We start from the raw sequence: 71971 nt of genomic DNA on the forward strand, positions 1-71971 counted from the left end.
CAAATGGCAATATCAAAAGATCAAAAACAATCAACCAAATGGATATATTAATTGTTATATTCCTGACTTGGTACAGGCGTTTTCTCATGTAGAAAATAGTGGATTAAACCTGGTTTCACATGTATGACAGTCTCAACCAATTCATCATCTCAACAACGGTGTTTGAACAAAACAAACAGACATAATAGGTTAACTTGGCAAAATAGGGGTACATCCGTCAAAATTGTCTTTTAATCTTAATCACTATAGACACAAACAAATCAATAACAAAGAAGAAAAAAAGGCACAAAAAGGCTTATATACGAAGCTTTATTAGGTATTTATCTGGTGAAGTAGATGTTTTAGTTTTCGAGGTAAATGTACTTTTATAACGTACAATATCAACATAATGTAAAATAAAGATCCTCTTAGCCAGGCCATATATCAAAGTGTAGGAGGTGCGTTATCGGTATTATGTCGTTTAAAAGTTAAAGAATTGAAAAATATTTCGAGAACCAATTTCAATCATGTATATGCCCAACGATTATGACCGCTAGCATTGGGTCTTCTGGTTTCTTAATCATTGTTGATGACGCAGTTAACCAGTCGGTTGGTCTGAATGAACTACTGATAAAGGTAAACAACTATTATGCTAAACTTAATTTTTCACCATTATGGAGGTACATGGAAGGGTAAGACACTTTCTTTGGATTGCAATATTAAATTCGTAGTTATACATAAAATATAAGTTGAACCGTTCATTTAAATGACAAAACCATCACGATGGTTTTAGTTTGGATATTTCACTCTTAGTCGTTCATTGTAAGGCACCTGACCTCCTTTGCTATGACGCATATAACTTACAGATGATAAAAACACAGCACAAATTCCAGTCTGTAGTTGAACTCAAGCAGGTTCGTTCATCGTGTTCATAGAAATAAGTGAAAAAAAAAATTATTTTGTTTCATTTCAATTGAAAGATTTGACGAAATATAATGATAGTTGCGAACATAAAAAAACAAAATTAAAAGAGTATATGTGATCACGTGATCTCCTATAAAATACATTCCTCCCACATTTAAATGTTTCTTTTTTATAGAGTGTTATATGAGATATTATGATAATTAATCTTAAAATAACATATCTGAATTGGTTGTAGGTGTGTGGTTTAACAGTTATTATAAAGTTGACATAATATATCATCCAAGATTGTTGCGTAGTATATTTTTCTTTTCTTAGTGATAAAGTACATTGCATCATATCATTTTGGACTCAATTTCATATCTTCGCTATTTTAAGAGTACATTTTTAGTCCTTTACGATAAAACCAATTAAAATATAAAATAACCGTGATTACGAAAACAAAGTTTATGTTTTAAATTTATATACATTTAGGGTAAGAGTCAATAAAACTGCGATCAAACAAAAAGTACACAAAAAACGACATTTAATTTACAATATTGTTAATCTTGCTTACTTTCTTATTCTGAGAAACGCGAAAAAAAAATTTAAAAAATCTTGCAAAAATCTTTTAAACATACTGTCTTATGTTTATATTTTAAATACAAAATTTGAACAGATTCAAAAATATACATCTTCTGGCTGCATTAAAGACCTATTGGTGACCTTCTGCTGTTGTCTGTTCTATGGTCGGGTTGTCGTCTCTTTGTCGAATTCCCCATATCCATTCAAAATTTTATTAATGATCATGCACCTGTAAGAAATGAAAAGATACGTATTATAACCGAGAGTGAAGTAACGGACTGGTTAAGATTATTGTTCTTATATTGCCGATGAAAACAACGGAACAGGGTAACCATCAGTATAAAATATCCAAAGGTAAGACATAAGTATAGTATAAAAAACTCTTTTGTAAAATATATCTTTTTTTTTTTTTTTGGTCGAAATAAAAAACTGTTCATACAAAGGAAATCCGAATATTCTTGACAATAAGAATAACCTTTTTGTTCGAGATTACTGTAAGCGATAATAATATAGTCAATCAAACAATACCAAGACCAAACACCTGGGGCATGGATATCAGTAGATCGTCTTCTGTTTCTCCTTTCTCCGTTTGTTAATGCCGATTTCTCGTGACTTCACTGTATGGTAATAAACCGTGAAATTTAGATGTAACTAAGATATACAGTTGTTGACAAGAACGCATTCCTCTACCATTATATGTATCGCTTCTATCACTGTCCTTATTGTTTTTTCTTCCGTATCATATTTTGTGGTTTAACATGCACCACGTGTTAAAAACACCGAAAGGTGCAATAATATCTAGCATCCGGAAAATTTGTTAAACGCTTAAATAACTGGATTTGTTATGATTTCAGTCTATATATTTTCAATATTTATTACGTTTTTAACATTTAGTAGGATTTTGAAAGAAAAAACATCTTCTTGATTTTTTAATACAGATTTACGGCAGCTAGTATGTAACAGTAGTAACGTATTCTTCTTTTAGGTCACACGAAACTCCGAATAATAATTTGACGACTGCTAGTTTGTGAAAAATATAATTGAGAATCTAGAAGGGGAATGTGTAAAAGAAACAACAACCCAACCAAATAGTAGAAAACAGCTGAAGGCCATCAATGGGTTTTCATTGTCGTTCTTTAAAATTTAGGAGCAGGCTGGGTTTTCGTTGGATTATTTCCATCTGTCAGTAAAAGTCTTTCGAAAATTTCTTTTGGTTTTGCTGGATGTATAAAAACACACCTACTTCCGGTCGGTCCCCTTGGAAATCACCAATGAATCATATTTATAACAAGATCATTTGGCTATAATTAAGTACGTTAAAGTACCGTTGCAATACATGTCTGATTGGTCGATCATTTGTTCATTTATTATCACCCAGAATAGGTACATAGTTTGGCACTGGACATTAATGGAGAAAAGACAATCAATAAATCTGATGGATAAAAGATTTTCTTTACCTTTTATTAAGTTCGTTAATGTTTTGATTATACCACGTTTTTGTTGTCTTTTGTTCTACATGTAATTTTAAAGTGTTGAAAAATGCATTTTTAAACTGATTTTATATGCAAATATTTCTTTGAATCTAAATGAAAACAGCTACAAATAAGCCAATCTTTCCATATGATTAGTTATATAATATTGTGTTTGTTGTGGTTGGCTTTGATTAAGGAAAATGGTAGGATAGAGGTTATACATGTATGTGTGGAAGTTGGTTCCATGAAAGTTGATCTGGATTGAAACAAACACATATTTCTGTATTACAAGCCAAGAACACGTCAATTGTTCCATGTTGTCTTATGAGGACTCTAATCGACTAAAATATGGCATTGTTTCATGCAGCTTCAATCTTAGAAGGACTTCAGCATCCGTCGTAATTCACTATTGTTAATTTAAGACATGCACTTCTCAATTTGTCTTTTAATAATTCAAGTGTTACGTGTACATTCATTATAAAGTAGTTAAACTAGTAAAATTTAATAGATAATAAAATTCAAGTGCAACATACCATGTTGAATCTTTAAGTTACATGAATTCAAATCATGTATTTTTATCTATTATATTTTATTTTCCTCTTTTTTTTTTAACACATTTATTGCAATTTCCACCAATTGCACGTACTGATACAGTTACTTGGTATTGTGCAGTAATATTAAACAGATGATAAATCATTTATTAAATGTACTGAATATCCTGTAAACAATTACGTAACTAATCAACACCCTTTCAATTATTTACAAACCATATCATATGTTCTGTGCCTAAACCATAATTTTATGTTAAATATAGCGATTTATTGTGGAGATCTAATTATCCGTATCGATGTTAATAAATGCGTTCAAATTTTATAATCGTAAATATTGATACTGGCGTTGTCAGGGTTTGTGGAACATTTTAGATCATTTCCGTCCATATTATAAAAAAGAGGCTCTAGTTGAGACATTGCCGTATTAAGCTTTTAGTTATCAATTAATCCGCCCGTCTGTTATGCTTTTTATGGACATTTACGAACATTAATAATAACCCTAACGAAAAATCGTAGCTTATTTATTATTATATGTAACATTTTATCTACAAAATAAATTCAAGACATTTAGTGAAAAAAAAAATAAAAGGTACTTTTTCATGTCTATGCTGTTACACACATCTTGTTTGATTACACCAAAAGTATACTTGTTAAAAGTGCAATAACGATCACAACAGAAAAACATTATCACTTTACCAAAGGGAATAGTTATTTCACAACAGCATTTAAAATGAAGAAATGTGTCTATCCTGTTATGTCTATCCTGTTACTATGGTTGCTATGGTTACAGTAACAATATAGAAAATTGTAGACAGTAAAGTTTATCATGACATAGAGTTGCAAACATAATGAAATCTTTCGTTGTTTACACTCATATTAAGGTTATAACGTCTTAATCTTCCCAAATTAGAATTTTCAGGTGCAATACTAATATCGGTAACAGGATAGAACTTTATATAGTGATATATCATTAACGTACGTTCCTGTTACCAATGAAATAAAGACAAAAGTAAACTAACATGAGAGGGATTTAATTGATGATGGGTTTATTTGAAAAAGAAAAAAAAATGCTGAACAATATGAATTGCTATCTAAGACTTGCCTGACTAGTTGGAATTTTTATAACCTTTGAAAAACCAATTTTTAGATTCATTTTTCTGTACAACCTGGAAAATTGGCAAATAATCTATTATTTCACAGAATGGATACATATAGAAGTTTATACTCTTGAAAACCATCTTATTGGCTACGAACAACAAGCTAAAAATGTTATATAAACCTTTTCTTAATAACCCGACATCTTTTAATATGTTGTTCTATAAGTACTGTTTGTTTTGATTTGCTTATGTAGAGGGTTGTTTGAATAAATAACTTTTAATAAATTTTTCAATTTAAAAATTCGTCATTTTTTAAAAATGACCCATTTATTATTTATTTAGAAATAAAATTCATCTGATGAATATAGTAGTCATTATTTGTATTCGTAAAACTCTAAAAGACGTAGATTTGTTAAAGAAACAATAACTGTGTCTTACATAACTGTACTCAATGTCATTAGACAGTTATTGTTAACACCTTAAACTCTAAGAGCCTAAATTCAAACATATTCAACCAATTGCGTTAGCATTTATAAAACTATAATGGTAAGTAGAAACTAAACACTACGAAATTCGTATATTAACCATTTATTCTAAATGAATCTAAGGGAGCTAGCATTTGATTTTTAGGGGGGGGGGGGGGCTAGGATGAAAAATTTTGTCCTGCATTTTTTTTTAGCTGTAATCTCTTTCCTGCCTTTTTATTTTTCACTCTGTTCGGTCCTGCTTTTTTTTTTTTTAGTTTATCCTGACTTTTTATTACCTAAATTGTAGTCCTGACTTTTTTTTTTTGCAAGTGTCTCATCCTGCCTTTTTTTTAACTCAAAACTCCTGTCCTGCCTATTTTTTTCAAATTTCATCCTAGCCCCCCCCCCCCCCCCCCCCCATAAAAATCAAATGGTAGCTCCCTAATACCGGCGTCACACATCAGCGTATAGCTCCGACGTACACCGGGCGTGTTAAAAAATCATGTACGCTGCAAATACGCTAGTAATTTTGGATGCATTCAACCTGTCAATCATATCTGTTACGTGTGCAGAACGAGCTTTAAGCGTGTATTGGGCGTACGAGAAGCGTACCTAAGCGTTCAAGAAACGTATGGTTGCGTATGACCGGCGTTTGTCTAACGTAGATGGAATGCACGCTACGAAGGAAAAAAGTTTCTTGAACGTATTTGAGACGCGTCCCGGTCGTATCTTGGACGTTCTATTATGGGGTGTTTGTTACAAACATACCAGCATACGTTTTAGTTAAAGTCGTACGATCTCGAAGCGTATACAACGTGACCTAAACGTGTCTCAAACTTATCTGTAGCGCGTAGCGTATGTATAACGTGCGTGTAGCGTACAGGTATACGCTAGACACACGATTGAGCTGGATGAACTTTTTTATGCTGCATAAAAATTTCCTCGAGTTGTAGCGTTCACCAAGTGTATACCTTTGTATTTCGACGTACTTCAAACTTATGCAACGCGCGTTTAACGATTGCTTATCGGTCATCTGGCGTGCAACTAACGTATACCGACTTTGTCAATTTTCTCTGTACGTTTGGTGCACGCCGGTCTATATGCCAATGTGTGACGCCGGCATTAAGAAAACTAAAGTGAAAACCACTCTATCGGACAATGTGTTCACAACCACTAGATCGGATACACAATAGTCAATTATCACATAACGATATTATACACTTGATATAAATATTTAGGATTCAGAATCAAGCAAAGTTGATCTTACAGAACTGATACATATTCCCACGAGAAATGATACATTTTCAAACGAAAAAAAGTATTCCTATAGTATCTGATTAAAACCCGCACGTCGCAGAAAAAAAACACAAACAGAAACAAAAACGGCACCACATCCGACAGAAACACAACGAGGTATAATGTCTCTTACGAGTGTAAGAACCAGTCGACAGGAGAATTAGTGCAGTTGGTTCCCATCGGACTGATTGTTGAACAATGTGTTTGCCAACGTTCATGTACTAATATGTAAGCACATAAGTACATATCAATGGTATTTTTGAATGCGCTGTACGATAGAATAAGCAGGAATTATCTGGTTAGGAATTTTTTTAACATTCCTTTGCATAAATTTGCTTTGTCATTGAAAATATAAATATTATGATCAAATCAAAAGTGATAGTACTTGCGGAAGAAAGTCACTTCTGTAATACAAACCTACTTACTATAAAAAGGTACCACTTTTCTATGCTAGAGATTATTTACAGGGAAGAAGATACCGGAGCTATCAGATTAACATCTTACATTTTTAGCTTGTTAACATGCTGTTGCATTCGATCTCTCCCGAATTACTTCATATACTAGTATATCATTCATATAGATGATAATCATAGGTTATATACCGAAGACAGATATATACATTTGTAATATAACAGCTAATCAACGATACAAATTCACAAATGCATGCATTATATATTCTTCATTAAGTCTTCAGATAATTAATGGGATTTCTAAATACAAAGAGAGTTGTTGCAGGAGTTGTTTAACATAAAAATACCGTGTCACTTTCGTTTTCCGATTTGTCAGATTTAGCTTCCCAATTCCGAGAAAGTTCCCAATTGTGAACTTTCAATTTCTATGCAGAAACATTCCATCATCGACTGCATACTAGGGTGTTTATATCTCCCAATTAATACGATATTCCTAGGCTGGTATTTCCTATCACGATTTACTTGATAGATGGTTGCTGCTCACAAGGAAGTTATTAAACCAAGAGTTCCAAATGGTGAAGTTGAAATCATCTTTTCGTAAATTTTATGGACGCCATCACGAGATGGTTGACCGTTATGGAATATCCGCTTCACAAATGATATTGGATATTTTTCTTATGTCGTACATGTAACTACAATCCCATTCCCTTTTCTGGAATGTGATCTACCGAATTACAATATTTACAGGGTATGTAACAACATGAGCAACACGACGAGTGTTACATGTTGAGCTAATATGCTAACCCTCTGGATCACCTGAGATCACCCCTAGTTTTGGTGGGGTTCGTGTTGCTTAGTCTTTAGTTTTTTTCATGTTGTATCTTGTGTGCTATTATGTGTCTGTTTGCCTTTTTCTTTTTTAGACATGGCGTTGTCAGTTTAATTTCGATCTATGAGGTTGACCGTCTTTCTGGTATCTTTCGCCCATCTTTCGTATTTATACATTTATTTATTCATCCCACACTTTAACAAAGGTGTCACCGCTGGATTTGGGAAATGCAGGGATACCTATATTCTATACCTCTGGCAACCGGCTTTGTGGATCTAAACAATATAAATATGAGTGGTAAACATGCGGTCGAAATGCACTATTCTATTAAGTTGGTATAAAAAAATTCTAGAGTACAGTCGCTGGTAGTAGAGTTGAAGATACCTCCCATTTTTTGTTAGGATTCGTGCTGTTTAGTCTTGTTTTTTAGTGTATTGATTTTTAAAGTTCGTGCTGTTTTTCTAATCAAATAGTTCATAATTTTTGGTAATTGGAACAATATTTGTCCTTCGGGTTTTTTTTTTAGGTCTTTCCACTTTTCGTGGAAAGACCTTTTGTTTTTCTTCTGATTATTTTTTTTTCTTCTTCTTCTTCTTCTGCCGTCTGAGATGCCTTTTTGTCTTACAACATATCGAATGGATTTTTTGGCCAATGATGTTGTACAGTAATGGGGGTTTCAAAACTCAACCTGTGTGACCGAACACTTAATCTTAAAGGAGTTATCTCCCTGCGACCCTTTTTTCTTGTTATCGCTATATCTCTAAAACCGTAAAAGATTTTAGAAACTGTTTTCACCAAATTGTTCGTCTACTCTTGAGAATGATTTGGTTTATTTTGACTTGAGTGATCGGAAGACATCTTATGGGAGTTATTTCCCTTTGAAAATTTAAGATAGGCGATTTGTTGGATAAATTCATACGTTATAAGTCGTAGAGGACTACAGTCTTTTGATATGAAGTCCTTGGTCCATTTGAAGGAAATTGAGGTCAAAGTCAAAGGTCAAGGTCATGTTCTAAATTTTGAATTTTGCTTGTTATCGTTATTCCATAGAAACTGTGACAGTAAATGATATGATGTGTTTGCCAAATAACTGTTTACAATAAGGCGCAACTTCAACCTATTTCAGTCAAAGTGTTTTGTTTCTCCCCTTATGTATTTCAAATCAGTATTTCTCCACAACCATACAAGTGACTGACCTCCGGTCTTCCGTTTTGAGTTCACTGACCTGTGACCTTGAAATTGAGATCAAGGTCGAAGGTCAAGGTCATAATATAAATTTTGAATTTTGCTTGTTATCGTTATTCAAAAGAAACTGTTACAGTTAATGATATGATTTGTTTGCCAAATTACTGTTTACAAAAAGGCATAACTTCAACCTATTTCAGTCGAAGTGTTTTGATTAGCCCTTAAAAGAGTTTTCTCCCCTTATGTACTGGAAATCAGTATTTCTCCACAACCATACAAATAATTGACCTGGGGTCTTTCGATTTGAGATCACTGACCTATGACTTTGAAATTTAGATCAAGGTCAAAGGTCAATTTGACGTTCTAGATTTTGACCTTTGCTAAAAATTATTTTCTGTTCATAATAAATCAATTAAGTCTTCTGCATATACCTATTAATCTTATTTTTTTATATCACTTTGAAGAACCAAATTACATCAACAAGGAGTGACATTTTCTAACATCGTTTTCTAAATCTCATTCCTATTATCGAGGTGGAAAGACCTTCAATTGTTCTCTGAAGAATTGGTTTTGTTTTTACTTTTGTTTGTTCCTTTGATATATTTGGTCTCTTGTAAACAACAACAGTAAAACTAAGTAAAACGTAAAACAACACAAACGTTACCATCGTTACTACTAGTACAACAACACAAACGTTACCATCGTTACTGCACTGGATGCGCATTTCAACAATACATATACAATGTAGGCTAATAGGCCTTTGTCATAATTTGTATTTAAAAAAAAAGAAAAGATGTAAGCGACGCAATATACAAGCGCCCACATTATATTTAAAAAGTGTTAAACGCTCAATATTACATATATACTTAATTAATATCAACACTTAAATAACAAAAAATCATCGTAAACAGCAATAATATCATTGATAATATTTCATAAGTAACAGTCCATGATATCTTAACAATATTGATTTCATTTAATTCATGTTAAATGAATTATATTTCAATATTAATTCAGTATTAATGTAGTTAAATGTGTTAAAACAGAATTTCAAACAATGTTTGAATGTTATATACCTATAATCTAAATTCAATATAATTTTGTAATAAAAATAAATCATTTTGTTTAGTTAAAACCTAAGACGCATTTGAAAACACACATATTCGAACAAACTATAAATTTAAATTTCATAAAATTTAACAACACAGCATTAGCATCTATACAGAAAAAAAGTTAAATGTGTGTTTGTAAGTTTTTGATTTTGGTACAGTACTCTCATTTCGATGACAAAAGAGAAAACAACAGTTGTTTCTTTAGAGTTAGTTCAGATTTAGAGATAAACATGTAGCCAATATATTTGGTTTAAGATTATACCGAAAGCAAATAAGAAAATGTGTCTTTATGAACCACACGTATCAATATATGTGCCAAGTAAAACCTTTTTGTTTCGAGCACATGCGACCTAACAGGTTCCACAGTCTAACGTATTTTTTTTTCTTCAAAATGATCCTCACACGAGAAATAAAACAGTTCCACGAGTCATTTAATGCGCATTACACGTGAATCTGTGCGATTGTACAGTCTTGTGTTCACGTTTGATTAGAATTTTGATCAGTTCCACAGTTATTATGTGTTTTTATTTAAAGCGTTTCACACGCAATATACATGTAGTTCTTGCGTGCTTAATTTATTGCGCTTCAAATGAAAACATAATCAGTTTAAAAAGGCCTTATGTGTTTACGTTTGATGCGCTTCACACGTGACTTTGTTGCTTCCATAGTCCTTGCGTGCATACTTTCATACGCTTCGCATGAACAAGTGATCAGTTTTGATGTCATTATGTGTTAACAAATGCACTTCACATGAGATTTTTGACGATTCCATAGTCCTTGTGGCGTGCTTACTCTTAAGCGCTTCACATGAAAACATGAGCGGTTTTGTAGTCCCTATGTGATTACATTAAATGCGTTCCACACGAGAGCTTGGTCAGTTCCAATGCTTCAAATGTTTAAAAGAAATAACAATGTTGCTACAGTAAAGTCAAGCGATTTTATGACAGACATGGTATATGTTTGAATAAAACAATGTATGTAACTCTTAACAATAACATAATTGCAGCATTTTTTGGCATTTTTAATGTTTGTTGGTTGATAAAGATCCTAAAAGAAAATTTTCAGGTCTGTCGAAATCCTAATGTTTACTAAACAAGGATTTTCCTGAAGGTTTTGTTACAGTACCTCAAACTAAGTTCAGAACTTTATATTCTGTATTTTTAGAAAAATCAATAGTTCATATAAAAGAAAAATTAGAAGATGTGGTATAAATTTGACAACTCTCTACAAAAGACCACGTTGCACAGAAATTAACAAATATAGGTCATCGTTTGGCCAACAATAATGAGTAAAATTGAGAAAGGAAATGGGGAATGTGTCAAAGCGACAATAACCCGACCATAGAGTCCATGATAAAGTCCATGATACAGTCCATAGTGTACATACTAACCAAAATTTTAAAGAATAAAATCTATCCTGCAGGTACAGTCGTATGTTCAATTCAAAGGTAACAGCATGCATATTATATAAAGAAAGTGAATGATTTAGGCTTCACATAAAAAGAAATTATATCAATTTTTTTTTACGACGAAAATCTCGGCTGTTAAGCGTGGGATGCTTTATTAGCTGGGTGGAAGCGTTTCGAAGGGCGATATAAAATGAATATTACTCACCGCAGCAATAAGACGATCATAGTTACCAATAAATATGTTTCATAGTTTTAAATTGATTCAAAATTTTAAAATATGTAAATGATTTCTAAATTATATCACATAGGTGAAGACATTTGCTCATTTAAAACATTACAAAAAAATCACATAAGTTACATCAAAATAGAAGTAGTATAACGCTTTTTAAAATATTTCCCGGTTCAGCGAGCGCATCCTTCTCATTGTGTTGTTTTCTTAAAAGATACCTTAAATTGACAAACTGTTTGTTAAACGGGAAGGTGTATCATTTCATTGTTACGGATAGATGGTTTGTATATAAAAGGTTGCGGAAAATAAGCCCGTTATACTAGTAAACTACATCAATGCTATAAAACAGAGACGTGAGCTCACCATAGCATATGTTGACAATTTGGGAGTCAGAAATTTTTTGAAAAAAAAACCAACAAAAATGCCAAAATCTTTCCTAATAAAGAAATATAATAAGCGGAATAGAAGTTTGTGTAGTGCCAAATTACAAACATTTGGGGATGAAGATAAAGCAGATGATATAACGTTAAATGTAGCTGTCTCAAGCCAAGATGATTTGAATCTTAGGAATAGTGTTATTAAAGGTAAATATTAATAAAATGATTAAACTGGCTCTAGGAGCAGAGGATAACATCGATATGCATATAAGAGGATATATTTTGATTTAAGGGGAAGAAAATGTTATGAATACTTACTTTATTTAACTTAAGTTATCATCATCTTTCTCTACTTAAAATTTACAAATTTTGAAAATAGCTATATTCATCATGAATTTTAGTTTGCTCTATGGTGCAATAAAAATATTTAACAAAAAAATCACTAGTAATCACTGCCGGCCGCTTGTAGTCTGTTTTCAGATATATCTTCAAACTCAAAAGATGCACAAATTAATGATAACGATTGAACAACAGTTGGCCAGAAAGCAAATTAAACATGTACAGTATATATTCGGTGATTTAGTTATTGCCGAACAGATTATTAAATACTATACGTCTCGTCTCAATGGTGAACATTACTATACAGGACAAAATAAAACATAACGAATTTTTAAATTTTAAGCGTTTAATGCATGTTTATTAACCTATCTTAAACATAAAACAGAAGATTTGGTATGATTGCCAATAAGACCATTAATTAATCATAAACAATAAGTCTTGTATCAAGGCATACACAACGCCATTTAAACATTAAATACTTTATTTCATTTTGAACATTTCAAAAAATAAAACTTGTTATTTCATCAAATTTCTGTATTCGATATACCTGCCGTGAATGTATACGAATAACAAAATAAACATTGAATTAAATTGTTATACTGTTTTTGTAAATTTTGCCAAATGAGCATGCACCAGACTAAAGTTTAGGAAGAGAAATTCATAAGATATGAAAGAATTGATAAAAAAATAATTTATTTTTTGAATATGCATAACCCGAAAACGCAAGCTGTTTCCATTTATAACATTTGATAGGAATTCAAACCTGCCATTTTTGTATAAAACAGTTAGACATCTTCAGTTACATATTTTGTTAATAGAAGAAACACTTGCGAACAAATGAGTTTGTTTAGATTCCCACAAGTACATTGTCCTCAGCATGGTATTATTTACCCAGCGATATACCTATAATGTGTATTCAGTTATCTTACTAATTACAAAAACCGTTTGGGTGTGTAGATGCTTAAAATTGAAAGATTTAAGAGGAATCTTTTAAATGGAAACAAAACAAATCATGAATGGATGTAAAATAAACAAAGTGTATAGACACTGATATCTTTGACAGTTATATTTAATGTAACTGTTCAAGTATGTAATTACAGTAATTATAGGATGTTACCCGAGGGAGATGTTTGGTGCGCATGACAAAATCTCATCCTGTGACCAGCCAATCATGTTACATTTCATTTTACATATGATCACAGCTATTCAGTTGCCAGGTCCAAATTATTTGTTATTAAAGTCTTATTTCAAACTAGCATGCAAAACATCAAATTAAAAAAAAAAAAAAAAAAAACATTTTCATTTTTAAAGTTTGTTTGTTTGTTTTCTTTTCATCTGACCATAGGTTCAAGTAAGATTTTCTCACCACTTGCGGTCGGTCGTCCGTCGTCGTCCGTTAACTTTTACAAAAGCTGTCTCCTATGAAATTACTGGTCAGATTTGAACCAAATTTAACATTTTTCTTGTGGTATAAAGTTTATTGATTTTTGTCCGGTGATCCGGCCTGCTAACTAACATGGCCGATATAGCTGAAATAGGACAAATACATGTACGTTCAACTTGGTTTTTTTAATTTTTAATTAATAATTTATAACTTTACAACGACGATTTTACACATATATCTATGTGAGCGACACAAGTTCTCTAGAGTATCTTGTTCATATAATGATGGATCAAAGGCTATCTGCACTTGGATATATGTTTCCTTATATCTTAATAGTATCCAAACAGTTTGGTTGCGTTTCATTCACATTTACTGAAGGAGGAAGAAAAAGCTTGATTTGTGTGTTTCTTTTTAGTTTATTTATTTGTCGTATCCTTTTTTAACATTTTATTATACATTTTAGTGTTAAAATACCACAGGGTGGGGGTTGAAAAAGACTGTATTAACACTATCGTAAATTTGACGGAATTTGGTGTAAATCATTGATATATAACACCATCCAATATAGGAAAAAAATATTGTAAAACCTCGCACCTGTTCATCGGGTCGTGTACTCTCATAAATTGCAGTTTAATAAAATTTAAATTGACAGAAATATAAAGTAAATGAAATTGAAGAATCTTTTTCACTGATTTATATATAAATCTGACAACCGTGTTTTGTTGAGGAATAATAAGGTTAGTAATGAAATTCTATAAAAAAAAAATTAACATTTTATTATTTCCGTATAAAACATCCCTTAAAAAATGACAGCATTAATGTAAAGAGAATGAGAAGGTTTCAATAACATTCAAAAAGATTTATGGGCAGGCAGATTTGAAATGGACTTAAATATTATTATTATTTTTTAAAATATAGTTAAAAAGATGCATCCGTCCTACATTAATAATAAAACTAACCCCAGGCCGAAGTCATGGAGAGTGTGATGGGTCGTTAGTTTCATAACATGGACCAACATCTCATTATATTTGTGATACTTATATATAATAACCCAGGAGTGGATTTTTAAATTGAATTCCTTGCACCGATGGTTTTATTTCATAATGTTTATTCTCTGTTTTAAGAGACGCACGGAGACATAACAAAAACCGAAGATGTTGACGAACGACACACTCTACCGTCCGTTAAATATCGTATCATAATCTGTCGTCCATTTAATAGCGTATCATAATCTATTATGATTTATCGTTTTATCCCAGCGTTTCTGTAATAGCATTTCATTAAACCTTTTGAAAGGTAACGTTCCAATGCCACAGGAGATGTCTAACATGTTTTTATATGTGTTAAATTATGCGAATATTTGACAAATGGTCGTTTATAACTTCATTAAACGGGAATATATTTTTCGAGGAACATTGATCCCTGCTTGGCTTTCATATGAAAATACACTTCATCGAGGTTTTTTTTTCATTTTCTATATGCGAGACTTATAATAAATTACTTCTCTAATAAGTGCCTTTTTTATTATCAATTATAGATGTGTGTTCCGATATTGCACCTACACCAGAATTGGACGAATTCCAGCAGCGTACAATATCTGAAGAAAATGGCGGCTATGAATGCAGTACCGAATGTAAATCCGTGGTTCTAAAGCAGCAAGATATGCCAACTAGAAAGAAACCCGAGAGACAACGAATGTTCCTACCATTGATTCCGGATTCTGATCTTTATCACTATGTCCAACACCCGCCTAAAATGAACATCTACAGTCCTGTGTCGCCGTTATCTATCTTCCCATTTAGACAACATGAACTGTGTTCGCCTATGTCCACTTCGCCTATGTCGCCGTCGTCTATACCAAGTCCATGCTCTGATGTATCCATGGAGTATAACAGCCTTAGCAACAGACTTACTCCTGATATAAGTACGGATGCACTATGCAGAAAAACAGATATTGATCTCAAAATATTACCGGTATAGTTATTTTATTTAAGTATTGAATGCTGCTTTTTGTAAATTTATAGGGTTGTAAAAGCGTTGACCGAAGTACATTTTGTATGAAGCGCGGAAGCGCTTCATACTAAAAATGTGCGCACGGTCAACGCTTTTACAACCCTATAAAGTTACAAAAAGAAGCATCCAATACTTATAATTACATTTTTTAAGCTAGAATCCTGAAAACACGATTTTTATCAAGTTTTCATTTAATTTACCTGTGCACTTTATTGTGGGACCTCGTGTCATCATGAATGATAAATGTTATTGTCTAAAGCCTCGGTCACACCTTACCGGATAAGACGAACGGACGCCTAACGGATGAAAATAAAAGTTGTCCGTTGACAAAATTGTTATCCGTTGGGCGTCCGTTGATGTACTGACCAACTAAAACGGACGCCTAACGAATGCATAACGGACATGCAACGGATATGCAACGGACGAGAAACGGAGACGTAACGGACAGAACGGATGTCGAACGTACATCCAACGGACGAGTACCGCATAAAACGGACACCTAACGGAAGCGTACCGGATAAAACGGATAAACAAGATATACGAAAAAATTAAAGGCGACAATAATAATACATGTCAATCGCATTAATATTGAAATTGTTCTAGTTAAGTAATTAAGTAAGTTGATTTTATTTCGAGTCGGCATATATATACATAATAACAGACAAAACATGAGCTCTGATGAACTTTTTAACCGACTATCACATAAAAAATCATGCAAATCCTACCAAACAAAACTGAAAAAACATGCAATATAATGAAAGCAAATCTATTTGTCAAAGTTCTGTGTAACTGGTTTTTGTTTGTTCTTCAAAATGCCGCTAAAGGGTAGTGTCTGACCTGAATAAGTTTAACAGCTGATTGATTGTGAAGATGTGCCCTTACTCTAAGATCGATTATGAATAATAAGAATTCATGAACCTTAAGAAATATTTTTGGCATTTCTGACGAGAAATTTTCAATTGGCATCAATTTTATCCGTTTCAGATCCGTTCATCATCCGTTATGTCCGTTATACGTCCGTTAGAAGTCCGTTTCTCATCCGTTTTATCCGTTAGACGTCCGTTAGAAGTCCGTTGGTGAATTTATCTGCCAGACCTCCAACGGATGTATAACGGACACGTAACGGATACAAAACGGACGAGTACCGTACAAAACGGACGCCTAACGGACGTCTAACGGACGTTCAACGGACATTTTATCCGTTAGACGTCCGTTCAAAGTTTTGAACATGCTCAAAATTTTCCACCGGACAGAACGGACGTCGACGGATAAAACGGACGCTTAACGGACATGCAACGGATAAAACGGACGCTTAACGGACATGCAACGGATATGGACGGACGTCTAACGGATTGAAAAAAAGTTATCCGTTAGGCGTCCGTTCGAGCTATCCGGTAAGGTGTGACCGAGGCTTAATACAATTGTTTCAGGAATAGCACGAGATGTGCAGTTGGCCAATCAGAATAACGTATTATAATGAAACATACATCTAATGTAATTATAACATAATGAATTTACGAGAAAGAGTACACTTTTTATTCATGTACGAGATAATGTTAGATCAAAGGAGGAAATTCCCAAATAATTGACAGATATATTTTATTCGCTGATATCAGTGCAAAAATAAATCGTTATAAATTTGAATTTTACTTTTAGGAACCTCCTCTTAAAATCTCTTTTTGTCTAAATTTATCCCCCACTTTGTTTTTAAAGTCTTAAGTTTACACTGTGTTTACTGTCAAAACATTTTTTAACTGCTTGAACCATCAAAGTTTCATTCGAATAGAACAGAAGAGGCCAGAAAATTTCAATATATTTTAGAATATTGAGGAAAAAGATAGAATCGTTTGAGAAAAAATAAAATGATAGTCAATGTTTTATATCTCAAAGTATGTACACATGTAATCAAACTAGAATGTACACATGTAATCATACTAGAATGTTTGTACACATGTAATCATACTAGAATGTTTGTACACATGTAATCATACTAGAATGTTTGCCTTTTCGTTATTGCAACTTTTTTGATGTTGATATAGATATTCCAATATATATAGTTCATTCAAAAATGTGTTAATGAAAGGCATATTGACATGAAAACTCAAACCTGTAAGTTGATGTCTAGCTGTTCCGATATGTTTTTATATCCCTCCTGTAAGATTTGCATACAGTAAATCATGTGTTCATTTTTTTTTTTAAATTTTATTTACATTATCAATATATATGTGTACATATGCATGTTCATTTGTATTTTACAGGGTGTAGAGCTTGTAAACGGAGGTTATGGAATAAAGAATCCATTATTGGCACATGTTCCACAAGATCTGACGACAGGTCATGGTGAGTCGATCGGATTTAGTTTCATTCAAAATATTATTCAATGCATTTTTGTCCTTCCATAAAAGAAATTACTTTTCTCATGAAAAAGATAATTGAATTATTTTAAATTTACATATTAAACAATCTTTTTAGTAAGCCCAAAGCAAGTTATTACATAAGCTTATACAATGTTGTCTAAGGTGTTTGAAACAACTTTGTTTATCAAAGACGAAACAAAAAAGTGGAAATACCACGGATGTACTTGTTAACTTTTCTTACATTGTGACTTGGACAGAGAGTTGTCTCATTGACACTCATATCACATAATGATCTTCTTATTTATACTAATATATATATACTTTCTTTTTGGCTAATTATTATGTATTTAATTGATCCAACTTTTTGTGTACTATACATATGTGGATATCTATTTTTCTTTTTTTCTTTTTGGGCTGCTTGTTTGTTATCTATATCAACCACACTTGCAATAAAATGCATTAGTATTAAAAAAAAAACATACTATTCTTTATCTACGTATTCTTTAAGAACTTAAATAGTTCTCGTTTAACTTTTTTTTTTTTTTTATTATCTCATTGTTTGTATTGTATTATGAAAAAATTATTGATGTTGTAATGTTTATGCCCTTTGGGGCCCATAATTGGAAATAAAAAATATCTTATCTTATCTTATCTTATATATATTTGTATGTATTCTACAGTTAAACAGACAGAAGACAACAAATATATATGCCGTATGTGCAATAAAGAATTCAGTTTACAAAGACTACTTAACCGACATTTGAAGTGTCATAGCGAAGTGAAGAGATTTCTATGTACGTTCTGTGGAAAAGGTTTCAATGACACGTTCGATCTGAAACGACACACGAGAACACATACGGGTAAGTTATAAGTAAATGACATTTAAAAATGTATGTTTTATATGTAGCCGAGACATAAAAATGCATGGTACCAATATTAAAAAAAGATATAAGTTATTAACGTCAACACATGAGCATTGGAAAATACTTTGGATTACTACATAGAATACTATAACTATTGTACGTTTTATGCTTCAAATAATTGTCACACTCAAACACTTCATTATTTCATCCTTTTTTATCTATACCAGAAATGTGCAGAATATGACATCAGATTTTGCTTCTATCACTGTGTTTACCACGCTTTATCCTTTTTCAAGAGAACCAGTAAACGAAATACGTTCTTATACTTGTCAATAACATTTCGATATAAAGAAAAGAAATAATAAGCCAATTTTGGAGGACTTTCCACATATATATTCTGAGTTATCTTTCTTTAAATGATTTTGCGGAACTAATCTTTATTTCTGAAATGCAATATACATTGAAGTATTGTATGAGAAAGATTATCTCATGTTTAATTCCATTACTTTTCCTACCTATAGGTGTGCGACCATACAAATGTGATAGGTGTGGTAAAGCGTTTACACAGCGATGCTCTTTGGAATCTCACGGTAAAAAAGTCCATGGTGTCAGTTTTACATTTGTACATAAACAGCGCAGACGGAAGTTGTACGTGTGTGAGGACTGTGGAAATGCAGAGAGCGATCCAGGATTACATTACCTCCATCTCAAAAAATTTCATCCTCATAATCCTGTGTTGATGAAATTCTATGATAAACGCCAATTTAAGTTCGATGCAGATCTCCAATCCAATGGTACAAGATGTTACGAACAATCAATGGACTAAATATAATTTATGTATGTTGAATTGTGTGTTCAAGTATACATGGTGCTACTATAGAATGCAATGTTTAACTGTAGGTGGGTTAGATTTAATCTGTCATGTCTTAAATCAGATCAGCAACCTAAAAATATATTTAGGACTTGCTTTGCTACCTTTGAAGTTGGTACAATTTTAGTTACATTCTTGGAAAATCATGAAAATATTGGTTCGTTGAGACACGGCATTTCTATGGTTATGTGTTTTTAGCTCACCTGGCCCGAAGGGCCAAGTGAGCTTTTCCCATCACTTTGCGTCCGGCGTCCGTCGTCGTCCGTCGTCCGTCGTCGTTAACTTTTACAAAAATCTTCTCCTCTGAAACTACTGGGCCAAATTGAACCAAACTTGGCCACAATCATCATTAGGGTATCTAGTTTAAAAAATGTGTGGCGTGACCCGGTCAACCAACCAAGATGGCCGCCACGGCTAAAAATAGAACATAGGGGTAAAATGCAGTTTTTGGCTTATAACTCAAAAACCAAAGCATTTAGAGGAAATCTGACATGGGGTAAATATGTTTATCAGGTCAAGATCTATCTGCCCTGAAATTTTCAGATGAATCGGTCAACCCGTTGTTGGGTTGCTGCCCCTGAATTGGTCATTTTGAGGAAATTTTGCTGTTTTTGGTTATTATCTTGAATATTATTATAGATAGAGATAAACTGTAAACAGCAATAATGTTCGGCAAAGTTAGATTTACAAATAAGTCAACATGACCGAAATGGTCAGTTGACCCCTTTAGGAGTTATTGCCCTTTATAGTCAATTTTTAACCATTTTTCATAAATATAAGTAATCTTTTACAAAAATCTTCTCCTCTGAAACTACTGGGCCAAATTAATCCAAACTTGGCCACATTTATCTTTGGGGTATCTAGTTTAAAAAATGTGTGGCGTGACCCGGTCAACCAATCAAGATGGCCGCCACGGCTAAAAATAGAACATAGGGGTAAAATGCAGTTTTTGGCTTATAACTCAAAAACCAAAGCATTTAGAGGAAATCTGATGTGGGGTAAAAATGTTTATCAGGTCAAGATCTATCTGCCCTGAAATTTTCAGATGAATCGGTCAACCTGTTGTTGGGTTGCTGCCCCTGAATTGGTAATTTTGAGGAAATTTTTGCCGTTTTTGGTTATTATCTTGAATATTATTATAGATAGAGATAAACTGTAAACAGCAATAATGTTCAGCAAAGTTAGATTTACAAATAAGTCAACATGACCAAAATGGTCAGTTGACCCCTTAAGGAGTTATTGCCCTTTATAGTCAATTTTTAACCATTTTTCATAAATCTAAGTTATCTTTTACAAAAATCTTCTCCTCTGAAACTAATGGGCCAAATTAATCCAAAGTTGGCCACAATTATCTTTGGGGTATCTAGTTTAAAAAATGTGTGGCGTGACCTGGTCAACCAACCAAGATGGCCGCCACGGCTAAAAATAGAACATAGGGGTAAAATGCAGTTTATGGCTTATAACTCAAAAACCAAAACATTTAGAGGAACTCTGACATGGAGTAAAAATGTTTGTCAGGTCAAGATCTATCTGCCCTGAAATTTTCAGATGAATCGGTCAACCTGTTGTTGGGTTGCTGCCCCTGAATTGGTAATTTTGAGGAAATTTTGCTGTTTTTGGTTATTATCTTGAATATTATTATAGATAGAGATGAACTGTAAACAGCAATAATGTTCATCAAAGTAAGATTTACAAATAAGTCAACATGACCGAAATGGTCAGTTGACCCCTTTAGGAGTTATTGCCCTTTATAGTCAATTTTTAACCATTTTTCGTAAATCTTAGTTATCTTTTACAAAAATCTTCTCGTCTGAAACTACTGGGCCAAATTAATTCAAACCTGGCCACAGTCATCTTTGAGGTACCTTGTTTGAAAAATGTGTCCGATGACCTGGCCATCCAACCAAGATGGCCACCACGGCTAAAAATAGAACAGGGGTAAAATGTAGTTTTTTGCCTATAACTCTGAAACCCAAATCATTTAGAGGAAAACTGACAAGGAGTTAAATTGTTAATCAAGTCAATATATATCTGCCCTGAAATATTCAAATGAATAGGACAACCGGTTATTGGGTTGCTGCCCTCCAATTGGTAATTTTTAAAGAAATTTTGCTGTTTTTGGTTATTATCTTGAATACTATTATAGATAGCGATAAACTGTAAACAGCGATAATGTTCATCAAAGTAGGATCTACAAATAAGTCCACATGACCTAAATGGTCAATTGACCCCTTAAGGAGTTATTGCCCTTTATAGTCAATTTTTAACAATTTTCATTAATTTGGTAAATTTATGTAAATTTTTTCCAAATATTTTTCTCTGTTACTAATGGGCAAAGTTCATTATAAATATAATTGTAAGAAGCAAGAATGTTCAGTAAAGTAAGAACTTCAAACACATCACCATCACCAAAATACAATTTTGTCATGAATCCATTTGTGTTCTTTGTTTAATATGCACATAGACCAAGGTGAGCGACACAGGCTCTTTAGAGCCTCTAGTTTAAAAATATGTTGACTTTAAAATATCGCTGGGTTACGTATGTTCCTCTCACTTTCAGCTCAGGGGTTAAAGGCATAAAACTTTGCTCAGTGCTCGGAGCACAAAAATCATGCTCGAAACATGAAATCCAGTAATTTGATTGGTTGATTTTCGAGTCTGAGTACAAAAATCATGCTCGAAAGTTTTATGACCGTGAGGCCAGGGATATGACTATGTACTCGAATAAAGGATGATGCATGTATACTAGATGGCGCATCATTTGGTCAGGTCTTCATGCGAATCCAATTGTTTTCATTCCCATATATGTTTATACTTAGACTCGCATTGCTTTTATGTAGTATGGGGGTCTTCCACCATCTGGAATCTTAAAAAACGCAGTAAAATGATCGGTCTAGATTTTCAAGGACCCAATTAATTTGTAAAAATCTTCGTTTAAATTAAATAAAGATTTTGTGATTTATCTTATCATTAATACTGTTCTTACAATTACATAATTTTTTTGGTGGATTAAAACAAAGTAAAACTCAGCCTTATAACGGGAGATAACTTAGCCTGATGATAATCGTTTTTCTAATGAAGGAATGTTAAAAAAATCTTCTACTTGGCGAAACAGTAAGTTCATTCATTTGATTTTCTGGTTTATCGTTGTTATTGTTTCTTATTCATTTTATTCAGCGTTTTTCATTTAACATAATGTTCTAATCATTGGTGCAATATGCAATGTTATCATCCAACGGATCCCGTGCAATTCGCAGGTCTGTGTGCAATAGTTTGAATTCACACTTGCACGTTTTATCAACAATGTTAATATATAATCATATGTTTTAGAGTAGATATACTTAATTAACACATCGTTTTGACCTTTAAAAAAATCTGCTGTAGAGTTTTTCTGTTGGAACTTTCTGTCTATCAACAATGCTAGCACTGTTCCATGCACTGTTTAATCTTTCGTAACCAAGTATTTCATTGTCTTGTCATATACACCTATTCACGTCATGTTCATTCTTTTGATATGTTAACATGTACACATTTAACTAATGCATTACAAGTATGGATATGTGTATCAAAATAACGTTTCATATGCTCACTCACATGCATGCACGTCCATGGCTGTCGATTACCAAATTGTGTTCAAATAAGGATGCCACCAGCTGCATGTTCTGTCAAATTTCATAGGACAATATGCATGTGGTATGACTAAAAATCATAACAATACGCAGCCCCATTATTTCAGAGCAAAATCCAAATAACTATCCAAAGGGAAATAACTCAAACATTTTTTCAGTTGAAAACACCAAATTATAATATTAGCACACAGTACTGAAGCAATCATGTAATACATGTACAATTACAAATGTACATACTATTTGTGTTATCTACCTCTAATAAAACTAAGTGTAGCTTCATTATCAGACGATATATCACTGTTATCATATTCTTGTGGTTTGATTTGAGAATAATGTGATGTATTTAATGAATGAAAATAATTTTTATAAAACAAAACTTATATTTTACAGTGTACATTTTATTTTACAGAATTATTTTTATACAAATATTGTAACAACATAAACTTATTTTTTCATTGAGATTATCTGTATGGACAGAGCTCGGATTAGTTAATTTTCTAATATAATACTAAGAATCCAGCTTTATGTTTATTACTGTAAATATTTTGCTCAATAGTAAAGATATATATTTATACATGTACATAAAACAGTTTGTTAAATATTGAATAATATTTTATTGTTTGTTTGAAGAATTAACTAAGATTTTAATAAAAATTAAAGTGTTCTTTTATCTTTTTATTTGTATTATGAAAGGTCATATTCTGATTTGCTGGTGAAGCAAAGAAATCACTTTTATTATTTATCTATCTTCCAAAAGATGCAAATATAGCTCGAAAGGCTATCTGCATATTGCGATTGTAAAATATCAGCTGGTCCGGGACCCCAATTCTCGTCCCTTGATTTTCGTTGTTCTCGTCCCGAATATAGTCCCTAGTGTTGACAGTGGGTTACCTGCCAATATTTTTCATACCCCTTCCAAATTTATTTCTCCATGTTTTATGTCTCAAATTGGAAGTAGGGGGGTGAAATTACACTGTAAAAAAATTTGGGTCCAGAATTTTAAAGGAAAGTAGTGATTTGGACGCTGTCAAAAGATTTCAAGACACCCTAAACATAAAATTGTTCATATTTTGAGTTAGAGCCGATGAAGTTTTCTATAATTTTGATATAATTTGTCCCAAAAGTAGTACAACACACTGTAAAAATTTCATTGAAAAGCGCAGGTGGGATTTTTTTAATTTTCATTTATGTTCTAAAAGAAATGCACTACGAATTAATTGTGTTCTCGGACCAGCTACGAGTTACAATATGAAGCTTTTTATTGAGTGGAAGCAGCAAACGAACGAGATCAAAAACCCTTCATATTGTGTGGAATTCAACAATGAAAAAACTTCCAAAATACGCAAATATCAGTACTTACATGTTCACGAATTTATACGTACACCAAACTGAACCTCTTTGAAACATTTCAAAGAATAAATAATGTAAGAAGCATGTTAGCCATAATTATATCATTTGTAACTTTATCATCTATATAATTATATTAATTTACATGTACGTATAAATTACTGCTACTTTGCAAATCAATGTATTTAGTTTCCAAAAGAACTATAAGTAAACAATACAGAATTGCTTTGGACATATACATATGTTTTCCTTACACTCAGAAATAGTGTGTTTATTGAACATGGCCGTTTTAAATATACTAGTAATTGAACGACGATTTTTATTATTAACAAGGGATTTACACAATAAAAAATAGATAAAAGTAATACGTCAACGAGACAGAAAACTATCAACACAAGAATCAACGACAACAAAAAGTCAACATACGACCATAGATAAATAATAAAAGTTATGAGCAAATCTTATAGAGACCATCAAAGATATGCCGTCAAAAATGTCCACAACAGTATTAGACAATCATGACATAGATATATGGTGGATTTTAACTATTTTTTGACACAAAATCCTTCTTTTGGTTTCGATTTATTGAGGCTTGGTATATCAAATTGTCCTCCCTGGACCTGATCCCTCTAGCAGTAGTACTTCCGTTTTGCTTTGCAGGATGTATATATATATAAGCACCCTCGGACGATGTCGATATGAGGACGTTAGGTATGATATCTCGTATACGAAGCCACCTCTATTCTTGTTGAAAACCCTTGGAGCAACTGTTTGGGGTTGATGTTGGTTAGCCTGTCGCAAGAGTGGTGAACGGGAAAAGTCCCATCAATAGTTATCAGAGGTACCAGGATTATAATTTAGTACGCCAGACGCGCGTTTCGTCTACACAAGACTCATCAGTGACGCTCATATCAAAATATTTATAAAGCCAAACAAGTACAAAGTTGAAGAGCATTGAGAACCGAAAATTCCAAAAAGTTGTGCTAAATACAGCTAAGGTAATCTATGCCTGTGATAAGAAAAATTCTTAGTTTTTCGAAAAACACACTTTAAAAAAGTTCAGATAAACTGAGTATTTAGACTTATAATACTGTATTCATAGATAACAAAAATACCGATTCCGAGGAAAATTCAATTAGTAAAGTCCCTTATACTGTTTTAATAGATAAAAAAATACGATGTACACTTCAAACAATACAAAAAAAAGATGGCCAGTATATATATATAGTTAGTCAAATGCGCTTTGTTTAAATATACTTCTTCACGTTTTTGGTCTTTTGGAAAATGTTGTTTGTGCTGTTTTTAGACCTTTCTACAACGAATTTGTTTTACATGCACACGTATAAAAATTGCGGTTTTTATCCAACGCAATCATAGGTTTGAACGAGTTTTCAATTTAGACTCGTTTATATATATATGGACATATTTAAAAACCATTACAATAATTTATTAATTTCAATTTGTTCTGGTATGTTAAATATGTTTACTGATTATATACGTTTTTCTGCATCTATGCAACATATTTTTATCCTTCTTTTTTTGTATAAAGTCTATGCAACTGTCTATGAGCTTTGTTTTTGTCTTGTCTCGCTTACTTCTGTTTCTCCATTTTAACGTTATTTTTGTATCAGCTACATCCGGGTGTTTTTGTAATGTATATTCTGTCACAACAGTCCTCCGCTCTATATGAGATGATATCAATGTATCTGATATTTTGTAATTATGTTTTGAGATTTGAGATATTTATTTGAGTGTTGCTAAAGAAGCAATATAAGGATACAGTTTGAATTAGTGGAATTTGAATATCATTACTTCTCTGAAATCCGAAAACCGTGAGCAAAATGATAACTAATAGATATAGTAAAATGTGGTGTGAGACTGTATGATTTTAATAGAAGTGAAATGCAGATTTCAAATATTATTTAGCCTGTGAGATTATGCATTATTTTAATATATACTTCACAAAAATAAATTGTAGGGAAAGATAATTCATTGTGAGAAAATTTATCTGACGTTCCGAATAGAAGAAAAAGAACCATACTTGAAACTTGAAATCAGAAAAATACAGAAAAAGATTAACAATACGTTTAAAATATTTCAATTTGGTACTCTACAATTGTGTAGATAAATGTATAGATATTCTTACATTGAAGCTAAAGCAATATCTTTATTTTAAATGTTTAACCGGATTTTCTGGTCGGTATGATTAAGAAACCAATATCTTGACAAAAACCACAATTTTGATTTTAATCTAGAGAAGGATTTTATTAAACGTCCGTTCTATAATTGCTCATGTAAAATTGTAGACCAATTGACAATTACAATAGTTGTACAGCGAGTGTCGACGAACTAAGTGATTACGCCGTGTTGTTTCTGAACCCACGTGGGAAATCATTCTCATCATTAAGTGCTCATTCAGATCGATGTTAACTCAATTATTTTTACAACAGAATGATTAAATCCCGATTGTGGACCAATATGGCGATCTTTGCCACCTGCCTTTTTAACGGGACATAACTGTGCAACGTTTTGAGGGTTTTTCCCGCGGGATTAATGAGTGATTTCTGATTACAGAACGTTTTCAATAGAAATTCACACGAAAATTAAAGTCTCTGATCATGCCGCTATTTGACATATATTCTGTCTATTTTGTCATCTTGCTGGACATGTTCATGCTCGAAAGACGCCAAATTCGACACGTAAAGAGAACAAATAGTGATGAAAGATAGAATTCATTCCCTCAGGAATTTGCCTGATAACTAATTTTTACATTGCCAAATTATTTATCAAATAAGAATGTTTAACAATTATATAAAAAAGAATACGGCATACAGCTTAAAATCCAATAATATGTTAAGTGCGAGAATAAAATACAAATTTCAAAATCAAACGTTTATGAAAATTTTCAGCACATAGAATCGTAAATCTTTAAACAAAATTAAAATGCTCTCTCTCTCTCTCTCTCTCTCTCTCTCTCTCTCTCTCTCTCTCTCTCTCAGTTGTTTGTGTGGATATCTGTAATTCTTTAAGATCGTGATTGAAAAGTACATGATCACTTGAGTTCTTCATTCGAGTTATTAGAATATTTTTAAGACTCTTGCAGTGTGTTAAGGGTTCTTGTTATTTGATTAAATGTTTTCCATTGTTTGAATGTAACAATTTTAAGATTATAGAATGGTGAGAGACATTTCTCACTAATAATCAAGTTACCTGCGTTTACCAAACATCCCATTCAAATTGTAACATCATTACAATGATAGATGAAGCTTTAATCGTTATTTAGTCTAAACAGTGTAAAAGTTGGAAGTTTAATTAGTTCATGTCTCCAAATATCGCGAGTTACATCGGAAATATCTTAGGGTTTCGGCATTTTACTGCCTATGAAATTGTTTTACAATAAATTTATCAGATAGCCATCAACCGCTCTTTCACATTTTCGGATACCGTAGCAAATGTAGTTTTTTTATCGACTAACATATTTTTTAACCTTTAGTAGATGGTGGATAGTTGTCTCATCGGTAAATATATATAACCGTCTCCTATTTTAAAGATTGACTTTTTGTGATTTTTTTCCTTATGCTAATTTTATTAGTTTTAAGACGTTCCGCTTGCAATTTGTTCAGTTCAGACCTGTAACTTGTAAGGCTAACGATAATGAAAACATTAAGTGAACATTTCTCAATTGACCGCAATGGAACTTCAAGAGACTAAACAGCGCTACATGTACGTCTACTACTGTAAAATTTTCGGTACTGGCCAACAGAAAGCCATAACAAAGTAAGTGAAAGTTAGTCTAAAGGGATTGTACACAATTCAAATATTTAGCAACACGAACCTTAATGAAAATCGCAAGCAAACTTATACGGTGCATATTTCCTGTGGTGTGCTGACCCATTTGCAATTTTACAACACATTCTTATAGACTCCGGAAATGTAAGGATATCCTGATATGAGTGTGGCATCCGTCGTTTTGTTCGTAGTGAATGGATACCCGATAAGAAATCGAGGATGGTGCTGTTAGAACTAAATATTTAGCAAGATCAAGTTACATAATAATGTTGATGAAAAGCTACAAAATTGAAGAGAACCCAAAGCCAGGAAGATTAAGAACTATGTATAAACTATTAAAATGAGTTAATGGATTTGGTTAATTTACAGAAGTACACTTGGCTAATAATGATAAAGCTTTACTCTGTATTTTTTTGTATACAAAAGTTGACACTTACTCTATTGTCTGTTATATTTGTTTACATGTATACCATCAGGTCTTCTCTGTTTTATACATAAATGCCCATACGGATTCAGTTTCAATAAATAATTAGAACAAACACATAAAGACGTATCTTTAATAATATCGTATACATAATACGCCTTTCAAGTAAAAAACAAAATCAAACAAACAAAAGTTGAATGTATATAATTTATATGTAATCCATGGGACATATTAATGACTTCAAAATAAAAAAAAAAAGTGGAACACTATCAGATCATTTTATAATATCCTGCAAGACGTAATTATTGGCACAATTACAGTTATTAATACTGAATTTACAATCATTTTGCAACAAAATCATACTATATATAAATTGTCATAAAGATCACATAATAAGGAAGCAATTAATGTGTGTATATACAGTGCACTATTTTAATACCGTATCTAGTAATTCAAATGTGTTTTGTAAGCAAAATTACCTTTACTAGTGTTGTTCGTGTTGGTTCATTGTATTGTTTCAACGTTGCAAATGATATGAGAAAAGATGATATAAATTTTGTAATGTTACGTTTCGCTGATAGAAATCTCGTATAGAAATAAAAGGAGTTCTTTTCTGAAAAACCATTAGAAATGGTTCAATTGAAACGCATGCACAACAGAATGTTAACTTATTTTCTGCTATGTTGCATTGTCATATATTCCATTACTGTAAATTCATTGCATATCAAACACTGCACTTGTGGCCAAATAATCTTATAATATTTTGTAACGCTCTGATTTCTCTGTAAATATGACAATTCAATGACAAGAAATTAGATTGCACGGGTGTGGATAAAGTGTAAACGCAATGCCTGCACGGTTCTGTTTTAACACGAAACAAGTAGATAAAAAGTAAGCTTAAATCTCATTTAGATTGATAATTCATTTTTGTTGTTGTTACTTTTGTTTTTGTATCATTTTACTTATATGACAATAAAAGAATTATAATTATAATTTATCAAATGACATCTGTGTTCCTTTTTACATTACTAGTGCAGGAATAATGTATACACGCATTGAAAACAAATATTAAAGCACAAGACATATCTAAGACTAAGAGAATTACAAACGGGACAAATATTATCACTTTATAATACAGCGGTTGTTGCCTTTTTTCAATATCACCACTTATTTTTGATAAGAAAAATGCAACTAAAATAAAACTGGATTTTCATCAATACATTTCACAAATAGACAATAAAAATGAAACATATACAAATTAAAATTCATTCTTTTTTTTGGTATCGTGTGTTATGGAAGCTGTAATACGTATACACAAACTTTGAACACGTTTGTACACTTTGCATTCAACTGACTTAATATATTTGGCACATAAAAATAATACTGTAAGGGTCATATCGTTGTTAAAAATAAACTTAAAATGCTTTTATAAAAAAAATATAATACTGATCTGATGTTATGATAACTGACACCACGTATATCATATACGATATATTTAAACATAAAATAGCTTTTAGTTATGTACATAAATTCTAAGAGGTATACAGTATTTGCTGTATTATGATTTTTACAGCTGACATGTGAAATGTTGGTTGCAGAACGAAATGCAAGTCTTATCAAATTGAATAGTTATATGTTCCAAAACGAAATTGAACATTTGAAATTGAATGGAAAATAGTAACTATGCCTTCTTTGTGTGAGTGCTAAACAGCATCAGTTTATAACTATAAGTACACAAGATTGTCCCTTCTCCATATTTGTCCCCTTTACTCATGGTACTCTCTCACGAATATAAATCCAAATTACTGTTCTTTCACATCAACATATTTAGCTTCACTCGATGTGCCGTAGACACACCATAGGTATTTTCAACAACACTATCATATCTCTGAACCAGTATCGATTTACAATTATATACAAACATAATCATTGGCACTCTGAATGTATCTTAGAACACGAAGTATATAATACAATCCTCGATCTCTATATCCTATTTAGGTACAGTAAATCTTCTGCAAACGAACGTGAACGTTATCAACACAACATAAATTAGTAGCAGTTATTTCCCCTTTCTGTCCCATTCTCTTCAAAACAAACCTGCTGCCAATGACGTTGCTTTTTCCAAAGCCGGAACATTAGGGTATTCAGATGAATGTGCTGAAAGGATACCAGAGTACGGACCAGGTAATGATGGTGCTCCACTCAGGGAGGTTGCTACTTTATTATTCGAAACATTGCTTGTCCATTTAGAACTTTCTGACAAAGTTTTATCTGTAAGAATGAGTATACTTGTGATGCATTGATTACGACAGAAGCACAAAACATCGATCTACAGGAACAATTTTTATATGAAACTATAAAGAAGTTAAACTTTCGTTATTATGAATAACACTTTGCAGTATCTGCCGTCGACGCCCTGGTCAGTAAAAGACACGATGATACCATGAAGCCATATCATAATTAATATCAGATGAATCTGTGTTTTTTTCTAGATACAAATGTATGATTTCCCCCAAAAATAAACTGCTTGAGAAATACTGCAATTGTATGAATATTCCACTATTTGTATATTTGAAAAACTCGACGGAGTAATTAACAACATTTCATCCGATTAAGCAACCAATTCTCATATACAATTAAAATACAACGAATGAATGAAATCGTGAAATGTGGTATAATTTTTAATGACACAGCCTTCCGATAGAGTCGATATGTATACTAGGATACTTACTTGAAGTTTCCTCTGGCTGTTTATGCTTTTCCTTAGTGTTGTTATTGTTGTTGTTAGAACTGTTTGTATTGTTGCTTGCATTGGGCTCCTGTTTAATTGTTGTTGCTGGAGTGGATGATGCAGATTGTTGTTGCTGCTTTGCCCGCTCTACTTTCCTAAACTTGGCACGTCGGTTTTGAAACCAGACCTATAAGAAAACAAAAACATTAAACTTTTGTTTTATATTTCTACTGCTTTATCAATCTTAATTATAATTATATAATATCTGTGATATTCAGCTGTTTTATTTAATAAACGGATTGAAATATAGATTCCCTATCAAGGGTCATGTTCAGAGTTTCTTTGATTATTTCAGAAACGAATTTATATAATAAAGCAAGTATACTTATTCAGACCTTTGTTGCAATAATAGTCGTTGATGTCAACACGTGATCATTTTAAATCAATGAAGGGCGAAAGATTCTAGAGGGACAGTCAAACCCAAAGATCGAAAATAACTAACTTTTCTCATACGATGATGGAAGGCTGCTTAATTGATATGCTTATTCCAGACGAGAAAATGTTAAGGTAATATGATTTTGTTCCCTGCTTTGTACAAGACAGACACGCAGAGCCGGACTTGTAATGTGCAAATGTGCATGTTCACAATGTAATAATCCGCTGGAAAAAGATGTCACTTTACCCGGGCACACTATGATTGTAAAATATAAATGAATGAACATCTAATAATCAAACATAAAGTCTATGATTTCTAAGGAAAGCTAACCTGTACTCTGGCTTCAGTGAGATCAGTTTTCATTGCTATTTCTTCTCTTGTATATATATCTGGATAATGTGTCTCTGAGAAAGCTTTCTCCAGTTCTTTTAATTGGGCGCTGGTGAATGTTGTTCGTATTCTTCTTTGTTTTCGTTTTTCTGGACTCAGACCACTTTCATGACTATGAGGGTACATTTTATAGGATAGCCCTAAAATGGAATACTAAAGTTATCATATAAAGCATATGCAGTCATGCAGTGTTGAATCAAATTCACATTAATGTTCTTTGCATCGTGTGTGAATATACAAAAAAAGACGTAGAAAAAAAGAGAAATAAAAAAATAGGTTTATAAATTTGTTTATCCTCAAAATTAGCTGGTAAGATGTGAAAATAATTTGGAAATAAAAATGAATTGTTGAAATCGTTTATAATCCTGAAACAAAAACAACAAATATTACATAAATGTATCTTTTTTCTTTACAAAAGTGTAGGAAGTCAAAGAGAAGAAATTAATATATTGATGAATAAAACCTTGAAAATATTTTGACAATATAGCCTGAAATAAAACATAAATATCTTTAGAAAGACACACACTCACATACATTGCATTTCCACAAACGCACAAACAGAGAGAAAGAGAGAGTGAGGGAGGGTTCGCGTAGTAAAAAAATCACACTATTTTATATTGAATGTTTTAAATATTTCGTGTTCCTCAAATGATGGCATTCAACAATTTAAAAACACATAAATGGGGCAGTTACGGAATTCAATACTCGTTGATGATTTTTTAAAATTTTATGATCAAATATTTATATTTCTTAAAACAATGAGATTTTCTATTGGAATGATGATCGACTTATTGAACCACACGACACGTGGGTACGCATTTATTTGTGGTTAGGTTAACTATTTTATGATCATCAAGCATGTAAAAAAGACAATACACATTCTAAATTGTGCCACTGTACAGTTAAGAAAGAACCATTAAGACATCAATAAAATGAGCAGTTTCCATCAAGTGTAGATTAACAAAATATATACAATCAATTCCAAAGGAGTAATCGCTCATTATTCTGACAAGATCATAAATTATAACCCGCTAGGGAGAGCTAAGAACACCCAGAAAATAACTTGAATATTTAACCACCGACAAGCTGATCTAATAAATTCCTAATACAAACTTTGTTAGGCTTCATTTTCATGGATACAAATTGGAGAAATAGAATGAGAGGTCGACCTTAGGAAAATTACCTTCTCCAATGGATACATGTGGATAATATCAGACATCACTTGAAGGGAAGTAACTCTTAACCTCGAGGGAGCAATACGCAATTCATTTCAATTGGATTTTCTCCATTTGCTTTTTTTCGAATGTTATCAATTGGTATCTTTTTCTAAGGTTGTTCTATTTTGTTCTGTTATTCTATCTTATGACAGGTCTAAGTATTGCTTCGTTAAACTGGTCCCAGTTGTTTAAAAACATGTCCGTACTAACATGGTTACATTGTTTTTATATTGGTGTATTTTAGTTGCCTTGTATAATCTATGGTGCAATATTTAACATTTTGATATTCAATCACCATCTCAATATGCATATTATGATTGTAATTCATAGATTTCTAGATTTAGAATGGTGTTTAAATACCATTAATAGAACTTTTAATTTATTAATGATGGTAAGAATATTCAAAATAAAAAAAATGTTTCATTGCTATTGCTTGTTGCAAAAAGATTATAAATGGAAAATATTTTAAAATGTGCATTTATCAATCTGCATTAACAATCAAATAAAATAGACAGATAAGATAATTGTAGCATGGCATATTGACAACTATCTTTCGACAGAAAAATGCTAAAAGTTCGGGATTGTGCTCAACAAGACCAATCTCAGTAATATGAGAGTCATAAACTTGACGGAAATTTTAAACATCTTAGAGACTTTTTTTATCACAGCACTGTAATGGAATTCTACCTTAATAGAAATTAATCACATATGAACGTTGCATAACTGTGATGTCACACATTTACGTTAGAGATGTCTGAATCCAGATAGATTTAATACAGGAAATAAAGCAATCAATATATAAAAATATATAGGATTAGTACTATACCATTATATTGTGCAATAACAATAAAACTAACGCAAATCTATTGTGTCATTAACTAGTGGAAAATTGTCGCTATCTTCTGAGGAAAAAATAGATCTGTTTGATCATTTAACGTTATTTTGATACACAGAGCCCAGATATTTATTTTGTGCCGTCCCCAGATATTTGAAGCGTACTTAGACAATAGTCAAGTAATCGCCATCCGGAGAATCAAATCGAAATTCACATATTGATATTAGTTTTATATTCTTATAATTTGATTACAGCAAAGAGCATTTGACTGCCGCCGAGCAATTATTACTTGAACTAAGCCTCTGCACGCATTTTATCTTAAACAAGAGTGAAGAGAAAATTAATCAAGGGATTGAAAACATAACGGACAATGCCTTTAAACTTTTTTATTAAATAAAATTCGTATTAAGCAAGAGTAGAAATGGCATCTAATTTATCAGGAAAGAATCAATGATAACACAGGCTAATAAAATTCTCTTGTTTGCCTTCGCGATATAATGAATTTTAGCCAGACTATATCCAGTATTTGTCTAAATACAAGACGCATTGTCAAATTACCACTACTAAATGCTGAGTGTTGAAAGACATGTTCAATAAAATGATAGGTCGATTCTTATTGAATTTCAGAAAACGAAACTCTACCTAGAGGTGAAATTCATTATTACTAGCACTTTTATTATTTGTCAATTGGTCGGGAAATAGATAAAGACTGACTTGCAGTTATTATCCTTCGGCAAAATTTTCAATTAAAAACTCGGGAAAAAAACAACGGAAAAAGTATTTAGTGGAAATTAAATCACATCTGATTTCGAAAAGCATAATTGATTTTTTTTTGTTTTTTTATCGAAAGTTATTTCAAATGATAAAATATAGTATCCAAACATAATTATCAACAGTTAACAGCACCAGTTAGTTGTAAGCACATTTGGTGTACTGTATCTCTATTTAATTTTATTCATCTTCTTATTTTATATATTATCATTTATTTATTCAAATATTTGTTGTAGATTCAACCATGCATTTTATGTCTTTTTTGAAGAGGACGTCAATAAATACTACCTCATATTTCTATGAGCAAAAACCCAATAGTCAAACCAGACAAAATAAAAATAGGACCCAAAGACTGTTATTCAAAACGAGAAAAACAAACAGACACATTTGTTAAAAGGGTTTTAATTGCTCTTGCTTGAATTTTGTATTGAAATGTGTGATCTAATAGAAAAGAAAGATAGATTTATTTTGTTGTATCATTGTTGTGTTTATCCTTTGCCTGATTTTTTGTATTTTTCTTTGAGCAATTTTAAAAAATTTTAAAAATTAAATGTTATGACGATTCATATTTGGAAATATCATACGTTCAAAACGTGCACATCAGATTTTTGTCTGCAGAACTGATGGCTATTGCAATTCAATAGATTTAATAGACCAATCCGTGATCAATGAATATCAACGTTTTCTCTTTCTAGATCTTTATAAACAAATAGAATTTTTTTTTTTAAATAATTGAACTACCCTGAATGTGATACGAAAGTGCTTTATCAAATGTAATAAATGAGATATCGGCAAAAGTATTGTGTATCGTCACAGTTCCAAAATTCAGCGAGTAACCTTTTTTTTTTCTTTGAGCCTAAAACATTTGAGCTTAAATAATTTGACATTATGAACGTCTTTCAACAAAGCTAAGTATATTTAAATATTCACAACACGTGCACAGTACAAATGAATACTAAGCATGGACTACTGTCAAAATGTTCTAAATATTTGGAGAAATAAAACAAAACATTAGTTATTCGATTTTTTAATGATATAAATTTAAGCATGCAATTGTATGCAATTTGGGTACTTCGCATTACAGAAGCATGGATCATTTGGAGCTCGGTTTAAACTAATTCAATACAATACAATAAGTATTCAAAATGAAATTGTGAGAATAATAGTGTAAAATTGATAACGATACATCCACAAAATGAATACAGAATATAAACTGTTGTCTGAATCATAAAAAAATGTAGTTAAAAATAGGTGCAATTTGGGTATCCTCACGTTGCACAAATCAAGATCAAATATCACTTTATCAATCCATTTTTCTGCATTTCCAAAGACATTTTAAAAGTTATTTATTCTTGAATGTTTTTTTTTTAATTTTTATCTCTAAACATGAAAACCTATTCATCATTTAAAATTAAAAAAATAATATTTGAAAATCCTTTATGGTTGATTCATACTGTATTCACAAAATTGATTTGGCAATCTTTTATCTCTTCTCATAAAGTGTAATTCTAGACTGAGTATATAAGTTTTCGTGCTCATTTTAATGTGATCGAAGTGACTTAATGTTCGAAAGAGTTATCAGCGTTGCAAGTTTTATGTTTAGATTACTAGTATTCACATTATCTCGCCTTGAACGATAAATGTTGTTGAAAACGATTCTGTAAAGTTAACAAGTATTTTAAAATTTGTCTTTTTCAAACCTTGTCATCGTTTAAATAAACGTATCAAGTGATACACAAAAAGGACGATTGACAAATTAACGCATATATGGTACGTAAAGAGAAGTACAAATAATATGAAAAGGAGCAATATGCACCATACCATTCCTTTTCAAAAGATATATTTTCGCCCCAGTCAACCCATTTAACAGCACCGTTTTATTGCACAGATTTTTCATTTTGTTCTTTTTGTGAATATACATAAAATAATTGTATCTAGACGGAAACTAAGCAACAATTAATAAACGAATCATAGACATTTTGAAGGTGTTGGTACATATAATTATTATTAATTTGCAGCATATACATTTTGAAATTTTTCTAAAACACACGAGGGGAGTCGACTAAAGGTGCATAAGGATTCAGACAAACTCTAATTTTTAAGATATATAAATGCATCTCAAGTCTTTTAAGCCTCTGTATTTTTATACATTTCACTTGAAATGGCTAAAGAACAAAATAAAAGATAGTTCTGTAGTTCTACGGCGTAACCCGGAAGCACTTTGACAGTTACACAGCTACACGTATCGTAATGGGTACTTTTATTCATATACATAATAAAAATTTCATCAATCAAATCAAATAAGATATACTTTAGGAAAAAACTCTAAAATATGCTGATAAACAATATCAATATCACGAATCGTTTTTGCACCAATACTAATATATCAATTCGTTCATATGGTACCAGAAGGAGTTGTCCAGAGTAGAAATATCAAATGACTTTTAACTGAATAACTAATTACAGTATTCATCATGGAATGTCAAACAAGCCAGGAAATTATACACATGGTTTTTGTAACTGTTTGTGATAATATGTCTGATCATTGTAGTCGCAGTCATTATAACTGGACGTGGGCACATTATTTCTCAAAACGACACAAATTTATCGACCAAAAATGCAATAGAATTGCCAATGTCAAATAAAACATGAAACATTAGGTCCTATTCCCTGGAAATACGTTATAGTCTTTATGACAAAGACTTGCATCTGGAAAGTATCAACGGATTTCTTGTCCGTCTAACCATGGAATAATATTGGAATAGTATTTAAGGCAGCACATTATTGTATTCATGATAAATGAAGATACTGACTTTATTCTCTCCAATATAATCTTACAATATTTGAACTTTTATTGATGTATAAACCAAACACGTTTATTATTATTTGTGATAAAATGTTTATATATATATATTATGTTGTGTACAAATTTCAATGTTGTAAAAATTAAAATGTGTACAGAATTTTGTACAAATTAACAGTGTTTTATTAACCGCTTAACACAAATGGATGATACAGGCACGCAGTATTTTTGTTTCGCATATTGTTGTAATATGTCCATGACTACATGATAGTGTCTTATACTGAGCATTGATATAAAAAACATTACAAGAACACAAAAAGACTTTTATGGATATAATTTTGGTATAAGGAGAAACATAAAAATAGAATTTAAATTATTCAGGTGTCCTCATTTGCAGTTTTATAACCAGGCGAATATTATTAAATGTTAGGTTGAAGTATGTACATTGGAAATTAAGACATTAAGCTGATGAATTTAAGAAGATAAACTGTTATCAACTGGTGCATAAAAGTATGTGTCAAACCACTAATAACTTGTACAAAATCCCTGTACAAATTGTAATTTGTACAAACTTACATCTTGTATACAACACATATATTTATATTGTGCTTATTTTATTTAATTAAATGATAAATCTGTTCAAATGTGTTACCTCTAATGACATTTAGATAATATGAACAAGTTAGTATTTAGTATAGAATACCTTAATGCTTTTAATCTGGTTAAAACTCTAATACAAAAACAAATCCTGCTCATCATAGACCATTTTCGTTTTTATTGTTCTTTAATATTTGCTTGTAATTTGATATGGTTTTGCGCGTTTGCTTTAAATTTGCAAACAGTCATGTTATGAAATGCATCTGTACCAAATCGAATGAACAATTTTAGTTTTGGGGTGTATATAAATTTCACTCAACATTAATAGCGTGATAAATTCCCTGTTGGAAACAAATACAAGTTAGTACTATTATAAATTCCAACCATTATTAGCATATTTGAAGGGTTGTGATAATGACTTAAATAAATAAAACGTCATTACGACAGAAAAGCAACATTGGATAGACATGTAAGTTTTTGGTTCTACAAAACGAAAACATCATTTATAGTGGAAATTTTTTAAAGTGGATAGCTATAGAGAAGGAAAATATCGAATAAAACAAAACCAATGATGTTAAATAAAGCCCGGGTCACAGGTTACATCTTTTAAAAAGTTTTGTTTTATTTTTTATGTCAATCACTACTGAACCAAAATAAACATTTTAGAAGTCACCGATTAAATTTGAAAGGCTTATAACTTTAATGAACAAATATCAAATACAAATATTTCGGCTGTTGTCTGCTCTTTGTTCGGGTTGATGTCTCCTTGACACATTTCCTGTTTCTATCATCAATTTTATTTATTATAAATCTTTATATATGATTCTCTATTTTTACTTTTTTATTAGACAATTTTTGTTTAAGTACGTTATAGTATTTTGATTCATTACTACTATTTGGTTTTTTTTTGTGATTACATTTCTGGTTTGTGGAAATTCTTTGTATCTTTTTTTGGAGAATATATAATTGATGTCCATGTTAAAATTAAATAACAAAATACCGAACTCTAATGAAAATTCAAGACGGAAAGTCCCTTATCAAAAAGTAAAATCACAAAAATACTGAACTCCGAGAAAAATCAAAAAAGAAAGTCCCTAATCAAATGGTAAAACTGAAATCTCAAACAGTTACACATGAAATGAATGGAAAACAACCACCATATGCCTGACTTGTGATAAGTTTGTTCCTCATTTGCAATCATTCCTGAAATTGTTCCAGAGAATGATGTTAGTATTTAATTAGTAATAATAACCCTCTTATTTAGTTACATACAATAACTATGTTATAAACAAATTGCAAATAAAACTGCACATATTTGTTATCCAAAGCAACACACGACAGTTACTCCCCTTTGGTTAGCCGTTCTGACCTTAACAAACTACGTAAAGTTTCACGTAATTACCTTTTACAGTACAAATATTCCTAATTTATGTAAGGTTGTATCTTTAACACATTGAGTAATATATAATGAAAACACGATCACGTGTAGACTTTTGTCTTTTCCTAATGAAATGTCCCGGGGGTAAATAAATCGGCATAATATAATTGTGTTCATTTTTATTAGATTTCCAAGAAACATAATGCTAATGTGTGTACATTAGATATTCCAGATCATCAATGAAGTAAATAGTTATGGTATCTCGTGGTTTATCAATAAATGTCATACTGAATATTTCCGAAGGTTAAATATGACATCTTTATTAAGCTATTTGTACTGACCATTTAATTTGCTGCTGAATTATTTTTATCAAATTAAGTATAATCAGCAGGATATTGTTGCTTAAATTGGAGTTAAATGTCTCGTTTCTCATTTGCGGTTTAATTAAACAATATAAATCAATTCATGAAACAAAATATGTAAAATTTGCAGAAAACTAAATTAAATATTTTAAAATACATATTTTTATAGAAAATAATTATAGAATATATTGTTATAAATTTAAAATTCATATCTTATATGTGTAATATACAAAACAAAATATAAAGTACTAACTTATCACAAAAAAATTACAGATGTTAGTCTTAAAAAATACTTTAACATGTTAAATTTAAAAAATATATATAATCTGAATAAGCTATTATTTATATCAGTTTTGTTAGTTTTGTTTAAACCAATGAATTCATATTGAAATATATTTGTATGTTGTGAGATATAAATGAAATAAGAAATGTCTTTTGTACTGCAATTAATATATAACATGCGCAATTACATGGTCAGATTTTTTTTTATGAATTTCGGTTGTGCATTTGTTTTCTTTAGTTTGAAAATTTGCGTTTATATTCAGCTACGTTTTGTATCAATAATAGTCGCTCAATGAACAACTCTCTCTAGAGACTCTATAATATCAAGGTATATATGATGAGCTTATATAAAATTATAATTAAATATTATATAATATATGCTATAATATATGACAAACTATGTTACAAAAATCTGTTTAACCACTTTCGGAGTTGGTTCGATTTCCTCAGTTTTGTGTTACCTTAATTTATATCTTCTTATTTGCATTAATGAAATTTGAACAGCGGTACACTTATATCGCTCCGAATTTGTACATAAGTCTATTTTTACATAGATAAGCACAACACAAACTGGGTAGTGTCAAAATACTTTTTTTACCAATAATGTTTACATTATATTATGTCATTTGGACTGATTCTACTCTTTAAAAACTAATGCATCCCCTATGATATGTTAATGAACAGATTGAAACTGTATTATGGCACAAGTTTTATTATGCTGAACAAAATATTTTACGACAAACAAAGAGAGTCGACCAGAAGTTTAAACGACGGCACAACAACGGTCAGTTTCCGCTTCATTAAATCTTTATAAATAAAGAAGTAAGTACAACTTCAAATATAATAAAAGTCTTGTCGACCGGTTAGTGTTTCAGATTGGTTATCGAAACACTTAACTGGTTAATTGTTCTATAAGGAGAAGATCATAAGCCAGTCACGTGGCAATCTCTTCAGAACGTGCCCGTTCAATGAAGCGGACAAGTCCTACATAGCTAATTGCTACAAAATGGCCATTTGGTTGTTCTAATCAAGAATTTCATATTAACTATCACGGGCTGTGATACATTCGCACATAGAAGGTGTTTTCATTTGAGTAATAGCTACTGGCAAAGTTTGATTAAACCGAGGTTAACTGATCCCTAGTTCGAGCCGGCCATCCCGAGATGATAATTACAATTCAAATCTCAGTGGTACATTAAGAAAATTGCTTTATATTTTTGCCGAGATTGATGTTCAATAAAAGTCTTCTCTGTTTCATATGATGGGTTAGAATTCCGTATGATTACATTGAAAAAGATCAAGCATATAATTGCGATTATATCTGGAAATTACAAATTATATTGATAAAATGTTTATAAATCAAAGAGAGAAATAATTTTAACAAATGATGATAATTAAATTATAATTGACGGTTGGTCAGCGTTAAAGTGGTTGTTTCAATCATTTTGATGTATGTTTACGACGCTGCAGTCAGAAATGTTACAAAGAAACAAATGCTTTGTTTCTCGTTTTGGTAAATAGACAGATTGAATGATAACTTTTGAATTACAGCCAAAAAATATTGGAGCAATAGACTTCAAATCTATTCAAACTTGTGAGACTTAAGTACACGAAAGTCACGTTTATATGCCTTGATATAATAGTGCAATACAACCCCCGGTTTATTATTCAATTTTCCAACAAAATCTTCAAGAAATTAAAAATTAATTGACTCGACAATGTTATTTTCAGTACAATTTAATAAAATTTGAGAATAAAATTAAAATTCAAATGTTAAAATTATAAATCTCATGCGTCCAAAGCCCTTTTCTTCCTTCTTCCAGATTGCTTGAAGCGTAATTTTTGAAATTCAGTGGTGTTTAAAACAAATACATTTGAAAAGCTCTATAAGGCAATTAAAAAAACAACATAATTTCTATAAATACGTTTAAGTCATTACTATATACAACCCCAAACATTTGATTGTAGAGTTTTAATTTTGATTATGAATAGACAACACTTGCTTCTTTGTTTGAATGCGCCAAACCTGCCACGTACATCTAAATATGCTGACCAAAACATGTAAGCACTAAATTTATAACTGCATTTAGTTGAACGGACTGTCTTTATACACTAGTGAAGCTTGTGTTGAATTAATAACAGTTTTTGTTGCCTAACAAATTATTGTACAAAATTAAAATATAATTTGTATATATCCGGAACACTTAGAGGCGTTTTTACTGTTATATTTAGTTGTATTTTTTTTTTCGATGCATTTGTCTCATAATCTGTAATTCCGGACAATTAATAATTGAAATATGTAATCTTTCCACCATATTGATTCATATGTTTTAATGACATGTTATATTATGGCATAAAATAATCGCTCAACATTTATTCGTTATGTGGAAATAAAATTGTCAAAATGCATTAATATATAACACGATGTTCATTTCAGACAACATTAGGACATAGGATCCGTTAAAAACTGCCACAACTTGCCAGGCGCTATAACGGATTGTTGTCGCTAATCATATAAATAATTAATAAAGTCTAAAATGAAATTACACCTTTCATATACCCAAAAGTATACAAATGAAAGCAGCATCATTTATAGACTAACACGTCAACAAGCTAGGAAGCATTATTGATGCTGTATGGGAATTTTATAGTTATACAAACTACTCAAAAAAATTTTAGTCAAAAGGAGTCAAGCTTTTTGGATATTAGTCAAGCACATTCTTAATCCAAATTGATACAATTCAAAAACAGTTTCTACAAAAAGTTTATTCTTTCAATAAAAAGTAAATATGAAGTCCGAAGTATTAAAATATTTCCAAAAACTTTTGAACCGTTTTCAGAAATAATTAGCCCTAATCTAAAAACAAAATCAAATACTTTGATCTAATATTTCATTGCTTGTACTTGCTCTTGAAAATTAACTTTTGTGCATACACATCTTACTTTCACGTTCATAAAAAATGCGAATTAACACTTGTATTTTTATATTTTTTTACGTTTGATACGTGTAAATAATCTTTAATGAGAACGAGGTGTTTCAACTCGTTTGCAGTTAGAAGTTCACGTCGAAAATGATACCTACATAATTTGTTCACTCTGGTTACTTTTAGTATTTTAATTTCGTATATATTTTAATTCTAGGTCTGGTTTTATTTAACATAAATATTGTTTTATTTGGCCACGATAGTGTCTGTTCATATTCGATTGATGATTTCTCATTGCCCACTTCAAACTTCTCGTTCTGTACATAAAAATGTGATATGTCCCAAATATAAGCACATAGTAATGAATAGTCTAAGACTTATTCTAGTCTTGATATAGCTTTGTTAAACCCTACTACTCGTTATACAAGCAAAGGAAAAAGTTTGATATATTGTTTAAAATACACCGTATTAAGTAACATTTTATTTATTTCACATCCTGTAAGTAGAATACCGTTACCAGTACACACAATGAACAATTACAGTTTTTTTTTTGACAAACAGAACGGACAATTGCTAAAGACCATTTTCTATCGATGTATCAAATATATCAGTATTTTGTTTAAAGTTCAGTACTTAAGTCAGAAGCCATAAAATAAGGCGGAAAATACAAAAAGGAAATTCAAAACTCAAAAGTCGAGAGACAAAGACAAAGTTAAATCAAGAGACGATGAGAAAATAAAAAAGTTCACAAAACATTACAGAGAAAAAGCTTAATATGGATCAACTCGAATCCCGCCAAAAAAAAACGTGGATGATCCCATACAGACGCTCTTAAATCATGCAGTTCCTGCTCCTGATGAATAATGTAATTTTTCTATGTTAAAAAGGATGGGCACCAACACTTGATCATAAAAAAACTTACAAACTGGATAACGTAAGTGAATAAACTACAACTCGTTTACTAGATACTGCAACTATCAACTCATACAAATCACAAAGGGAATAAACATGATTCAAGGAGTATAATGTGAATTAGCGTGAAGTAAAACTGTACTTGCTTTTTGACTGGGCAACAAAGCCGAGTGTGGATGCTGCATAGCTGTCACCATACTCTGCAAAATATCAATTTAAAACATAATAAAATCTGCTTTATATTTTACCCGTCTTGACATAATTCTTGATATGTAATAAGTAAAAGTACAGCTATACAGCAAACCTTTTTATCAATGTTTTGCTGATGTGATGTGTAAATGAAAGAGTTTTAAATTTCATCTTATCTAGCACATTTAAATCTCCAAAATGTAATATAAAAAGGGATCTTCCAATTAATTCAACGTTGAAAGAGTATAGTACTATTATACAAGTACTTACCTAAAAAAAATCAATAGTTATGAAAAAACGTAGCCAACATTCTGTTTTAGAACATCAAGATATTTAATTATCTCCTGTTAGATGTGTTTACTACAATTATATTTTTCTTAATTTCATAAAAGAAAAAAAAAGAAAAGAAAATGATGACTGTATGGACATTTTTTAAATCGTAACTTTACAGAACCTACAATTAACAATATAAAGATTATTGAATTCCGTACCGTGTAAAACATGATATTAAAAATAATCCTATCGAAAGGAGATAACATTTCGAAAAAACAATTACGATTTATACCTGTAAACCACTTTTATCAAATTTAAATATTGTTTGAATTACAATTTGTTAAGCTTGAAACTGATATGTTGATGAATGACCATGACAAATGTGAAGCGATTCAAATGTATGTTTATTTCAACTGAAAAATTTGTGAAATATTAACATTATGATAGCCTTTGCGAGAATTGTCTAATTAGTCAAAAATTCAAATTACTACTCTCTTATTTTTTCTATCTAATACTTAAACTAGATATGTACTAAAAACTGATACACTACTTTGTGTATACATTGAACACTTTTTTTTCATTTTCATCCAGGAAAAACTTATTTTACATACTTATGTCGGCCTCAATTTTTAGTCAATTAAACCCTTTATTTTCTATTTCATTTGATCTTTTCTTGTTTCGAAAACATTACAAACACACACTAGAAATAGGCAGTATTCGATGAAAAAAAATATCGAAAATGATATATAGGGATAGTCGTGTATTTGATTTTTGTTCTTGTTTGGTTGATATTGACAACTATTCCCAAAATGAAAGGCAAATTTAAACCATTTTATTTTGTATGACTAACACAAAAGCAATTTATCAAATACTGAGATCAGTTACTTACTACTTAATTATAAACCACTATCTTGAAACTTATTAGTTTTGATTTTAACTTAAATATGTATACCGATAATTTAAAAATTACGCATTCATGTAGTTTTGAAAAAATGGAAAATGTTCACATAACATTTAGCAAAACGAACCAAGTGGTCTTTATTTTTGTACTGGATTGAAAGGACGAAAAGTTATTTTTATTGAAGAATGTTGCTATAATTTTTTAAATCATTTTTAAAATAAGGAATGTATTTTTTTAATCCATATGTTTGACTGGTTTTCTGTCGTCAGATTTATGTATAACAGATTGGATTTTTTCAGAAAAATATTGACATAGAGCTTTACTAAAGAAATGTTCAGTGTCCAAATTCCCATAAAATGGATATTAATTCGACTTTATTTCTTTTATTGATTTAAAAATTCTACTACCCTAAATGGATCTCAACATAATCACAGTCTGATGATGATGCGATATTTCTTGGTTTGAATAATTAGTAATTTTGAAAGCAAACCATTTGATCTTTAATTTTAATACGACATTGCATGATATATATATATATCTAAACCCGAAAAATTGTAAACCATCTGTATTCATGATATTTGTTTAACACTAATAGTACTTAAAATATCAGAAAATTCAGTTCTAAATTTTGTTGACTGTTTCATATTCCTTTTCGACTGGGTCTGAATATACATGCCGGCCGATAATGCTGTGTAGTGTGAGATTCCAACCATGTCGAAGAACCTGATCTTATTTTTGTTATATGATTCATTCGATTTACCCTAGTACGATTTGGTTTGGTTTCTTTAATCAGTTTATTATTTTTTAACATCGACAAACTACTTTTCAATCGTATTCTATGCTATATGATAACTCACTGAGCAGCCGCCAACTTGTTACAAGAATAGAACATTACAAGTTAAAGTTAAACTTAAACTTGAGAAAATCATTTGACAATATACATTTTAAACAAAAAATTAATTTCGCTATATATGGTATCATCATGTACTCAAACAAATCATCACTGAACACTGTTTATTCTCTGTAAAATAAAGTGCAATATATGTCAGCAAGGTTAATTTATAAATTAAATAAATATTTGATAATTAAATAAACTAAATGTATTGCTGCCTTCCGTCGACCAATTAACGAATATTTCTAATTTTCTGAAGTTGGATTTTATATGTGTTCCAGTACGTATACATGTCCATAGAAGGTGTCTTAAAGCCGATCTCAGGTGCTTCAGAAGTGTCAACCTGTTTTGCGCCAAATGTGGCACTCGTCGTTTTGCCTTAGTACAAGCAAGTAGATATTTGCTGAAAAGTTTTAGTTGGTGATGTTACTTTTGAGAAGGGATGGTGGTTACGGCAAACGTGGTATATTCGTCGTCAACTGTGAATCAAATATTTAATAATGGTCCATCAACATGTGATTGCTTCCTTGTATGCAAAATTTGTCTTTTAAAGAAATCATAGAAAACGTAAGCTCTGACATACCGTATCAATTTGGAAACTTGCTCCATATAAAGGCTCTGTGGAATGTTGCAACATAGAAATCGAAAGTCCACAATCCGAATCATCTCTTTATTCGTTAAATGTTGTTCCCCACCGACCTTTATTGTCAATTACTTGTTTAAAAACTAGATATGAAGCAGACCTACATGTACTAGTGTACCTATATTTAAAGTTCGATGAGAGTAGAAGAAATCTTTATAGTTGAAGTTGAAGTTAAAGATCAATCAGTGCTAGGGTTTTTTCATCATACCAAAGTTCAGGAATAGATTACCTTTGCTGTATTTGGCAAAATATTTAGGAATTTTTGGTCCCCAATGCTCTTCAAACTTCGTACTTTATTTGGACCATAACATGTTTTTTATTCGAGCGTCACTAGTGAGCCTTTTGTAGACGAAACGCGCGTCTGGCGGAAATATTAAATTTTAATCCTGGTATCTATGGTGAGTTTATTCACATATGGAGTCACCTCGACAATCGACAAGAAGTGTAGCACATTATTGGCTCATTGGAATATCTTTATTATTTGCTAAATACAGTGCCTGCAAACGTTTCAAATAGGTTTTGTTTCTATCAAGACATTAGGCATATTTACAACGTCCGTTATGTAGAAGAAACGCGCGTTTGGCGTATTAAATTATTACCCTGGTACCTTTGATAACTATTAACACGGAATTGTAAATTATGACTAGAGTTTTTTTTTACAATGTATGATGTATCGCAGTTAATGTTAATCTAACCATGTGTCTGTCAGTGTAAGGATTCGGTCCCAGAACTTGAAATCTTTCAATCCTTTATAGATGGATTTTGAATATATAAATAAAATCGTATAATAAATAAATCAAGATGAGTTTGTTAAATTTGATGAATGCCTTTATGTGCTTCTTTGTTACATTTGTTTGTTTTATAGTGATGTAGATGATAACACAGTGTTGACTGTACCCCTAGTTTTGGCATTTTTACCTGCCGTGTCTGTTGGAGGTTTTTTTCACGCATCGTTGACAATGTAATGGAATTTCATGCGCTGCCATACAAGTGAGAGCTAGCTATAGAAATAGGTTCAATCAACCGTTTTCTAAATAAGAAATGCCTGTACCAAGTCAGGAATATGACAGTTGTAGTCCATTTGTTTGATGTGTTTGAGCTTTGATTAGGGACTTTCCTTTTTGAATTTTCCTCGGAGTTCAGTATTTTTGAGATGTTACTTTTTTTCCCATAAAACAAGCTATCAGTTTAATTTGACTGAAACAAAGTTTGACAAATTCAATTATTCTGTCTTTCGGTTTTGCATAATAATACTTGTATAAATGGTAGAAAAGTAACATGTCGGTTTACTATTGAAAGATTGAAGATTCAGACTGAATAGTATAACAAATCTTTCGTAATTTTAGTTTTTATTTTGTCGCTGGAGAAAATTGGCTGAAAATGACCATTCAGTGGTTTTATTCCGACACATACCCTGGGTGACTAAGCACTATCAAATTACTTCAAACCCGACAAACCTAAGGACGGATTTCATTTTTGTTTTGTTTCATAAATTAATTTTGTATTATCCTATCTTTGCTTTATATCGTTATATTTTTCTGATGATTGCATTATGTTATTATTATTTTCATTATGATATATGGGATAACTATATTGTTATGCATTTTTATAGGACCTATTTCATGTTTAATCAATTCTAACTTGTTTTTTTAAGACATAATCTGCTTATATCTTATTTTAGTTTTAAGTCATGCAATTCTCTCAGTCCTTTCACGTTAATTTGTAAATTCTAAATAATATACGTGTTATGTTTATACAATTTTACGATTTATTTCTGGGGCATGTTTTTGAAGCGCTGTCCAATATGTTAAAATCAAAATAATAAAATAATAATTCAATAATTAGAAAAATATAGCGATATATAGCAAAACAAAAAGGAACAATTTAAATGTGAAAAAGGGGATCAATATATAGTTTGCGGTCGATTTTGTTTTACAAATTAACCGTCATAATATATGTTTCTTTTTTTTTCTTTACGCTAACCCTTAGGACAGTGATTGGGACATCCTAGCTAAGATAGTCCTAAGATAGCTTTGGTGTGCATACTGACACATTTCGTTATTATAAGTCAGTCCTAACGTTATTCTAATTTTTTTCTAAGAGAAATCTTAGGACAAATTCTATGACAGCTCCGATAACCTGGCCCCTGGTGTTATTAGTTCGTATGTCGAACAATCTTTGAAGCCAATTTACTTTCGGCATGTACAAAACCATACATTTTTTATGTGGTAACATAATTTGAGCGTTTTACTTACCTCACAGATTACTGGTTTTTTTTTTTGGGGGGGGGGGGGGGTTTGTTTTTTTTTGTTTCACAGTATGTGACTTTTTTAGGTGTATTTTAAGACACAAAAATACAACGCATAAAAGTTAATATGTTTTACGAGTGACAGGTTATTATTGTTTAAAGATTACGTATAACTGTTTACATGTTTTACAGCACTATGCAAAATATAATATTTTATCAAAATGTCCTCTATTTGTTTTACCGATTAATCAGTAGAAATTTTAATCATTCTGAAATTCCAAAAGTATGTATATAAAAAGGATTTATTATTGTTCTTTATTTTTTTTCTATTTTGATTGATAATCTAATTTTTATCCTTTTTTGCTGTATCGTTTCTTCTATTTTTGTATTCAATTTGCTAAATTGTTCAGCAAAATAATGTTTAATCTATTGGCTTGTTAAACAACGGTGTCCTGAATGATTTTACTGGTGAAAAATTTTATAATTCTCGTGGATATAAAAATACGGAAATTTAGTATTATAATTGATATTGATTCAGAATTTAAAAAAATAAATATAATTCTAAACCATTTTGAAAAAATAACAAAAGATTCCCAATATATATTTCGCTATATGCATCGTCTATTGTAATATTATCTACATATCTTGTGCATCTCAATTAAGGCTTCCAAAATTTTTTAAATGTTCCTATTTCGTTTTATTTTAATTAAGTAACAAAAAATTTATATTTTTATAAATAATTACAAAAACGGAGGTAAAAGTATTAGGGCCAGGATAATGAAACTGTTCATTCAGCTATCATTAGACTTACATTAAGGTATAATTTAAGACATTGCACGTTAAGGCTTTTTAAAAAAAGACTATCTACCTATAAGTTCATAACTGCTGTTCTGAATGTTGACGTGAAATATATGGCAAAATAAATTATTTTGTAAGATTAAAAATAATAAGTCATCAGAATTAAACAAACAACCATAATCATAATAATAACAGTACAATGATAATAATATGGAAAGTAGTATATACATTTTTTTGTAATTGCATATTTTTTCAAGAAACAACACAAAACAAATTTATGATGTTTTACGTAAGAAATGTTACAATTTTAACTTTTGTGACAACGGCAAGATAAATCTTTTTTTATTTTTAGTAAGCTTTATCATTCAGCAAACAGTTCAAAGGCAAATCTCTTGCGCCTTTTCTTGTAATTACGAAAACATTTGAAAGTTTATAACTATAAAAAATATATGCGTTAAGTGCACGTGTAAAAGAATAAAACATAAACTTTGCAAATACTGACCTTCAAATTACATTTGAAAGAAGTTTAAAAGATCAAATATTTATCTTTCGGAATAGTCTAAATTAAAACATCATTCTATTATTTTGAAATTTATAAGTTGATTAAAATGTGTAACCCCTTGGCCCTTTTATCTTACTAATTGTTGACTTTGTTCTGAATATTTATTTAAATCCTAAAGTTATAATTCCTCCAAATTAAGTTGTAAAGAGTAAGATATTATTACCATTGTAACATTAAACGATATTGTTTAAAGAAAATTTTCAATGGATGATAAATAATTAAAATACTTCGTTATTATGATTATAAAACAAATCAAAGACGTCTATAATTTTCGAAAAACAATTCAGGAAATTGAAAAATATATTTTTTTTCAAATAGTGTATAAATTAATCGAGACGATCATGTCCGGTCGTTATATGCGGAAACATGTGTCATTGTAGTTTTTGATATTAGAAAATATAAATGTTAGTTATATTTTTCGCTTCTTAGAACAAAAAAGTAATTTAAAAGTAACAACTTAGACTTAAAGTGATTTAATTCTAAGTTTACTGTTTATGATATTATCGTAAGTCGTCCTTGTCAACACTCGTATATTGTATATTTGTATACTTTATTAAAAATATTAGAAGTGTACAATAGAATAACAAAATTTTTAAAAAATATGATAATAAGAAATACATATTAAACTATCTGAATGCAATTTTGTTTAAAATAAATTATTCATTTCTGGATTAAATAAAAAAAATTAAACTACTATGTGTAACAGAATTTGTAGTATTAAAACTAATTGTTTAATATATAAGTGAAAATCATTTATTTTGAACGCATTTAAAAAACAAAAATTTATATAGAATTTAACTTTCTATATAATTTAATATAATAACATTGTAAATGATGAACTTATCGGCGTACGTAAATATCTGTTAATTTTTTGATTACACCAAAAGCAAGTAAATTGAATCACAGTTAAATAAAAAGAAGAAAAAAAAATAACAAAAATACGTTTTCCCACAATATTTTAGTAATATAAGTTGATTTTAAAATATAAATGAGTGTTCTTTCTAAAAAATAAAAATCATATAATTCATTAAATTAAGATTTCCTTACTAATCAAGTTAATTGAATATATAAACCAAGTAATTTGTGAAAGGTAAGTTGAATTATCACCTATTAGTACATTATGTAATTATGGGGAAGTCTAATGTGTGATAATTTTTCAATAATCTTTAAGATATCTTTTGACAAGATCAAGTATCTTCTTTGATATATGTTATTTCAAATCCAATAAAACAGTCCAATATGGTAAATGCGAGAAACTTTCTTCTTCAATGTATCACATTTCTTCCACAGAGACTTAACAAAAGGTATAAATGAATGTTGACGAATATCGTATTGGAAAGGTTATTTAATATTTTCAATAAAACTGAATAGCAAATGTGATTAGCGATGCCAAAACGTAAACTGCGGCGAAGCAAATCTTATTTCCGCAACTTCTCAAGCGGCCAGAAGTGAATTACCCGTCTAGTTGCCTTGAAACATAACTAAGTCAGTTGCTTAAATCGCTTTTGAAACTACCACCCCTGATTCAATTTACTATAATTTTGCTGTTTATATCAATTTAGTGCCATAAATAAATAGAAAATTTTCAGCTAAAGCGAAAATTATGTAAAATGTGTATTTCTACATTGAGTAATCCAATTTACTTCTCATCATTACGGCTAAGTAGACACCGTTAACAAAATTAGGTGAACTTAAAACAATTTTCTTTCCCCAAATCTTATTTCATCGCCGACAAGCAACGCCATATAAAGTGTGTAAATTCACTTTACTTACCAGAAGGGAAAACAGGAGCCTGTGGATGTTCTCGTGGTCGAGGAACCATACTACAGTTAGCAGACGACATAGCTGGATTAGGCGGGAATGTCCGCACCCCATTATAACGATATCCTTGTGCAGCCATTTGACCGAAGGGATTACTATCCCCATAACTACAAGGGATACTGCAACTGGCTAAAGGGTTTTCCATTCCCGGTAGAGTACAATTGGCAGCATCGAAAGTGTTTTGTCCTAAGTACGAATATTCCATCATATCTGTAGATTTTGGCGATATGCGACTGTACCGTTTGATTTCGTTGGACTTAATAATTTTATAAGACCACAAGCACAAGAGCAGGTGATGGAAATGGTACCGACCTTATGTTTTAACAAATTAATGATGTCCCGTTTGATCTATTTTCATTAGAATAAATGGGTATTCATGAAGTTTATAAAGTGAGAAATTTACAAACACCAGGGACATTTATTTATGCTTGGGTTCATTAAATTATAATATAATTCTGAAATCATATATTCTAGGAATAACGGTTTTCTCATTGGAGACACACTTCACAGAGGCGTGCCGCATTGATCAAGCTGCATAAGACATCACTTGGGGAAACCGATCAATAATACTTCTACAATACAAATACTTTTCATCTCTTAATTTCTTTTATCAAGTATGTCTTCAAATTAATCGGGTAGAAAATGAACCAAATAAAATGTACTGATACATATACAAGTATTAATGATCTGGAAACAGTTGTATAAACATAATAGTTTCCGATTACAATTTTATTTCTGTATAAATTCATTCGTGGTGGAAACAAAAATGAAAATGAAATGAAATGTTTAGTAATTTTCAATCGCATGGTTGCTCTTGTTGGATTGCTAATTTTTGAAGCACCACAATTTAAAAGTCAATTTTTTTTTATATAGTTTTTTAAAACATTATTTTGAAAATTTAGAAAGGGAATGGGCAAACATTCATTTTCACTTGAAAACTATAGATTTTCTTTATTGTTATTTCAGTCAACTATAGTACATAACTTGGACTTTTTCGCAATTCATTTCAGTTTATTCTCTTTGAAAAGAACATACAATTATCATAGAAGACTTTCTTTCTGTCATTTCAGTCAATTATAGTAAATAATTTTGATTCTTCAAAATACAATTCAGTTTATTCTCTCTGAAAAGAAGATACCATGAATTAGTTTCAGTTATATTTTATGCATAGAATGCTTATAATAATTTTTACGTTAATTGATGTTTAATTGACATTTGCATAGATGCGATCGCTCCTATCCGTTCGCGCCATTACTTGAAATATTAAAGGATTTTAATTACTCTTACTGAGGGATCTGCAGTACGTTTGTCTAATTAGGTATTTGACCTATTTATCTTTATAGGATCGCCGATCACTTACAGTCATGTTTTCATGAGACATTTAAATTTTTCTTTTAAACAATTACTATGTAACATACTTTGTCGAACTACAAAAAGGAAATACAAGATTTAAGAAGTCAATATTCTGCTATGAGATAGAAGTATTGTCCTTTAGTTACAGAATTGTATGACAAATTACAAGTCTGTAATAATTCAAGGTCTATCGTATTATCAAATATTTTAAATTTGGAATGGATTGGGTATTTCTGAATAGTTAGCTAAGAATTACCCCGCACAACTAATCATTGAATTGATTTCAGAATATGCTGAAGAGAACAGCTGTGCATGCAACATACGTAATCATTTGTATCATATTCTGATATGTAGTAAATAATATTGAATTTAACAGACATTAAACCATTGGAATAATGGAAGAGAACATAGTAAATATTGCTCAAAATTTCGTTCACGATTAAAAAAAAAATTTGAAATGTACATGTGAAAAGATTTTAAATATTTAGGCCAAATAATGTATGTTTACGTATAGGTGCAAAATTTTACGACAAAAGAGATGATTTCAGCTTTCCAATTGTTAACTTCCTATTTCTAAGAAGCATCATTCCAGCAGCACCTGCATAGGGGTATATATCTTCAAATTGATACGATATTCCCGTGCTTGCATTTCCTATCGTTATTTTCTTGATAAAGGGTTGCTGCTCACAAGGAAGCTATTAAACCAAGAGTTTCAAATGGTGAAGTTGAAATCATTCCTTCGTAAATTTTACGGACGCCATCACGAGTTGGTTGACCGTTATGGAATAACCGTTTCACAAATGATATCGGATATGTTCCTTACGTCGTAACAACAATCCTATTGCCTTTCATGAATGTGACCTACCGAATTAGACTATTTACCGGATTTGTTATCACATAAGCAACACGACGGATGTCACATGTGGAGCAGGATCTGCTTACCCATCCGGAGCACCTGAGATCACCCCTAGCTTTTGGTGGGGTTCATGTTGCTTATTTTTTAGTTTTCTATGTTGTGTCATGTGTTCTATTGTTTGTCTGTTTGTCTTTTTCAATTTTAGCCATGGCGTTGTCAGTTTATTTTCGAATTATAAGTGTGACTGTCCCTCTGATATCTTTCGTCCCTCTTTTAAAGATGTTTCAGATGCAAGACATCGTATTAAATGCTCAATTTCTCAATGTTGTCAAGAGTTTAGTAAAAACGAACATATTAACATTTTTTGACTTTTTTCTGTATCGCTTCATGCTATGTTAATACTTGTATTTATCCAAAAAAATAACAAGAACGTTTATATAATTTTTCATCTTCTGTTAAATTATATAAATAAGTTATAAAATCTGAATAAAACATGCAGTAAGGAATAACTTACTCGTTATGATGTTTTGTAAATAGATGCCGATCAAGTTACAATTAAAAGACAACTTTCATGCAGGAGATGTATGACATCTGTCTGTCACATGTACATAAAAGCAAGTTACCTTCAATACAACTTGATATGAATGAATCCCCTACTGTATGATTGTTTGTGGTTCCTCCATTATCAATATAACTTGGTTGAAATCTTGAGATGTAGTTTTCTGATTAGGAAGTACCATATCAATAGTAGTTGTGGGGTAAACCTCAATGAGACAGCAGTCATGGCGTTCAACTTGTGAATTTGGTGCTGAAATAGTATCATCTATTTGATTTATGATTAACATGATACTTGATCATGGATAACAATTACATAAAATATATATAGTTAGACCAGCATGAATTTGAAAGATAGGTTTTAGTGGCCGCCCGGCAGTGGCGTAGCTTGCATGTATGCTCAGATGCTCAAGCATCCACATCATTTTGACAAAAAAAATAGCAGCAGTTTAACTCGGAAGTATCCAAATTTCACAAGGCTGAGGATATGAGGATAACGCCCAGTCATTTTCGAAGCAGTATCCCTGGTCTTTCATTTAGAATAATTTAGTTTATGTAAACAAGATAGCCGCAGAATAGTGTTTCAAGTTAACTTTTGTTCGTAAAAAAAGTCTACGTCATCGGCTAAGGCAAGCGGAGTGGACTGATACGCAGACCCGTGAACATGTTTCATCTGAAATTGAACCTAGTGGAGAGATGGCTTTTCATTTGACTATAGCAACTAACAACTAAAACACCATATCCTGATATTGTTTCTTGCGACATGGTAAACGACGTGATAAAAAAATCAATATGTAATAGATCGTGATAAGTCCTAGGCTTATGAATTCCCGTTTCTATCTAGGTTCAAATACTAATTTTATTTTCAATCAGTAAAGAACAAAGTTCCAATGTTCCCCGCCATGCACATTAGATGTCATATTTTATCTAAAAAAGCACTTTTTTGTTCTTTTTCTTTTTTATTTTCAATATCTTTAGAGAAATAAAAGCTTCACAGCAAATGAAATGGGATTTCCATTACAATTTATATTTCAAAGGGTCATAACTGGTTAAAAATGTTTGATTACGATTTATTTTCCAAATTTTTAAAGACATTGCTTATGATATGACTTTCACTTAATCTGACAAGAATTGTACACATGAGATCGCTAACAAGACCGGACGATTGGACGCCCGAAATTTTTATGTCTCCTGCAACGCGTTTAGCTCAGTAATCAAAAATCAAAAACCCAAGGTTGTAGACTCAAATTCCTGGTGAGAGAAATCACTTCAGTTCCTATGTTCCGAAGTTCCTAAATGATACAGTAGTGCCACTGTAATGGGGTCCGTTTTTAATGTCAAATATAACATTGGGTGGGAAACTTTACATCAAATATTTATGAATTGATTGATGGTAGTTTCGAGGAAACAATAAAATTTGGTTAAAAATATTAATGTATGATTTGGTGGGTATTTTGAATTTAAACAAAAATCTATAAACTAGTGTCGGATTCTGGGGGAGTACATGTGCTTAAATAAAAAATAAATGTGTGCATAAAAAGCTCCAACATCCACATCATTTCAACCCTGGCTACGCCACTGAGTGGCGGATCAAAACATTTTCATAATGAGGGTGAAATGACTGCCTACATGTAATAGGAGGCCGGCTCCAGTCATGCTCCAGCGTTTCTCTATATAATCAACCGCCCTAACCCCTCCCCCTAAATCAGCCTCTGTTTGCATTAAATGGTCTTCTAGAGACTTGGGACAAAATCCCACAATATGCCGTCAATGAGGAGTATGCAATAGTTTATCGAGATCCAAGTCCAAAGTCACCTTCTAAATAGTTGATACAATTATAATATAAAAGCATAGAAACAACTGCACACTTCTTTATATTTTCAAATGCACCTATGTCATGATATGACATAAAATGCAACAGTAAACTAATAAAAAGTATCGTACAAAAATATTGTTTTTAAAGATCCTTATAAAGAATAATGCACAACTCTTATCAATAAGCTAAATGTTCTAATATATGTCTCTGCCTATATTGCATACCGACAGCACTAATTAAATACCCGAATATTTTTTTTATTCAAATACAAATATTCGTAACATTAACGTTCCAACAGATTACATTGCTCCTTCTGTCAGACATTATGTTTCTTATTTCAGCTATGGTTGATCGTTTTGTAAAGATCATTGAACAATATAAAGATTTCATATATGACATTATTAGTGCATGTGCATTCTACTTCGTTTTGGTGTGTGGGATAAAGGACAAGTTTGATTCTAAATATTGGATTATCATATTGCCGATATAAATATTTTTTTAATATGATAGTTACTATAATCTTCATTTCAAAAAGGTCATTGGCTGATCTGGTGATAGAATTTTCATCTTTGTATTAGCTACCGAAAACTTTCGTGCGAACCGTTGCTTATAGATAATCTGTTATTGGACTTTTTTTAGCAGATTTGTACCTACATGTAGTAGGCTGTAAATCTCAATTTGTAAGACAAACGAATGCATCGAATTACGATAAACCAGAGCATCTTTTTAATAACCTCACTGTTCTGCGGAACATCCAATGGATTGACATATAGCTCGTATAGCATATCTCCTAAACAATTCTTAAGTGTTTTAAAATTTTGTGACTTTTGTGATTCTCTCTTTAGTCTTAATTTAAATAATTCGTTTGAAGAGGGTTTTTTTTAGAACATTTATTTCGTACTTATTCTGTTCTGTAAATTGCTACCATTTAACTTATAATAAAAAAATGTATGACATAAAAAAAAACCAGAATACGCATGAAGCATCAATACCAAAGATTAAAAGTACATTAGAACAATTATTCTGTTACATGTTTTCCTGATCGGACGTAAACCAACAATTATATGGCAAAATACGATCTATTAAAGGGGCACTAGCTGTCAAATTCATGGTCACCGATTTGACTCAAGTTTTCATATTTTATTTATAACAATGTAAAACATTTATCCAAACTATCAAAAGTGTGAAATAAACAGTTTACAGAGCATAGAGTCAATTATATATAGTTTCGTTTCGTGTGTATTTTAGTCTAGACTCCATCTAATTAAATATCGAGTTGACCTCAGATGACCATATAAGCGATGTAAACATAAATATACTTATGATTAGATATAAATAGATTAAGCCAACACATGCATTTGAATTTTTATAGTTTAGTGGATCGAATCAGTTATTAAATGATTTACCTTTGTTTCACTTTCAATGTTGACATTCCTGTCCTTTAAATAAACAGTACACGTACAAAGCATGCGTTGTCCACCTTTAGTTAAGGGGTTAAACTGAAGTTCACATGAATACGGATTTAATGAGGTCGACTTATTCACTTGCAAGTGAATGATTCATTATCAATATTATTTAGCTTAATTTGACAAAATTGAACCATTTTTGGCTGCTAAAAGTGAAATACTTAGATTTTTATACATCTCGTAGCTAGTGCCCCTTTAAAATAGAAAAGTTTATATTTGAATCTGTACTTTCTCGGTATGTGTGGTCTTATCTAGAAAATAAATAAAACGGTTGATGCATATAAAGATAAGAAGATGTGGTATAATTTCCAATGAGACAACCCTCCAACAGAGACCAAATGACACAGACGTTAACAACTATAGGTACCGTATGACCTATGAAGTTGATATAAAAGAGAGGCGAAAGATACCCGAGGGACATTCAAACTCCTAAGTCGAAAATAAACAGACAACGCCATAGCTAAAAATGAAAAAGACAAACAGACACACGATAGTACAGAAACACAACATAGAAAACGATAAAGACTGAGCAACACGAACCCTACCTAGAACTAGGGATACTCTCAGGTGCTCCGGACGGGTAAGCAGATCCTGCTCACGTGTGGCACCCGTGATCACAATAATATCTTCTAATTTTATAAAGCACAAGTCATTCATATAAGGTCCAGAAACTAAGCATTCTAATTTAAAATATTTAACCTAAACAAAATGAATATTCAACCCATCTTGACCCCTTTAAAGTACGTACCTCTTCCAAAGAGATGCCAAAGTACTGCTAGTTGTATTTTATACCAGACACACTTTGGGTAATAACTGCTAAAATAGTTTTTAGTGTAAAATTTGTAATACTCTATGACCCGATGGAATGTACGCTACTTTTGGTGAATATGGTCGTTATGTTGCTGTTTCACTGACATTAAACCCACAACTATTTATACATATACTTCAAATATAATACACCTATGTATTATGAAATACCAATGACGGCCAGTTTGACTATATTTTTGGAAGGAACAAAATGAAAACCAATAACATAAAAGTATGTTTAAATTGATCAAGAAAAATAACATGCAAGTTAGCGGAGAGGTTCTTCAGTAATTATTTCATTACGTCTTTTTTGCAAAATTGTTTTGGATGAGACCCCTCTTCATTTTCTAAGAGAGCACTCAAAAGCCGTAGTACCGAAGTAATAATTTACAAGGATCGGCCCATAGTTTTTCCAAAAAGAATTATTATTCCCAATTGCTGAAGATTTAATTAATATTCACCAGATTTTTATTAACCTAAAATCATTGGCACTTAGATCTTTTATCGATGTATAGCGATAAATAAGACGAGTCTGCTTCCTCAACAAGTTAATCAACACATTCTATAGGGAGATGTTATTGTTAATTCTATAGATGAATTATGATCCATACAAGCAGAAAATTAGCTATGATTAAAAGTTGAAATTTGATACTTTTATTGTCTTATGTGTTAAACTTCTGTTGGTAGGTTCTGTAGTACAAGTCTGTGAAGTGGTTAATCGGAATAATCAATTGATCGTTTAATGCCTTGATTAATTTGTATTAATTATAAAGGAACCATTTTGCACCAAAATACAGTCAATTGTTGTCGAGAAGGTTCATCATTCTCCTGTTAAAGAATTGATCGTTTTTTCTGTAGTGGTCAAAACATCTGGACATCTTAGATCTGAGTCAAAATTGTTTAAAACTTAACATAAAGTTAACTTGTTCTTTATATGCATCCATTAAATCGGTAACCATGACTGTATTTAGCGTTATGAATATTTCCCTTTAAACGTTGAATATAAAACACTTTATTTTATAAATTGTATAAGACCACTTAGAACTAGTAGATGTAACATAAATATGTTGCTAAGCAGTATAGTGAATTTGCCAGCAAATGCGTTCACTGAGCCAAGATATCGGTACTAAAGTAGACTTTTTGAAATTCCAAAAATAAAATCAATTTCTTAAGGTTATGTATCTAAAAGCTGACATAAAATGACATCTACAATGTCATTGTCAACGGTGAAATCAGTATTGATGTGTCTATTTTTAATACGTGTATAGTTCTAATTCTGTGTGACGTCAGAAACCTCACCAGTGGTTGTTTTGTCATATCTTAATATTGTTACGGTAACCTTTGATGGAATTCAATATTAATAAGCAAATATTTGCTTGTTTCTGTTCTGTTCACATCTCTTTTAGTCTCCGAGCAGATAAAATATCGACATTTTGTATATACTCTTTTCTATTTGGGATGCTCTTCACTTACCTGTATTAGATATATGTGTTGTTGGGCTGCTGGCTTTCTGTGAAGATACGAATATGTGATATAATTGCAAATGGTAGAACTATTCAATAAAGTGGATGTAAGGAATTATAGGCAACCGTGCAGACTTCAACAATAAGAAAACCCATACCATATAGTAGTCTATAAAATACCCCGACATGGTAAATATGAAGCAATTCATTTGAGAAAACTAACGACCAAAATTATAACAAAACGATTCACGAAAAAACAAATATAACAGAATGAACCAGCAACAACCACTGAACTACAGGCACATGAAATGTGACAGGTACATATAGAATATGGCGGGTTAATCTAGTTTGCATGCGCCAACCCTCCCCTACCCGAGGACAATGGTGAAACGCTACAACACAATAATAAATTTCACAAAAATAAACATAAAACAAATATACAAAACAGCAAAATAAGACAACCAAGACAGTCTCCGGACTGAGGACAGGCAAATATAGAGTTTGGTTGAGTTAAACTAGTTTGTTGCCGCCAAACACTCCCCTACCTTTGGACAGTGGTGTAACAATTCTAAATGTGAACAAACTATAAAAATCAATTAAGGGGTCATTGGCCTATCTACGCAATTCAATATTTTATCGATTCTTTATGTTGTTAGATTCAGTTATTTTGGTTTTAATAACATACAAAAATTAGAAGATAATACGCATCAGTGTATAAATAGATAAATTTTAAAGTTTAAATCTGAAGCTTGTTAGCAGTTTAAATGAATGCATGAATAAATTGTGTATGTATCTGAAGTTCAGTTTGTTTACTTACTTGTACAAGAAACAAAAGTTTGAAGCACATGGACAATAAATAATAAATAAGTTATTTAATATAAAATCAGAAGAAGCGGAATGCACCGTATAAAAAGCTTTTCACTTATATTTTCCATAAAACTCTACAATGAAAACTTGAAGTGTAAACTCCCCGGTTTGTCATTGCTGTATGTGTGGGTATACGTGACATGAAGGTGACAAGGTTTTATACAGAAGGTGATATGACTGTAACATTTACTGTCTTATCATTGTAGAGGCTTCTTGGTGTTCTGACAGTTAACAGATAACGGCAATAACTAATGGCTCAGCCATCTGCGTATCTGACAATTCTCACAATACTAATGCATATTTCATTGGGATCATAATAAAACGGCACCATATAGATCTAGGACATGGTAAAACACAAACAGGCACTACATTACGGAACCGTGTGAATCCAGGTCTATAAAGTTTAATTAGTTTGACAATGGAACAATTAAAGATATATACTGTTCGTCAGGCAACTGCATTTGAGTAAGGTAAAGCTGGGATAAAGAGATAAAAACTATGACTAGGAGTAGGACAACTGGTTCTTTATGCTTATCATTCCGCTGTGATATGTTTTGTTATTTTTCGCAATAAAATTTTAGGAATCATAAAAATATAGAATGGAAATGGGAAATGTGTCAGAGACAAGGACTCGACCAAAGTACACAGAAATATGAGACTATTCCCGTTTCGTTGTAATATGTTACACGCTGCAAAGTGTTTCAACGCAGTTTTTATATATAATATACAAAACTTCCAATAAGTTTTAATGAGGTTCGTAACGTATGAAGCGAATTTGTAAATGTAAACAAATGACAAAAAAATATTTTGGAACGAGACAGAATATTGAAAAATGTAGATAAAGTCAATTTCAAATTTATTCTGAAGTTTAACGTATTTGGTATCATAGAATAAAAAAGGTTATGCATGTCACCTCGCAATAAATTATTAATTACACACTCACTAAATACTGCTCGGAAAGTACACTTCAATACTAGCGTTACGTCACAATGTGTATGAACTATAAAGTCTAGAACTGCAGGTGGATTCCAAAGTTAAGAACATTTTCAGTATTTATCTTGAGATATTTATTTGATGGATTTATTGTTTGTAGCTCGCTTAACGTTGAGCAGTGGCATTTTTTCCAAGCATATTCAGGACGGGAACAGTATACCATTCCACGTGTTATAAGAGTTTTTAAGCGTGAAAGCTCTTTCTACAAATAATCGTCCATAGTCCGATCGAAAGTGTATATGTACTATTGTTGTTGGTTATATATCAAAGTGTTCTTCTTCTTCTTTTTTGTTTTTTTATTTTTGTTTTTGGTTAACAGGGAAAAAATAGATAGGCCAGATTGATTCCTCTCACAAAGCCGTGTAACGAAATGTCTATAAGATCAGAATGGAAAAAAAAGAGACAGAAAAATACGACAATTTCGTGTAACATTGAAATATTTGCTGTAGAACATAAAAGTAAAATAAAAAAAAATCAAAGGTGCAGTACTGTTAGTTTAGGTAAACATTAACGGTGACCTATAGTTTCTTATTTCTGTGTCATTTGGTCTCTTGTTCAATCTGATATTCTACTGTCAAAATTGTACAATTAACACACAGTTTACATACAAGGAAAATTAAATTTGGTATTAATCTCTTTTCTAGAAATTTTGTTTCGTATCACAATTTGAAAATATCCATCTGATTAAATTTCATAAAGCTACTAAGCTGCTGTATTATACCTTACCGACTATCTATTATTTATTTTTACAGTGAAATACTTCTAACGTATGATGAATCAAATCATTTGAAAAAACTAACTAAACAGTCTGCCCGGTATGTCCTTTTCATTAACTGAACATCAAACCCAATACGTTGTACCATTTGTTTTCCCGGTAATATGACTGCAATGGACATTACAAATTAAAGGCTTTAGCACCATATTTTGTCGTTTTTACCCATTATTATTTGTAAAGCATAATTAAATTGAAAGTCTAGATTATTATTTTTTGGTATCGTGTTAAACCATCTGTCACAATATTATTTTCTTCAAACTAAGACAGATAATAAATGGATATTAATTAATATAGAATATCCATTAATAAATTGTTAAAAAGCATTTTGTATGATAAGTTTTGATTTAATCTAAGTTAACACCCACCACTAAGTTATGATGGCGGTATTCGGTCCGTCGCACGTTCTGTTCATCATTCTTGTGCAACCAATCAGTTAACGTATTATACTTCAGACAATCAAATATCAATAATGTAAAGGAAGGACGGGTGACCGGAGTTTGCCGGGAGCAATTTAAAATTAATTTCATCGCCCATTTTATCCGTCGGTATGACAAAAGGACAATTGAATTACAAAACGAACAATAACAATCGTTGTCTATCAAATTGTTATTGAACAAAATGAAAGTGAATAACGGGAATTGTTGTATCAGGAGTAAGGGTGACACCGGGTCAATTTCAACAACAAAAACAGGATACAATTAACAATAGTAAACAACAAATGCATAATTATGAAGTCTGTTTGTTTATTTTCTAATCATTGCTCTTGTGTAACTAGTTTTTTTTTATAAATGTATTAAAAAATCGCAATTTAAACTTTTTTTTAAATTAATTGACAAGGAAAGTTCACAAATCAATCCGAAAAAATTTGAAATAATCATAACATTCTATATTTCATTTGGTTTTGGGGTAAGTTTCCATGGCCTGATTCAGCTAATTAAAACCTAACTGGTTTTGGATTGTTACTTAAATTTTGACATTTTTTAATGGGGAGGGTTGCGAAATAAGGACAAAATTAAATCATTCAAAACGGTTTTATCTCCTCACATTGCTGTATGTGAGAATACTAGCTTCGTAAATATTCCTTTTCTACATTAAATGCTATGATTGGCGTTATAAATACCAAATTGAACGGACATAACGCAATTCATAAGTTCGACCAAAGGGAGTGTACTACTATTATATATTTATAATTTGTGAAACCAGTCTTGAAGTAACGACAGGAATAGATTATTTGACAACAAATCCTTTAAATCTGATTTGCATTTCCTATTTTCTGTGTTTTTAGTTTGTTACTTTTTGTCATTTGTGGTTTGTTTGTATCTTTGTATCTATGTTTCAGTCTGTTTGTTTTGAATTGGGTTCTAGATATTCTCTAGAATAGAACTATAGTTTTTGTCATAATTATGGGCGATATAACAGTAATATAAAGCCCCGTATGTATATAGTTACCCTCGTTAAGATTCTACTTAGTAAAATCTGAGACATAAGCCTAGTTACACTTTTTCTCTTTTTTTCTATTTGAGCGAAAACTTATTGACCTCAAAAAAGTTTCGGGTTTAAATCTTTCATAAACGAAAACAAAATAAAAGTTCACCAGCGATCATGACCGTTATGGTCTCAATTTTATATGTACAGGTCGCTTCGACTTACTTAACACAAAATGTATGCAAGAACTGTTTTTGGAAGTCGGACTTCTAAAATACATTTTGTAATTACAAAATCAGATGACAACCAATTATGTATCCTTTTTTCATTTTAAAATACATTCACGGACAGTTGAAGGTAAACTAGAGCAAGGTACCTGTACAAGATTTAGAGGTTATACCCCTTATTACAAAAATTAGATACATTGAAAAAATATAACAGTCTAGTGATTTTCATCTAAAACGCCATTTTTTAATTAGAAGATTTCCCAAAGTCAAACACAAAGCATTACTCCCTTTTATAATTATTACAAAAGGACACATGAAACTAAAGAAACTGATAAAAAAAATCCTCTATTCAAATTATATTAATACGGATTTATACAACAGCATTAGTATTCTCAAATTGTAGATATAATTACCTGTAAATATCGAAAGGATCTTTTCAACACGCATTTATGATTTCTTGAGACATCAATTATGCAAGAACTGTTTCTGGCAGTCGGACTTAATAACAAAATCTAATGACAACAAATTATGTATCCTTGTTTTCATTTTAGAAGCATTCGTTAACAGCTAAAGGTAAACCATAGCCAGGTACCTACACAGGGTGAAGATGGACTGTTCCTAAGTTCGAAATAGGAATATAAAATACATAACTACATGTACAACCTTCCTTGACAAGATTCGCGAGTATAGTCTTGAGAAATTATGAGTCCGTCGGAAGACGGCGATAAATGGCTGACCGGTGTTTAGAGACAGCAATGTCTCTTGCATGTAAAAAACACCATTGTAGATTTCAAAAAAGAGCAGGCTAATGCCGCTACAAGGCAGCGCTAGCACCCGCAATGTGGAAAGGGATTAATATAAAATAATGGGGTAAACGTGAAGAAAATAGCACGACCCAAATTAACCAAATACATGTACATTTAGAGGTCCACAAACTAATTTCATCAATAGATACTTTTCAATATAATATGCAAAGCTCATAACCAACCCATAGGATGACTGGCCTTCATCATTAAAGGCGGTTATCCTAAATATAATACGCTATACTTCTTTTTTTTTAAATTTCATAGTAATTATTTTAAGATTTAGCTGAGAAAGACCCATTTTTGAATCTCACAGTTTGACATCTCAAAGGAAGACAGTAGTTTTGAATATTTGATAAATAACCTGCTGTTTAATCCATATCGCGCAACTTTGATGCGCACCCTTTATCACACCCCTACTTGTAAGGTATCCAAGGTGCTTCGGATAAGTAATTGAGCAGTTCTTTTAAGGCTTTTAAATCAAGACAAAAGTAGAATTGAAGCGGGCTAGGGATCAGAAAGCAGTTCATAATATATACTCTCCTGTTGAAATATATGATAAAGCGTATAAAACATGGCAAAATCCGTATCACATGCCGTATCACCCTCGACCAATATTGTCCCTCGGGTCTAAAGGCCGTTGGGCTGATATTGGTGTCTCGGGATGATACGGCATATGATACGGATTTTCTGATTTTCTGCACAACAGATTTTTTCGTTAATAAAGCTTTATATGGCAAATATAGAAACATTACATGTTACCCAATACTGTCGATCAACGGGGAATTACTCTGAAAATAATTTTGCTACTTTAACTTTTTGTAATCTACCTACCTACTTCCTGCGTTGTGAAGTTTAAATTTAGATTTTTTTTATTTTGAAAAATTATTTAAAAAAATTATGTTCACAATAATGAATTTTGTAAGCCTGAACCGACAAGTAAGAAGATGTTGTATGAGTGCCAAATGAGGCAACTCTCTATCCAGTTCACAACGTATAAAACGTTAACAATTACATAGTTCAAATGTGATCAAATAAAGTTACAGGATTTCAGAAGACACAAACACACATGTATTTTGAAAGGTGAGTAAAACCATATGTCTTCAAATATTTTTGTGAATGCTGGAATGTTCTTCTGACATTTCAGTCTCGTTCAGTCTCATTGAAATCTCGTTCTGGAATTATTTCCAAAACATGTGCTAGAAGTGGAAAATAGCAATGGTATGCCATGAACTTATTTCCAGTATCATTGTACAAGCTACACAGGCACAATTTGCTAACGTGAATTTCTCACGAATCTCACACGTTTTTCCCGTCAAAAATGTCACGTAAGATTCAACTCAATATTATATAGCTTATACATGAAACTCACGTGAACAGTTTCATGCACTTAGTGACTGTTTGGTGTTACACAAGTACCATGTCACGTTCACTATGTGTGTTAAAGATGTATTTCTGCTTTGTATCATTATTGTTCAACTGATTTTTATAGTCTGTTGTCATGTTATACTGTTATACGACTGTCTAAGATTGGCACGCCTTCAAACTAGGTTAGCCCGGAGACATTCTGCATGTGCCTGTTCCAAGTCAGGAGCCTGGAATTAAGTTGCTGTTATTAATTTTGTTGTTTTAACTCATATTTGTTTTCAACTTTATTATTTTGCACATAAATCAGGCCGTTAGTTTTCTTGTTTGGATTTTTTAAACTTTTATAGCTCACTATGCGGTATGGGATTTATATATTTTGGAAGGCCGTAGGGGTGATATTTTGTTAATAATTCTTTAATTAAACGATTTGAAGGCTAAACATCCATTATGATAAAAAGGAGAATATCTTAATGTAAGAAGTATTATGAACAAGTAAAATACCCGTTTCAACAAAGACGAGTAAGAATTGAACATCTTGTACAATCCGAAGGAAAATTTTACTTAAATAAACTCATCATAGATACCAGGACTAAATTTTGTATATAATACGCCAGACGCGCGTTTCGTCTACAAAAGACTCATCAGTGACGCTCGAATCTTAAAAGTTTTGCCAAATACAGCTAAAGTAATCTATGCCTAAGGTAGAAAAGCCTTAGTATTTCAAACAATTCAAAATTTTGTAAACAGTTAATTTATAAATATAACCATATCAATGATAATTCATGTCAGCACAAAAAGTGCTGACTACTGGGCTTTTGATACCTTCGGGGAAATAAATCTCAACCAGCAGTGGCATCCACCGTGGTGTTCGCCAAGGGAGCAGCTTATCATCTAAATTGTATTTGTTATACATTAATGACTTGTTAGAAGAGCTTTCCGATTGTAGACGTGGCATACTCGTAACGGACATTCATATTTCATCACCAGTTCAAGCAGATGATATCGCTTTGATCAGTACTAACTGTTGTAACATGCAGACGATGGTTACAATTTGCGAAAATTATAGCATTGATTGGAAATTTAAGTTTAATCCACTAAAAAGCATTCAACTTAATTTTTCCAAATCAAAACAACATACGGATATTCTACTGTACAACAGCAGCATACAATTGGAAATTTCCGCTAGGCACGTAGGAGTCCTATTGAACAGTAATCTTAATTCTATGGACAGAACACTTCAAGCCTGCAGAACATTAAGATCTTCAGCATTAGGGTTGATCAAATCAGGTTTACATCCTTCTGTTATCAGTATTGACACTTGTAACCGTATAGTTCGTCAGGTATGTTTCACGAAAGCTTTTTTCGGATGTGAATTGTGGACCGAAATTACCAACACCGAGATTTTATTACTAGAACGTGCACAACGGTATGTGTGTAAATCTATACAGGGATTACCAAGGCAAACTAGATCTGATATGGTAACTGCGTTGATTGGATGGAAGTCCGCCGAGTCATACATAGATGAACGGAAATTATTATTTCTTGGAAAGTTAATATTAATGAAAGACTCAATGCTTCCAAAGCATATATTTCTTACCCGAGCTATGGAATTTAAATATAACTGTGTTAAACACCAGCTTGGATTTATTCCTGATATACATAGAATTTTGGTCAATTATAGATTGTCAGACTTTGATACTTACCTGAGTACAGGTCATTTCCCAACTTACATTCAATGGAAGAAAACAGTTAAAGTTGCCGTCCAAGAAACCGAGGAATCATTGTGGCGTTTCAGGACACAAATAGACAAAGATTTTAAATTCTTCAGTCGTATACATACACTTTCAAAAGGTCTTCATCCTGCTTGGACTTTTAGCCGAAAACATCCATTACTTATAGAACAGTGCCGTTTTATTGTCAATCTGTGTACCTTAACCCGTCCATATGAAGAACCGTTTTTTCTGTGTGACAAGTGCGGAAGGTTTTTCGGTGATATAACTATTCACATTGTACTCTCTTGTGAAACTTTCCAGTCAAAAAGGGACAAGTTTTGGTGTGATTTAATAGATATAGGTCCAATCGAATTCAGTGCCTATCTACATAGTTTAACTGACGAAGACTTTTTAGCATGCATCTTATCATGTCATACAGACTTTGATCTAAACGAAGATGAACGGACTATGTTTCAAAAGGCCTGCATCACAAACATATACTGGATGTGTTCGACTTGAATTGGATGAATAGAACAATTTCTACATATTAGTCAATTAGTTGTGTAAAAGATTCTACTGTGTGAACATTGCTACTTTCTTAGGCTGATAAACATTTAATTTTATTCTCTTGTTACGCATTCTTCACGTTTATATAATTGTGTAAAGGTTAATTTTGATATATTGTTTGTAAATATACTGTCCTATCTTCCAACTTTACTTTAACTATCGATCTAACTAATGCTCTTCATTATTGGAGGAAATAAAGATATATATATATATAGCATTGTTTTGGAAATCGTTTTAAATCATCACAATTAAGAATAATATATGTTCGAACAAATGATTTCCTTAAAAGGATTTAAAATCTACAATTTTAAAGCCCGTTATCCATTGGGTACAAACTCGAAGATTTTAATTTGGGCAGGTGGTGGTTCACTGTTGGGTATTTAACATTTGTGTTTATTAGTTTGATCGCAACCTCGCTTTGGTCTTTTCGAAATACGTCGGCAAGATTGCAGCAGACGAAAATTGGACGAGAAAATAATCTTCTTAAAAAAGTTGAAATAACACCTGAAATAGGTTTGATAAAGGGCTATAAGTTTATTTTGATATACGATAAAGACGGATTGATATCGATTTAATCCCGATGTCTTGAAATTTTAGTTAAAAACGACATTTAAAAACATACAAAAATTTAATGTGCAAATGAATGTCGAATTTAAGTAAACGGTCACAGCCAAAAATAAATCAAACCAAGATTGTGTTAGACATTATATTTTTATGCAATTTGAAAATGTGAAGGAATTTATAACTGTTATTGCCGTACTTTAGTGATATAAGGGGTTTTCAAATCAACCAAATATTTTCACAATGAAATTTTGAAATAGCTTATTGTCAGCATATAAATTGATGCAGTCGATAACTTAGTTCATCTAAATACAGGACAAAAATGAGCAAAAAGTTGAGTGTTTCGACTCTATTTATTGACAAACTTGTAATGACAAACTTCCGGTTAACGGTGGGCATAAAAACCGGAACCGGCTTTGATAAACTCGTATGTTGCGGATTTGCACAAATGGCAAAACAATCATTTTAGTAAGTAGTAATTGATTCTTAGTTTATATATCCTGAGAATAACACGAAAGAGCAAACTATAGGCATATAATCGGAGAGAGATTTGTGAAATACGTATGTTTTTGGATATTCATTATTAATATTTTATATATATATATAAGGTAAAGCACATGTATTTGAATGAAGATAACACATACACTTTAAGTTTCAGATCATGTATAGGAGGTCCGGCAGAAAAAGGGTGCCGACAAGCAGGGCAAATAATGGAGGCGCAGCGGCTGCTGCAAAGAAGTCGAAACAGCAACAGGAAGAGGCGACTGCTAATATTGCAGATAGATTACCTAGAACAAGTGGAACACCACCTGTACAGCTCGGCTCAAACACAGTGACAACTAATGTACTACCACACAGTCCAATAATGATCCCAGCAACACTGCCAGCAGAAACAATTTACCCTGCTCCAGGTAATACAACATTACACCAACCCCTAATTAACACAGGTTATGCCTTACCCATTGAAACGGTTAAGGCGTCAGATGACATAGCGCGAAACGTATCGCAAAATGTCAAACAAAAAGTAATAAATGGGGAATATGTAGATATGGGCAGTTTGTTAAATAATTCACAAAACATAACAGGAGTGAATCAAACACTTACATTTAATCAGGGACAGATTATATTACAACCTAAGCAACAGGATACAAGAATTAACACAATAGGTATATGGACGGATGCCTTTTTAATATATATCAGTATTTATTGTACTATACATACATCTCAGTTCCAAGAACTGTTGAAGTATATGCAAACTGTCAGGTTAGGGGCTAAACGCTATGCAGGTTTAGGATGGAAATTGTATGATGAACAGTTTAGACTACGTAGATCACAGGAGCCTGCTGGATCCTGGTCTGTCATAGACACTGAGCTATGGTTATTGTATATGCAACCAGCAGGTCCAATTAATGGGCCAGAGTTCAATATTGCACAAAAACCAACAAACAATTTTCTTAAATGCTATGCATATAATTATAA

At 31.5% G+C, this 71971-nt stretch overlaps 2 protein-coding genes and 1 long non-coding RNA gene across 3 annotated transcripts in view; 2 read left to right on the forward strand and 1 right to left on the reverse strand.

Moving 5' to 3' along the window:
• The first annotated feature begins 11811 nt into the window (after nt 1-11811).
• Nucleotides 11812-19915, forward strand: LOC143085027 (uncharacterized). The gene is made up of 5 exons (XM_076261156.1): nt 11812-12104; nt 15158-15594; nt 17892-17973; nt 18671-18850; nt 19375-19915. The coding sequence occupies exons 1-5, from the start codon at nt 11942-11944 to the stop codon at nt 19677-19679; spliced, it is 1167 nt and encodes a 388-aa protein (XP_076117271.1). The 5' UTR covers nt 11812-11941; the 3' UTR covers nt 19680-19915.
• Nucleotides 19916-29072: 9157 nt separating this feature from the next.
• On the reverse strand, nt 29073-53251 carry LOC143085028 (paired mesoderm homeobox protein 2B-like). The gene is made up of 5 exons (XM_076261157.1): nt 52831-53251; nt 44698-44751; nt 32411-32610; nt 31645-31831; nt 29073-31184 (listed from the first exon to the last, which is right to left on the reverse strand). Exons 1-5 carry the CDS (start codon nt 53084-53086, stop codon nt 31000-31002), a joined length of 882 nt encoding a protein of 293 aa, XP_076117272.1. The 5' UTR covers nt 53087-53251; the 3' UTR covers nt 29073-30999.
• Nucleotides 53252-70220: 16969 nt separating this feature from the next.
• Nucleotides 70221-71971, forward strand: part of LOC143085029 (uncharacterized) — a 2434-nt gene continuing 683 nt past the window's right edge. The window contains exons 1-2 of the long non-coding RNA XR_012981229.1: nt 70221-70444; nt 71145-71971. The exon at nt 71145-71971 is cut by the window's right edge and continues 683 nt beyond it. This is a non-coding gene — a long non-coding RNA (uncharacterized LOC143085029). The remainder of the gene's footprint in view (nt 70445-71144) is intronic.

Source organism: Mytilus galloprovincialis, chromosome 8 (genome assembly GCF_965363235.1).
Source record: "Mytilus galloprovincialis chromosome 8, xbMytGall1.hap1.1, whole genome shotgun sequence".
Lineage (NCBI taxonomy): Eukaryota > Metazoa > Mollusca > Bivalvia > Mytilida > Mytilidae > Mytilus > Mytilus galloprovincialis.

Excerpts from the sequence above, each read along its gene's own strand:
- LOC143085028 (XM_076261157.1), bottom strand. The coding sequence starts at position 53,086 with ATGATGGAATATTCGTACTTAGGACAAAACACTTTCGATGCTGCCAAT. Across the intron at positions 32,611-44,697 it reads CTTTGTTGCCCAGTCAAAAA|GGCTATCCTATAAAATGTAC; the intron begins GCAAGTACAGTT and ends ATTCCATTTTAG. Across the intron at positions 31,832-32,410 it reads TCACTGAAGCCAGAGTACAG|GTCTGGTTTCAAAACCGACG; the intron begins GTTAGCTTTCCT and ends GTTTTCTTATAG.
- LOC143085027 (XM_076261156.1), top strand. The coding sequence starts at position 11,942 with ATGCCAAAATCTTTCCTAATAAAGAAATATAATAAGCGGAATAGAAGT. Across the intron at positions 15,595-17,891 it reads TTGATCTCAAAATATTACCG|GGTGTAGAGCTTGTAAACGG; the intron begins GTATAGTTATTT and ends TGTATTTTACAG. Across the intron at positions 18,851-19,374 it reads ACACACGAGAACACATACGG|GTGTGCGACCATACAAATGT; the intron begins GTAAGTTATAAG and ends TCCTACCTATAG.